Source organism: Oncorhynchus tshawytscha, linkage group LG01 (genome assembly GCF_018296145.1).
Source record: "Oncorhynchus tshawytscha isolate Ot180627B linkage group LG01, Otsh_v2.0, whole genome shotgun sequence".
In the NCBI taxonomy this organism is placed as follows: Eukaryota; Metazoa; Chordata; class Actinopteri; order Salmoniformes; family Salmonidae; genus Oncorhynchus; species Oncorhynchus tshawytscha.
This window is the reverse complement of record NC_056429.1, coordinates 14,223,749-14,295,837: the sequence shown is the minus strand read 5'-3', so window position 1 is coordinate 14,295,837 and position 72,089 is coordinate 14,223,749. Positions and strand designations below refer to the sequence as shown.

The following is a 72,089-nucleotide window of genomic DNA, read 5'->3' as shown; positions in this document are numbered from 1 at the left end:
ACCCCTCAACTAATCGAAGGTGCAGATATAAACCATCGACTAGCAATGGTTCCTTGAGGATCTTCAGGGTTCCTCTCGTCACCACTAATTCTAAGAGTGTAGTAAATATAATAGGACTACTAAGTTTTAGATCTCTCACCCCAAAGTATTGATTTGATTAAAATAAGGAAGTGACAACATCATAGTGTATTTACTCTCAGTCTCGCTCGATCAATACTAAATTGAGGGAATAACAAAATCGATGGGTTTGTTTACTGACCCATATCACATCACACAACCCAGTGGCTTCCATCCAAAAAACAAGTTGAACCTGGATGCTTTCCAGGAGCTTCCAGCTCCTGTGCACTTCAGATAAGGGAACAACAATTATTTAAATGTTTCCTGAAAGTTCTGAGGAGATCGTTCTTCCCCGGACGATCTTCCTCAAAAAAAGTCAGACTTAAAGGAATTAAAGTACTGCTTAGCAGTGCACTTCCCATTAAGTCTGTGAAAAACGTCAGAGATAGTGGATATAATGACGAGGTGTTTGTGTCTCTGCCCTAACAATGGGATTTGTTGTCCACAGAGCGGAATGGAGGACTGTCAAGCTCTGGCTTATTCCTCTCTTTGGATCGGTGGATACATCTAGTTATTTTTATACTTTTTTGAATATTTGATGAGAAATATTGACTTCAGCCGCCTGTATTCAATGGAGAGAGATGCTATGCTACAAGCCTCATGTACAGTATATGCATAGATGGTCTCGGATTTCAACAGGGACACCGCCGATATTAAGTGTTTTTTCTTAAAGTGGCCAGAATATTACATGCATCACACATATCAGTACACTCGTAACAACCTAAGCATTGCAAAACTTATATTAAATCAAATAAGCCTCACGTATCAAAATCAAAACACATTTTTATCTTGCCTAAATTAGACAAATCTGCTTAACGTGATTTCGGGTGGAGTAAAGCCTCTTGCTTCGCCTCTTCCTCTTTGATAATGTCAACCCCTACAATTATTGAAATGAGATTCAAATGTCCTTTGTGCCTTCAAGTGAAATTCTCTGTAAATATTTCTAATCAGTAAAAGTTAATGTCTGAAATGGCTGAGCCTGATGACCTTGTTAACTCTCCTGCAACCCTGATACAAGAAAGAGGCACACTGCTGTAACACTTCACCCTGCTGAAAAACAGCAGACCCTCATGTCCCTACCACAATCAGAGACCGTGAACAAACCTGAGTGACGTGGTACATTATTAATATGACAGTCTTCAGGGGCAGCTGTAGAGCAACAGAGGTGCCCAAAATGATCTTTCCCATGTGCATCTCTTGCTGAGAGAGTGGAAAAATGCATGTTCGCTAATGCAACGTCAAACTTAACATTTGGTGCCTATGAGTTCTTCTGGCAGTTTTATGCAAGAACCACCATAGAACCCCCCCACCACCAATGTTAGAAGTAGGTAAAATGGTCCATTAGACATTTTTTACATGATAAAAATATACATATAAAAAAAAAAATGCAGATTCGTTGAGAGACTTTTATTTGAAGGCCTCTGCTGCTGGAACATGAGTCACTTCCCCCTGTCCCCACTGACTGTTCTCACTCTCGGTTGTAACAAGCAGTGTGGTAGTGTGTGAGTGAGAGAGAGAAAAAGCAGTAGTTCTGGCTGTGTGAAAAACTGATAGGGAATGTTTCTTTGAAGTCACTAAATACTTGCTAGCTACAGAATTACTTGCACAATCACTGTCTAAGTCTTCATCATAGGATCAGTGAGTTAGTTTTGGATGTGTCACCACTTAAGAAGAGAAAAAAAAAGAGGACAAAAGTTTTCTCATTGGAGTGTAAGGACTGTAAGTAATGTTATTGGCAACTGCCTGCACACCACCCCTGGCAAACTAGCTGGCAAATATGAGTGCTTTCAGTTTAGATGTCTTTAACTTCATCACGGTGATTATGGGTCATGATGGTGTGTTCCATGTGTTAAGACTTTGTTTGGTGCTATCATGATCATGGCAGGATAGTGAAAGCCATGAACAGACAGACAGGCAGAGAGAGAGAGAGAGTGGCCACAAACCAACAGGTAAGCCCACAGAGTTCATAGACTGATTATCTGTCATTGTGTGATCAATCTGAATGATCATATATGATCTCTGATGAAATTATAGCATCTTGAGTCTAGAGGGTGTATTACATGTGTCAACTTCCCATTGACTTCAATGTACTGAGGGAAAAAAAGTCAAGCCTGTGACACTCATCTTTTCCCATTGACTACAATGTATTAAGAAAAGCTTTAAACTTTTTGCAAAAACGTGCCAGGATGAAATTTTCCCATGATATTATGTTGGCAGGAGAGAGGCAGCCATGATTATATTTGATTTGTGTGTATAATTGTGTAGAGTGGATATTGATTCATTACAGTTTGACCTTTCATACCTATCTTTAAAAAAATTATTTAAACAGTTTTTAACTGTGTATGTTGCTGGTTATTACAGTATAAAAACGGTATTATAAGTTGAAAATATTAAGTTAAGTTTCAAACCATACAGTATGTAGAGCAGCAGTAGTAACAACCTGGCAGGGTAAGTGAGAAAAATACTAGAAAATGTATCATACAGTAGCAGAGAAAGAATACAAAATGGTTTGTTTATTTGAATATATTCATATTAACAGTTAGACTGGTATTCAGTACGGTATGAATGGCCATGGCCTAATGACTGATTACACTGTACCAGTGTAAGTGCCCCTCTACAAGGCCCCCCATTAGCCTTGTTTTGCCAATTTGTAAATTAAGATTTGACTGTATTTCTAGTGACCAAAAGTCACTGGAAATGTGCATTTAAAACCTGTTTTGCCCCCCAAAAATACTCACCCTAATGTGTCCCCACCCCAATGTGACAATGTCAGTCTCTCCTATGCCCCTGTAGACATGAGAGTCTGTCTGACAGACTTACAGCAGAGCAGCAGAAGTTATTCTGACCCACAGCATGCATGGCGAGAGCTCAGTTGACAGAGACACAAAATAAATCTGATCAGAACGCTGAATTTAGCCAAGCTGTCACCAGGAACATACTGTAGAGTATGTGAATGTAACAAGAGCATGCATATGATTACAATTAAATTAGCACCAATTATGCTATTTTTCTGCCTCACACTTCTGTTCCAAGCCACAGGCAGAGGGGGCCGGGTGTTGGGTGGGCATGGGGTTGGGGCGGCGGGGACAGTGGAAGAGACAAAATTACAGAACAACAGCCACAGTAATATAAATGTCTATCCCCGTACCAGCTACCCTGTATGACAGATATTCCAGTCGACCGACCCCCCAAAATAGCCCTTCTAAAGCATGACAATCAGTCAGGTAAATGATAGAATTTACTGTATGCTGTAGAGGTAATTATCTAGGCAGATTAGGATTATCCTTATTGAATGTGCAGTACCAGGCCGGTTGATGGAGAGGGCACTAGAACCGCTGAGGACTCTTGTAAACGGGATCATCTTTCTCTGATGACCCACTGCCGATGGAATGCTAGTGGCTTGAGCTCTACTGGCTTTGACCAGCAGAGTGAGTGGAGCCATGATTTGTTTTGACTGAGCGTTTCACTGGCCACAAATCTGATGCTCGAATGCTGCCAGAATACCACCACACTCCATTGTTCACATCCTGGTCCTGGGCAATGGAGCAGTCACATATTGTCTGCGGCCAAAATGGCAACCTATTCTCCCTATGGACCCTGGACAACAGTAGTGCACTATATAGTGTATAGTTTGCCATTTCAGATGAATCCATTGTTAAAAAGTGACTGCCCCGAAAAAACAAATAATCTCTTTGAAAACGGCCTATGTGGCTTCGATAAGAGTCAGAGACATTTATTCTTAATAGGATCATTTTGTTCATAACGTCAGTCTCGTCTTAAACGGAGTTTGGAACCTGAGTGCGTCACAACGAGTAAATTAAGGTTAGGTTTGGATGACAATTATGTCTACAATTCATTTCCCCTTTTGCATAGCTCCACATGCAAATCGCCCCTCCACTCACTTTGGTTCTCTTCATTGAACGGGGCTCCATTGTTTTATCGCGTTCAAAGGATCAGACCGTTTGAGACTGAAAAGGCATATACAGATTGACAATGTCACTGGCTCCGGTTCAGCAATGCATACTTCCAGTAGGATGAACAGTCAGCTATGGTTTGCATGTCCTGCTGAATTACCCTACCATGCGGAATAGGTGGTTGGAGTTGGTTCCCAATGGTAGTGAGTATACTGGTAGCTAAACCATATACTGCTGGCTTTGTATCTGATTATGTACAGTATATTTTGATAATCATTATCACTATCATCGCTAGCATAGCTGATGTTAGCTAGCCTCAATACAACTCAGATTTGGCTTGGAAACACGATAACACTGATTCCTGGTCGTGAACGGATGCCGGGACCTACCAGAAGGAGCAAAGGTGGGTATCATAACATGTCCAGCAATGTGATTGCAATGGTTTAGCAACCTCCAAAAATAATTTATTTCACTGTACACTTGCTATTTTACAGCTTGTCAGGCAATACGAGATTCTCCCTCGACTCCTATTAAAAGGACACACCATCATGAGGCCTCATAGTGACCTGAGTTACTGCCCTGATGACACAGACAGCTCCATCAACAAAGTGTTCATTTCATAAACAAAAATAGTGCAGAAAATATTTTTTAAACACCAATTTTTCAGTGGCAGTTGACGAGACAATAACTGACTAAATAGACACACAAAAAACTATAACTAAACGAAAAATATTTTTCATTTCAGTTGAAAAAAACGAGAAGAGACTAAATTATCTCTGTAACCGAAATCTGACTAGTAAGTGGACTGTGCAAGAGTTGTTGGAGAAATTGAGAGCTTTTCAGTGTTATTAATTTGGTCCAATCAAAAGCAGGCATGAAATTAGCAAAATAGTAAGGCTTTCTCACTGCAATGTTTCAATGCTGTTATTGGAAAATAAATACAATGCCCGGGTCATTCACGAGTCATGTGTCTGCCATCAACCGTTCTCCAATCTGTCGGCAACAAATCTTTGATTTAAATAATGCACACGCAATGTTTGGAGACACTTTACTTATCATGTTAATTCAAAAATTCAATTCAGACCCAAATGCAATGTTTCCACAGGAAAAGAGACCGTTTGACCCACAAATTGACTGAGGAAAATACTATCAACCTCAAGAGACATCTGTAACGCACCATCCCAAAATATAAACCAAGTATACTAAACATTAACACTTGATCTTTCCATGTCATACACTGACCAGGTGAATCCAGGTGAAAACTATGATCTCTTATTTATGTCACTTGTTAAATCCACTTCAGTCAGTGTTGATGAAGAGGAAGAGACAGGTTAAAGAAGGATTTTTAAGCCTTGAGATATGGATTGTGTATGTGTGCCATTGAGAGGGTGAATGGGCAAGACAAAAGATTGAAGTGCCTTTGAACAGGGTATGGTAGTAGGTGCCAGGTTTACCGGTTTGTGTCAAGAACTGCAAGACTGCTGGATTTTTCACGCTCAACAGTTTTCCGTGTGAATCAAGAATGGTCCACCACCCAAAGGACATCCAGCCAACTTGACACAACTGTGGGAAGCATTGGAGTCGACACCTTGTGGAGTCCATGCCTCGATGAATTGAGGCTGTTCTGAGGGCAAAAGGGGGAGGGTGCAACTCAATATTAGGAAGGTGGCCCTAATGTTTGATATACTCAGTCTATACTCTCAGGTAATAACAGATTGACAATGTTACTTAGTTTGCTGAATACTATCAGACCGCTACTGATGACAGAACCTTGATTACAATATAGCTACAGTATGTCAAAATCCGTTATGGTCCAAACATCCTCTTTTTTAGCAGCTAAAACCATGAGTTGGTCAAACAGTAAAGTGCATTAGCCTCATGATTCCTGTATTGAAAGGGTCTTCTGACCCACTGGAATTGTGATACAGTGAATTATAAGTGAAATAATCTGTCTGTAAACAGTTGTTGGAAAAAAATACTTGTGTCATGCACAAAGTAGATGTCCTAACCGACTTGCCAAAACTATAGTTTGTTAACAAGAAACGTGTGGAGTGGTTGAAAAACACGTTTTAATGACTCCAACCTAAGTGTATGTAAACTTCCCAACTTCAACTGTATCAGGATATCAAGGTAAGACCCAAGTGTAAACTGTGTGAAGTAACTATGTTTATTGTAACACCAGGGGCAGGCAAACGACAGGTCAAGGCAGGCAGGTTCAGGGTCAGGGACAGGCAGAGTTCAGTAAGCCAGAGGTGGAGCAAAGGTGCAGGACGGTAGGCAGGCTCAGGGTCAGGCAGAGTGGTCAGACGGGCGGGTACAGGGTCAGGACAGGCAAGGGTCAAAAACCAGGAGGATGAGAAAAAGAGAGGCAGGGAAAAGACAGGGGATAATGGAGAAGGGTGGAGACAAGCACAAAGACAGGTGAAACAGATCAGGGCGTGACAGAATATTGTGTTGTAGGACAGCTGAGCTGACTGACATAATTAAGTGGATGGCGGCAAATTGTCTACTTTTAAACTCGGACAAAACAGAGATGCTAGTTCTAGGTCCCAAGAAACAAAGAGATCTTCTGTTGAATCGGACAATGAATCTTGATGGTTGTACAGTCGTCTCAAATAAAACTGTGAAGGACCTCAGCGTTACTCTGGCCTTGATCTCTCTTTTGACGAACATATCAAGACTGTTTCAAGGACAGCTTTTTCCATCTACGTAACATTGCAAAAATCAGAAACTTTCTGTCCAAAAATGATGCAGAAAAATGCATTCATCTTTTTGTCACTTCTAGGTTAGACTACTGCAATGCTCCACTTTCCGGCTACCTGGATAAAGCACTAAATAAACTTCAGTTAGTGCTAAACACGGCTGCTAGAATCGTAACTAGAACCAAAACATTTTATCATATTACTCCAGTGCTAGCCTCTCTACACTGGCTTCCTGTTAAGGCAAGGGCTGATTTTAAAGTTTTACTGCCAACCTACAAAGCATTACATGGGCTTGCTCCTACCTATCTTTCCAATTTGGTCCTGCTGTACATACCTACACGTACACTACGTCCCAAGACGCAGGCCTTCTTACTGTCCCTAGAATTTCTAAGCAAACTGCTGGAGGCAGGGCTTTCTCCTATAGAGCTAAAATTTTATGGAATGGTCTGCCTACCCATGTGAGAGACGCAGACTCGGTCACAACTTTTAAGTCTTTATTGAAGACTCATCTCTTCAGTAGGTCCTAAGATTGAGTGTAGTCTGGCCCAGGAGTGTGAAGGTGAACGGAAATGTACTGGAGCAACGAACCGCCCTTGTTTTCTCTGCCTGGCCGGTTCCCCTCTCTCCACTGGGATTCTCTGCCTCAAACCCTATTACAGGTGCTGAGTCACTGGCTCACTGATGCTCCTCCATGCCGTCCCTAGGACGGGTGCGTCACTTGAGTGAGTTGAGTCACTGAGGTGATCTTCCTGTCTGGGTTGCCCCCCCCCCCCTTTTGGGTTTGTGCCATGGGAGAGATCTTCATAGGCTATACTCGGCCTTGTCTCAGGATGATAAATTGGCGATTGAAGATATCCTTCTAGTGGTGTGGGGGCTGTGCTTTGGCAAAGTGGGTGGGGTTATATCCTGTCTGTTTGGCCCTGTCGGGGGATGTCGTCAGACGGGGCCACAGTGTCTCCCGACACCTGTCTCAGCCTCCAGTATTTATGCTGTAATAGTTTATGTGTCGGGGGGCTAGGGTCAGTCTGTTATAGCTGGAGTATTTTTCCTGTCTTGTCCAGTGTGAATTTAAGTAAGCTCTCTCTAATTCTCTCTCTCTTTCTTTCTTTCTCTCTCCCGGGGGACCTGATCCCAAAGACCATGCCTCAGGACTACCTGGCCTGATAACTCCTTGCTGTCCCCAGTCCACCTGGTCGTGCTAGTGCTCCAGTTTCAACTGTTCTGCCTGTGGCTATGGAACCCTGACCTGTTCACCCTGACGTGCTACCTGTCCCAGACTTGCTGTTTTCAACTCTCTAGAGACCGCAGAAGTGGTAGAGATACTCTGAATGAGCGGCTATTAAAATTCAACTGACATTTACTACTGAGGAGCTGACCTGTTGCACCCTCGACAACCAATGTGATTATTATTATTTGACCTTGCTGGTCATCTATGAACATTTGAACATCTTGGCCATTTTCTGTTATAATCTCCACCCGGCACAGCCAGAAGAGGACTGGCCACCCCTCATAGCCTGGTTCCTCTCTAGGTTTCTTCCTAGGTTCTGGCCTTTCTAGGAAGTTTTTCCTAGCCACCGTGCTTCTACAACTCCATTGCTTGCTGTTTGGGGTTTTAGGCTGGGTTTCTGTACAGCTCTTTGTGACATCAGCTGATGTAAGAAGGGCTTTATGAATACATTTGATTGATTGAAGACCTGCGGGCATTCACCTTGCAATAGTTGATATTGTTTCCAAAGTAACGTGTACACTGTATATCCATGATGTGATGAAACATTGAAACTAAGTTGCAAGCTACTTTTGCAGCAACACATTGTGGAACAAGTGTTATACAAACGTACATTTCAGACACTGGCTCATGCTATCTTGCCATAACTGATTTGTCAGAGAAATACACCACATGACCAAAGGTATGTGGACACCTTGCTTTGTGCACGGGGGCATTGTCATGCTGAAACAGAAAAGGGCCTTCCCAAAACTGTTGCCACAAAGTTGGAAGCACAGAATTGTCTAGCATGTCATTGTATGTTGTAGCGTTAAGATTTCACTTGATTCCACTGGAACTAAGGGGCCTAGCCCGAACCATGAAAAACCGCCCCAGGCCATTATTCCTCCTCCACCAAACTTTATGGTTGGCACTATGCATTGGGGCAGGTAGCGTTCTCCTGGCATCCACCAAAACCAGATTCTTCTGTCATTTCATTAAGCGCCCGGCGAACATTTTGAAAATCAGTAGTGAGTTTTGCAACCGAGGACAGATGATTTTTGTGCTAAGCACTTTGTTGCTCCTAGATGTTTCAACTTCACAATAACAGCACTTACAGTTGACCAGGGCAGCTCTAGCAGGGCATGAGTGCAGTGGCCGATATAAACGTAATGAGTGCAGTGCTAGATAAAAACCTAAACAGTATGAAGTAGAAAATATCTTGAACTGCCACCTTTTCATTTTTACTAGACATGTGGAATACAAATTCCAAAAACACAAACCACTTGAAACAGAAATGTGGCTCAGTATATGGACACTTTCAAAGTATTTTTGGCAGAAGGAAAATGGAAACTGACATGGGCAAAATATAACTCCTAAATCCCATGAAGATCCATATTGGGATCAATATCAAATTTGAGGCTAAGAGCACTGATCCGCAGAGCAAGGTTGACCTCTGTCATTTTTAAAGACCAAAGAGTAAGCTCAGGTGTTACACTGTAGAACTGTGAGGTGGTCAAACAGTATCCATCAAGATCATCTGTTAATAAATGAAAGATTACTATATGACTGAAGTAATAACTGCCTTCAATCTGATTCAGAACCTTTTTTTACCTGGAATATTTATGAATATAGTATATAATTTCATTTAAAATATATATATATTGTTGCTTATCAAAGAATCTATCCAGAATGTCTGTGTGAATATCATAATATGATACAGTGTATGAACTGAATGGAACACACATGTAAATATAGCCTCTGTTACTGTCCTGTATGTTAGGTTATTGCACATTGTGAGATGCACCCCAATGGGCATCACAGAATGCTGATTGGATAATGTTAAAAACATTCAGCATTATTGAGGTCATTAGTAAGGTACACCTACAAGTTTCCACAAGCTACGAGGGCAGAGGGTAGAACCCCTGAGGAGTCTATTAACATAATCATCAAATCATCAGGTCTCACATGTGAACGAGCATCAGGTGCATCCAAAGTGCACCTGATGCTCATTCAGTCATATGGGCCCGTATCCGATGCACCTATGTGTGTTTATACTTTTAAAGACATTCGCCCATCTAGATTAAGCTTGAAATGGAGGATTATTGGATGACAGCAAAGTGAAAATAATAAAACAAGGCGCATGACTGAGCATTCATTGTTAAAGGAGTGTGTTTTGGGTGTGAAACCAAAGAAACAAGGAAGGTTAATAGCACTCACACCATTTATGGCAAATATCATACTATTATTTTCACACCAGTTCTGAGCATGGAGAAAATTGTTTTTGATTTAAGAGAGCAAAACAATGTCATATATTTCCTCTGGGTGAGGGATAATGAAATTGCTACCATTTAAATAGAATTTAATGAGATTAAAACTAGTATTGATGTCATTCCTAATGTCAAAACAACTCTCTTGTGGAAATTGAAACCTATTTGATCAGTAGACTATAGATCATGAATATCATAGTACCCTTGCTATTGATTTTAATCAATAATGTTGCATATTAGGCTATGGTCGAGTCGATATAATTAATCAAGGTTCTTGAAAAAGATAATTTGAGGTCATAAGGTATTCACATTAATGTGATGGTTGCATGATCCCTTTCAGATCTGTGTTTTAGGTTCGGTCAAACGTTGAATTCCTTGACAGTTTTCTGTTCATGCTAATTCACCAGGAGAGCAGGGTGTGATTAGGGTACTGTACTGAATCATGTCAGCAACATCACAGTCAGTTGCTATAATACATCTAATCCCATATTCATATGATTTATTTGATCATTTTTGTCACTTCAATCCCTCATAATTCAGGAGCTTGGCACCTGAATTGTAATAGGTAAGTGGTACCCTACTGTAATGTCTAAGATGCCAGTGCATTGTGTGTCATGCTCTTGGTCAATATGACCAGCAGGCCATTGGGCTCATGGACCAGACGGTCTCTGTGGTTATACTAACTAACCAAGTGAAAGCATGCAGCAGGGACATCATGCACATTGGTCGGCTATTATCCAGACAGATTTCTATTTTTGACATTTTGCAGGATCTCTTGAGATGCACAATCTCGTGTCCAAATGAGACAAACGAAACATACAAACAATACTTAATAACAATCATATTATGGCAACTACTGCCTAATAACAATAATAACAACAATGAAATAATAATATTAACAATACAAATAAAAAACGTACAGCATGAAAAGTTTTGTACAATTAATAAAAACTACTACTACAACTACTAAAACGACTAATAAATCGAAGTACCTATAATATATACATACTTACATATAGCACTTACAAATATCTTCACATGGTGATATTTCTAAAAACACAAGCAGTTTGTTCTTAACATTTGAAAAAGTGCTTTCTTAAATTCACTGCGTGATTTTAATGCCCTGATTTCTATAGGTAAATGATTCCAGTCAGGTCTTTGTATCTTAAAGATCTTACTCCAACCTCATGATGTACCCATTGAATTTATGATTGCTGCTGTTGTTGAAAGGAGTAGTTGCCATATTATTACAGATATTCTTATGTAGGCCTAATTCAACTCCAGCTCCGGCTCCAGTGCTAAATGAGAGCTAAAATGAACAATAGGCAATGCTTTAATAAGCAATTTCTTGGTCATAGTTTATGGATTATGTATAATATCATTGAAGTGTGTCATAGATAGTTTTAATTGCACGAATGCACTGCAACCAGCGCATGACATTTCTCACTCACACAGCAAATTTGCGATCAGAATTTGTTCTGGACCTGGACACTGTGAAGAGACCTCTGGTTGCATGTCTTGTGTTGTACCGATGAGTGTCCGAACTGTGCGCTAACTGCTTGAACAGAGGTACCTTCAACACATCAATGCCTCGCATAAAGACCAATAGTGATGCAGACAATTTCTCCTCAACTTTGAGCCAGGAGAGACTGACATGCATGTTACTGACACTTTCCCCCTGTGCACATATAAGTGCGATACGTGCTGCTTTGTTCTGAACCAACTGCAATTGACCTATGTCCTTCTTTGCCACACATGACCAGACAGCTGGGCAGTAGTCCACATGTGACAAAACTAGGGCCTGTAGAACCTGTCTGGTTGACTGAGATGTCAAGAAGGCAGAGCAACGCCCTATCATAGACAGACCTCTTCCCATTTTAGAAACCATTGAGTCGATATGATATGTACTATGACAGCTTGCTATATAGGGTTACAAGCAGCAGTTTAATCTCCTCAACTTGCTCAATAGCAACATTGTTAATTAATAGATATAATTAGGTTTGCGTTGAGCGAGTGATTTGTCCCAAAAATGATGCTTTTAGTTTTTGAGATATTTCGCACCGGACTGTTGCTATAGTTACCCATTCTAAAACTGACTGGAGATTTATGTTAAGTGCCTCAGTTATTTCGTCAGTGTACATAGACACAGAGGCTTTATTCAAGGTCAGTGGAAAGTCATTTGTAAAAACAGAAAACAAAAATGTCCCTAGCCGTGCTGCCCTGCGGTACACCACACTCAACTGAATTTGAATGAGAGAGGCTTCCATTGTAACGGTTTTCTAGTGGTGATGAAGGAGAGTCGGACCAAACTGCAGCGTGTCGATTGCGATCCATGTTTAATATAACAAAGAAACACGAACTTACAAAAAACAATAAACGAAACCGAAACAGCCTATCTGGTGCAAACTAACAACGAGTACACATAGGACACTAAGGACAATCACCCACGACAAACTCAAAGAATATGGCTGCCTAAATATGGTTCCCAATCAGAGACAACGATAAGCACCTGCCTCTGATTGAGAACCACTCCAGACAGCCATAGACCTTGCTAGACAACCCACTAAGCTACAATCCCAATACCACCACCAAAACCCCAAGACAAACACACCACAATTACAAAAACCCCATGCCACACCCTGGCCTGACCAAATACATAAAGATAAACACAAAATACTTTGACCAGGGCGTGACAGAACCCCCCTAAGGTGCGGACTCCCGAACGCACCTCAAAACAATAGGGAGGGTCCGGGTGGGCGTCTGTCCATGGTGGCGGCTCCGGCGCGGGGACGTGGACCCCACTCCTTTAATGTCTTAGTCCCCTCTCCCTTCGTCCCTGGATAGTCCACCCTCGCCGCCGACCATGGCCTAGTAGTCCTCACCCAGAACCCCACTGGACTGAGGAACAGATCGGGACTGAAGGACAGCTCGGGACCGAGGCAGCTCGGGACTGAGGGAAGCTCGGGAGTGAGAGAAAGCTCAGGAGTGAGAGAAAGCTCAGGAGTGAGAGAAAGCTCAGGAGTGAGAGAAAGCTCAGGAGTGAGAGAAAGCTCAGGAGTGAGAGGAAGCTCAGGAGTGAGAGGAAGCTCAGGAGTGAGAGGAAGCTCAGGAGTGAGAGGAAGCTCAGGAGTGAGAGGAAGCTCAGGAGTGAGAGGAAGCTCAGGAGTGAGAGGAAGCTCAGGCAGGTAGATAGATCTACCAGCTCCTGGCTGGCTGGTGGTTTCAGCAGATCCTGGCTGACTGGCAGATCCTGGCTGACTGGCAGATCTGGAAGAGTCTGGTTGACTGGCAGATCTGGAAGAGTCTGGTTGACTGGCAGATCTGGAAGAGTCTGGTTGACTGGCAGATCTGGAAGAGTCTGGTTGACTGGCAGATCTGGAAGAGTCTGGTTGACTGGCAGATCTGGAAGAGTCTGGTTGACTGGCAGATCTGGAAGAGTCTGGCTGACTGGCAGATCTGGAAGAGTCTGGCAGACTGGCGATGCTGGGCAGACCGGCGGCGCCGGGCAGACTGGCGGCGCCCGGGCAGACTGGCGGCGCCGGGCAGACTGGCGACGCTGGGCAGACTGGCGACGCTGGGCAGACTGGCGGTGCTGGGCAGACTGACGCATGCTGGGCAGACTGACGACGCTGGGCAGACTGGCGGTGCTGGGCAGACTGGCGTGCTGCTGGGCAGACTGGCGCAGATGCTGGGCAGACTGGCGATGCTGGGCAGACTGGCGATGCTGGGCAGACTGATGGCGCTGGGCAGACTGGCGATGCTGGGCAGACTGGGGGCACTGGCGGCGCTGGGCAGACTGGCGGCACTAGCTGCTCCATATAGGCTGACAGCTCTGGCGGCTTCTTACAGACTGACCGCTCTGGCGGCTCCGTGCTGACTGGCAGCTCCTTGCAGACTGGCAGCTCCTTGCAGACTGGCAGCTCCTTACAGACTGACAGCTCCGTGCAGACTGACAGCTCCGTGCAGACTGACAGCTCCGTGCAGACTGGCTGCTCCATGCAGACTGGCTGCTCCATGCAGACTGACAGCTCTGGCTGCTTCATGCAGACTGACAGCTCTGGCTGCTCCATGTAGACTGGCTGCTTCATGCAGACTGGCAGCTCAGCTCTGGCTGCTTCATGTCCAGACTGACAGCTCTGGCTGCTCCATGCGGACTGACAGCTCTGGCTGCTCCATGTAGACTGACTGCTTCATGCAGACTGGCAGCTCGGGCTGCTTCATGTAGACTGACAGCTCTGGCTCCTCCATGCAGACTGACAGCTCTGACTGCTCCATGCAGACTGACAGCTCTGGCTGCTTCATGCAGACTGGCAGCTCTGGCTGCTCTATGTAGACTGGCTGCTTCATGCAGACTGGCAGCTCGGGCTGCTTCATGTAGACTGACAGCTCTGGCTGCTCCATGCGGACTGACAGCTCTGGCTGCTCCATGCAGACTGACAGCTCTGGCTGCTCCATGCGGACTGACAGCTCTGGCTGCTCCATGCGGACTGACAGCTCTGGCTGCTCCATGTAGACTGGCTGCTTCATGCAGACTGGCAGCTCGGGCTGCTTCATGTAGACTGACAGCTCTGGCTGCTCCATGTAGACTGGCTGCTTCATGCAGACTGGCAGCTCGGGGCTTCAGACTGACAGCTCTGGCTGCTCCATGCAGACTGACAGCTCTGGCTGCTCCATGCAGACTGACAGCTCTGACTGCTCCATGCAGACTGACAGCTCTGGCTGCTTCATGCAGACTGGCAGCTCTGGCTGCGCTGAACAGGCGGGAGACTCCTGCAGCGCTGTGTCGGAGGAAGGCTCTGGCTGCGCTAAACAGGCGGAAGACTCCGGCAGCGCTGGAGATGAGGAAAGCTCTAACAGCGCTAGATAGGCGTGAGACTCCGGCAGCGCAGGAGAGGAGAAAGGCTCTGGCTGCGCTAAACAGGCGGGAGGCTCCGGCAGCGCTGTAGAGGAGGAAGGCTCTGGCTGCGCTGAACAGGCGGGAGGCTCCGGCAGCGCTGTAGAGGAGAAAGGCTCTGGCTGCGCTGAACAGGCGGGAGGCTCCGGCAGCGCTGTAGAGGAGGAAGGCTCTGGCTGCGTTAAACAGGCGGGAGACTCCAGCAGCGCAGGAGAGGAGAAAAGCGCTGGCTGCGCTGAACAGGCGAGGCACACTGAAGGCCTGGTGCGTGGTGCTGGAACTGGTGGTACTGGATCGAGGACACGCACAGGAAGCCTGGTGCGGGGAGCTGCTACCGGAGGGCTGGGGTGTGGAGGTGGTACTGGATAGACCGGACCGTGCAGGCGCACTGGAGCTCTTGAGCACCGAGCCTGCCCAACCTTACCTGGCTCGATGCCCACTCTAGCCCGGCCGATACGAGGAGCTGGAATATACCGAACCGGGCTGTGCACCCGCACTGGAGACACCGTGCGCTCCACAGCATAACACGGTGCCTGCCCGGTCTCTCCAGCCCCCGGTAAGCACAGGGAGTTTGCGCAGGTCTCCTACCTGGCATAGCCATACTCCCTGTAAGCCCCCAAGAAATTTTGGGGCTGACTCTCGGGCTTCCATCCGCTCTGCCGTGCTAGCTCCTCATAATGCCGCCTCTCTGCTTTTGCTGCCTCCAGCTCGGCTTTGGGCGACAATAATCTCCAGGCTCATTCCAGGGTCCTTTACCGTCCAATTCCTCCTCCCATGTCCATAACTCCAGGTGGTGCAACCTCTCCCACTGTAGCTGCTGCTGCTCCTGCTGCTGCTGCCTCTGTTGCCTCTTCTCCTGTTGCTCCTTTGGGCGGCTACACTCCCCTGGTTTAGCCCAGGGTCCTCTCCCGTCGAAGATCTCCTCCCATGACCAGAAATCCTTGGTGAGCATCTCCTTTTCGGCTGCTCCTGCCTGTTGACACGCCGCTTGGTCCGTTGGTGGTGGGTGATTCTGTAACGGTTTTCTAGTGGTGATGAAGGAGAGTCGGACCAAACTGCAGCGTGTCGATTGCGATCCATGTTTAATATAACAAAGAAACACGAACTTACAAAAAACAATAAACGAAACCGAAACAGCCTATCTGGTGCAAACTAACAACGAGTACACATAGGACACTAAGGACAATCACCCACGACAAACTCAAAGAATATGGCTGCCTAAATATGGTTCCCAATCAGAGACAACGATAAGCACCTGCCTCTGATTGAGAACCACTCCAGACAGCCATAGACCTTGCTAGACAACCCACTAAGCTACAATCCCAATACCACCACCAAAACCCCAAGACAAACACACCACAATTACAAAAACCCCATGCCACACCCTGGCCTGACCAAATACATAAAGATAAACACAAAATACTTTGACCAGGGCGTGACATCCATTAACGAAAAGCCTCTGTGTTCTATTACACTGAACAAAAACGCAACATTGTAAAGCTCTGGTTCCATGTTTCATGAGCTGAAATAAAAGATCCCAGAAATGTTCCATATGCACAAATATCTTATTTCCCTCAGATTCTGTGACACGGTTAGCTTTTAACAGCGAGGATGGCTATTTCTTGTCCCGGAATCTTAACTGACAGGTTAAAGTCTGCTTGAAAGAAAATTAACGGTTCCAGCTCTGTAGGAGCTGTATCTACTACGCTTTGTTTCGGGACAAACTGGATCACTCGGAGTTCCAATGCGGCAATTGTTTGCTTGGCGAGGATTATAGGCTTGAGGTGGCTTCGTTGATCACACAGGTCGCCAGTCTACGTAAGAAACTGGGGAAAACGCAGAGTGGAATGTTAATCTTTTCTACACTGGTGGCTGGACGGCGTTCATATTATGACTATCTCAAACTCACTTGGACAATACCTTTGATGATACAGTGATAGCAATACAAGGTTATAACATTTACAGAAAAGACCGAAATGCCAGTGGTGGAGGTTTTGCTGTTTATATTCAAAACCACATTCCTGTAAAGATTAGAGAGGATCTCAAGTTAAATACTGTTGAAGAAATATGGCTACAGTTTAATCTGTCTCACCTAAAGTCCATTATTCTGGGAAGCTGCTATAGACCACCAAGTGCTAACAGTCAGTATCTGGATAACGTGTGAAATACTTGATAATGTATGTGATATCAACAGAGAGGTATATTTTCTGGTTGATTTAAATATTGACTGTCTTTCATCAAGCCTATTGTTCAGCTTAGGTGTTTGGCGTTGCCGACCTTCTAGCTGCTGCCAAACCCGCTGCTGGAAAACGCCCTTCGCTCATCAACCCCGGACTTGTCTCGTCATCATTACACACACCTGGTTCCAATCCCCACTTTTTCACGGTATATCTACTCCCTCTGTCATTTGTCTTTGTCGGTCATTGTAAATGTTGCTTGGTTTCCTGAGCGGAATCTCTCCTACTCTTTCCTGAGTACTTTATTATTTTGCACTTTGGGTTTCGTCTCGCTTTTATTATGGTGCTTTAATAAATTCAGTATTTCTGAACCGGCGACTGCCTCCTGCCTACTCCTCTCTACGCTTGTGACACCAGGGCTGAACCTGTTTTTAATTCCATTTTCTTTATGGGAGCGTGTTTGTTAACAATATCACTGAAAATATTAACAAAGAAGGTCCAAGCGTGTTCAACAGAGGCGATCAAGCTGATTCTATACCATTTTACAGAGGACAGTTCATGAAGGAAGGCTTGCTCATTAACGTTTTTTAGCAAGCGTCTATGACAAATCAGGACAGGTTGTTTCACTGAGCCATTACGAACACAGGCTGTAAAACAGTGATCACTAAAGTCATTACAGAAAACACCAGACTGATACCTATCAGGATTATTTGTGAGGATAACATCAAGGGGAGTAGCATTTTGTGGGTGTTTGGAGTCATACCTTGTGGGATTAGAAATAATCTGACAAAGATTTAGGGAGTCCCATTGCTTTAGGACTTGGTCAGGTGGTTTAAGCATGTCCCAGTTTAGGTCACCAAGCAGGACAAATTCAGACTTAGTGTAATGGGCCAGGAGAGAGCTTAGGGCAGGTAGGGTACAGGCCTGTGCTGATGGTGGACGATAACACCCAGCAACAGTCAACAAAGAGCTTTTTGAAAGTTTAATACTTAAAACCTGCAAATCAAATTGTTTGGAGACAGACTTGGTGGAGACAACCGAGCACTGAAGGTGATCCTTGGTAAAGATTGTCACTCCCCCACCTTTAGAAGATCTGTCTGGCCAAAAAAAGGTTAGACCCAGAAAGGTTAACAGCAGTGTTCAAAACACTCTTCCTTAACCACATCTCAGTAATGACCAACACATCTGGATTGGAGCTGTGAACCCACACTTTCAATTGATCCATTTTAGGTAGTAAGCTTCTAGTGTTAACGTGCAGAAAACCTAGGCTTTTACGAGAGCAGAAATCAGTGAAGCAGATCAGAGCACAAGTCAGAATTGGGGCTAACAACAGTAGATGGGCCAGAGTGTTGTTGTGGAGTTAACTCTGTAAACACACTGGATGATTCAGAATCCATTGAAGAGCTTGAACGATTCATTGACGAGAGATACTTACGAACTCAAAGAAACATGTCGCTGGTTTCGGAGGATTCAAGCATTGTCAAGGACAACCAACCAAATCTACAAAACAAAACAAAACCAGGTTGGTCAATAGGTATCAACGATGGAACCAAACCATCCCCTAGTAAGAGGGCGCATGTGGCGAGTGAGGAGAGGTTTACTGATATGGATGTTGACTTGTTAAAATCCATGAATGAAAGGCTTGCCCTAACTTAATATCTTGGATATATTACGAGAGGACATCAATGCATTATGTGCCAGTCTCGAATTCAGCCAACGTCAGATGGATGATCTAAGGAAAGAGAACACAGAGCTGAAAGGTACTGTAGACTCTATTCATAGCAAGGTGGAGGTGGTGCAAAGGGAGAACAAACAACTTAAAGAAACCTTGCTTGATGTACAGTGTCCATCAATGTGGGACAATGTCATCTTTTCAGGGATACCGGAGAATGATAACAGCAGAGGCTGTGAGGACACAGTCCGGGACTTTATGTCAACTCAACTAAAACTGCCCACCGATGTTGTGTGCAATGCCACTTTCTCCAGAGTCCATAGAATAGGTAAGGCCTCTGGAAATAGGCCACTGGCTTTTATTGCATGTTTTGATCAATTTAAGCAAAAGGAAATGACGAAGAACATGGGCAGAGAACTCAGAAACACTGATTTTGGAATGAATGATCACTTCCCCACCGAGATCAATGAAAGGAGAAAAAAAAAATCCCATCATGAAGGAGAAGCTTTGCCTGAATCAACGAGTCTCCATGGTGATGGATAAACTTTATATCAACGGGCAACTGTATCAGGACTCTAGAGTAACTCCCTGGTTATTTTAATTTAATGTTTAAAACTGAGTTTGTGTGTTGTAGTGTATCATGACAACTTCAACTATAAGAAATACATGCTATATTGATCTCTACTTGATAAGGAAAGGGCTGCATATAGCTCAGGTTAATGTATGTAGCCTTCCTAACAAAATAGATGAGGTTTTTAACTTGGTCAACATAAATAATATTCATATTTTGGCTTTGACCGAAACGTATTTAGATGCATCTGTAAATGATGGGCAAATGAACATTCAAGGATATAGTCTACTGAGAAGGGACAGGAATAGGAATGGTGGGGGTGTTGCACTGTATATTCAGAAACATATACCTTTTAAGAGGAGGGATGACCTTAATATAGGTCAAATAGAGGCACTATGGGCTCAAGTACATCTACCTCACCAGGCACCCATATTGGTAGGATGTGTGTATAGACCTCCTAGGTCTAAGGTGTCCTATCTGGATGACTTCTGTACTGGGTTTGACCAGGCCACAGATACCAACAGAGATGTATTTATCTTGGGGGATTTTAATATAAATTGGAAGGATCACAATAATTCGAATAGAATGAAATTGATGAGATATGCTAAGAACTGTGGTTTGAAACAAATGGTTAATGATACTACTAGATCTTCAATTAAGTTGGGTCATCGTTCAGACACGTGCATTGATCTGATTTTCTGTAATATACCATTGCAATGCTTAAAAGCCAGATCAATGCCAGTGGGCTGGACAGACCATAATATTGTGACCATAACCATGAACACCAAGGTTCCAAAGAAACCCCCTAGGATTGTGGTCAAAAGAAATGTTTAAACATTTAATCATGAGTTATTTCTAAATGATTTAGCTGCTGTACCCTGGGAGCTGATTTATCTAGACGATGATTTAAATCACGCTACAGAATGTTTTATTGATTTGCTCACTGAGGTAATGGACCATCATGCCCATATAAGAAAGAGTACAGTTGGTGCCCGTCCATCTCCATGGATTGATGATGAACTGGGTGAAGCTTTTTCTCAAAGAAATATGGCAAAAGTCTTAGCAGCCAAGTCAAAATTAGAAATTGATGAACAGAATCATAGAACATTACGTAATTATGCAGTTAAATTGAATCGAAGGAAAATAAAGTTATTTTACAACAATGCTTTTACTGATTGTAAAAATGATCCTAAAGAGGTATGGAACACAGTTAAGGGCTTACTTGGTACATCTATCTCATCATGCCCATCTAGTGTGGAGGTTGACGGGAGAATAATAACAAAACCAGTTGATATTGCCAATCATTTTGCAGATTTTTTTACACAGAAAATTAAATTACTGTGCAACAATGTAAACATACATTCTTCCAAACAAGCTGTTGCCCAATGGAATGATGATCATATTATGAGCAACAAGATCTGCTCTTTTAGTCTGCAAACGGTGTCAGTGGAGGAGGTGTTAAACCTATTGAAGTCATTACCTGATAGTAAATCTACAGGTTAGGGTGTTATGGACAATTTTTTGCTTCGCTGTGCTGCTCCCCAGATTGCAGTTCCACTGAGATACATATTTAATTGGTCACTGGAAAAGGGGTTGTTTGCAAATGTATGGAAGCATGCTAAACTGTCCTATTCCGAAAGACAGTAAAGAACCCATTACTCCTGCCAATAGTCGACCAATTAGTCTACTCCCTACACTCAGTAAGATATTGGAGGGTATTGTGAGTAGACAAATGTGGGAGTATATGGAAAAGAATGATCTGATTACAGCCAATCAGCATGCTTATTGCAAAAACCATTCCACTACCACTGCATTGGTTGACATGACTGACCAGTGGCTCAATGCTATGGATAATGGCAGGTTTGTAGGTGTACTATTTTTAGATTTCAGTGCAGCATTTGACTTAGTGGATCATGAAATTATTTTGACAATATTAACGCATTATGGTTTTAAGGAGGTAGCATTGAATTGGGTACAGTCATATCTAACGGACAGGAAACAGTCCACCTATATCAATGGTTCATTTTCTTCCCCTAATGTGTTAAACTGTGGAATACCGCAGGGCTGCTGCCTTGGGCCACTTCTCTACTTAATATACACCAACGACTTTCCCTATGCCTTGGTTGAAACTCAAGCTACTATATTTGCAGATTATATTACAATTTATGCAGCAAGACAATCGGTTCAACAGGTACAGCAAGCTTTACAGTGAGATTTGGAGAATATCAGGAAATGCGTTTGCCAAAACAAACTTACTTTAAACACCAAGAAAACCAAAGTTATGTTGGTCTGTTCAACTAGGAAAAGGCCAAAACAGCATGGGATACAATTAAGTATGGGAGGAGTACAAATTGAAGAAGTGGCAGAAACCAAACTATTGGGAGTGCAGCTAGACAACTGCTTATCATGGTCGTCTCAAATAACTAATCTATGTAAAAAAAAAAAAATTCAACAGCATGCATAATCAGAAGGATAGCTAAATATTTACCAGGGAAAATTCTTCAGCAAATAACACAGGCATTGGTTGAGAGTCAGGTGAACTATTGTTTGGTGGTCTGGGGAAATGCATCATCTAGTGAAGTTAGGAGGCTGCAGAATGCACAGAATAAAGCAGCAAGGATTGTTTTAAGGTGGAGATATGGTTCTTCTGTTGCAGTCATGCGCAGTGTTCTTGGTTGGTCATCAATCGACAAGATAATTGAAAAAAACATGCTTATTTTATTTTATAATATACATCATTTAAAACGGCCAAGTTCTATTCACAATGGTATTCAGTTGGTAAGAGACAGACATTCCGTAAATACTAGGAATAGATTGTCCACCATCTATGCGTTATCCAGACAGAAAAAAGAAATGGGCAAAAGAACATTTCGATTTAGAGCAATAAAGAAATTGAATAAATTAACTGAGCAAACTAGAAACCTTTCAATATATAAGTTAAACATTATTTTAAGACAATATAAATATAGTATATAGAAATGTTGTGGGACTATAGTAGATGAAGAATAAATATTTTTTTAGATTGAGTATTTATTGGGTCATTATGCTAGTGTATTATGTATGTTTGTAATAGTGTGTTATATGTGAAAGTGTGTTTGTATTACAAATTGTATTTTAATGTTAAGGACTCTTGGAAGATTAGTCCAAATGGGGACTAAAAGAGATCCTAATAAAATAAAATAAAATCAAAGGACTTTTAGATTTCTTCAAAACAATTGAACTTTATAAATGACTGCAGTAATGGAGTTGTTAGTAACCACCCTGGAGGTGGTAGTAACCACCCTGGAGTTGGTAGTAACCACCCTGGAGGTGGTCACTGAGAACTCAGAAGAGCAGAACTGAGTTACAGCTTTATAGCAAAGACACATCCTTCTGAATACATGACAAACAGCAGATGTGTGGAATGTGTCAAAAGGTTAGGATCTGCTGTGAGGATTGTCCTCATTATATAGAAGCCAGGTTCTGGCCCCCAAAACAAGGTTCCCCTCCCTGGTACCTCATAATACACAAACACCAACTCATGCTATGGAATGCAGTCTTTAGGTTTTATCACCAAGGCTTCGTAAATCCACTGTCAGCATTAAGCCCCAGAGGCCCACTCTCAGTTCACACAGACACCGATACGCGAGTACTAATAGAACCCTATTCTATTGCATAAAACAACCATTTGATGCAATAACAGTATTATAAGAACCCCTTTCATTCTCCAGGGTACACTAAAAATGTGCAAATTAAAACTGAGGGTCGACCTCTGCCTGAGATCAGTTTCATGAAGAAGGATGAAAAGGTGAGGGGTTCAATACCAATTGGTATCAAAAGTATAGCTGGTTAACAGGGAGAATTTCATCAAGCTGCCTGTATTGCTGGCCTTCCCTGCTTTTTAGAAAGCCTGAGCCTTGGGTGAAAGAGAGGTACAGTGACCTGAAGAACATTGATCGTTCAGCTAAACGGCAAAACAAAAGCAGTGAGCATATAAATGCCCACATCAGACTCAAGCTTCTGGGAAGAAGCTGCATCAATCATGACAAAGGTCTGTGTATTCAAACTGCGCAACACAATTAGAAAATAAGAAGAAACAGAGATGTTCTCAAGCGGCTTATCAACACCGCTGCGTTTTTGAGCATGCGAGAATTGGCTTTTAGAGGACACGACGAGAGGGAACGTTCCCGCTAACAAGTGAAACTACAAGGAGCTTGCAGAGGTCATTTTTTGTTGCAATGCTTTACTTGCTGAACATATGGAACGTTTTACTGTCTTTTCTGGGATGTCAATCAATTCAGAATGATTTGTTAGCTTCCATCGCATCACCCAGGTTGAGAGGTTGACACAGCAAAAAGAATGTGTGCGCGTGCCTTCAAGTAGGCTTTCCACTTTTCTATGGTATTTATATAGCAAAAATGATTTTTGTTCAGATAGGTAACTCAATCCATAATAAGGCAGAGGATGCAAATCCATAACACCTACGTTTTTTTCAGCAATTTTCCTTTTCTGATATATGTGTTTTCAAAATAGCACATATTTGAAACAGTATGTTAAACTTTCATTGAGTTTCCAATATGGGATATATATCTTATGGAATATGAGATGAAACTAGCCCAGTAATTACCTGTATTGGCAATCTATTTGAATTAACTCATCAATTAAAATCATGACCATTCAAACACATTATCATAATTGACAATAGGTTATGATCATTAAAAAAATCAAATCATGGCTTTATTAATCAGTATATGATTTGAATCAGAGCTGTGCCTCTATGAAGTGCTGAGATCTTTCTTTGCTGCAAGACTGTATTTCTGACCTTTTCCAAACGCAATCATAGTTTCATGGACTCATAGTTGTATGGACCTGTGTGTCAACATTTTGATTGTATGACTTAAATTGCCCTTTTTTTCTTTAAAAAGGTGACTGCCGAAGTGAATGTGTTTTAATTCAAAGTAAACTCATCATGACCACATATAGAGAAGGGGTAGCTGCATCACAATATGGCGACGGGAGTACGGGCAAGTCCTTGTGTTGAAAGTAGAGCAGTGGGCGTTTGGAAAGGAATGGGTGTGTCGAAAGCCCTCTGCTATAGGTTTCTTACCACGCAACTGCCATACATTGAGCTACCATACTGCAACTAACATACATTGAGCTACCATACTGCAACTAACATACATTGAGCTACCATACTGCAACTAACATACATTGAGCTAGTAATGGCTGGAATGGAGCGAATGGAATGGATTTGATACCATTCCATTTATTCTGCTCCAGCCATTACCAATTAAGGTACCACAACCCCATGTGGCCCAAACGTAGATGTTCAGATGAGCATGATGCCTCTGCAAAAAAACACTCACTGCGACTGACAAGTAGTCTAACAAATGCATGCACATAGCTCTTAAATTGTGTATTGGACTTGGGTTCAAGGACAGAGCATGAAAACAGCCAGAACAGGTATAAGCGGCTTTAAGCACCTGGATTTGGAATGACGGACTTGATAAGCCTCATCAGGTTAAGAAAATAACTAGGCTGCGGAGAAACACAGCAGAGTGCATAGCCTTTCGATGGTGCGGTGTCAAAGTGACTCGATTTTAAATAATACACAACGGGATTAAATCTAACGCTTCTGGGTGGACTAGCAGTTTGATTAATTTCTTTTGATATCTACCTGTTATTATCAACTGGAACCCCGCATAAAGAGAGCGCGCGAAAGCTTCTTGTTGGAAAGCATAGGCTAATGCCGCTCTGTGGTTCTGTCCAGCGCGCACAGGACTGAAAAGACAGACGCGCATGATTCAGGACATCAAGGCGTCTCAACAGTTTTCGGGAATGAAAACTTCAACATGGCAAAATAAACCCATCCTGCATACCTGTTTGAAACGATGCCTACATGAAAATCCCTTTCACGACTGCCGCTTTCGCTCGGACCGGCCGTCACAGAGCGGCTTCTTCTTCTTTTTCTATTGGAAGAGAGGGAGAGAGGATCCTTTTCCGTGCGAGAGCGGCTGTCCGCAGAAATGCCAGGCAACCTCACTGTCTCAAACAACACCGTGCTAGTTCTGGGTGCTGAGATTAACACCGCACAAACCCGGGACACTGACTATAACTTCCCTGCTCTGATACTCGGAATATTGCTAATTGTGGTCATCATTTGTGGAAATTTGCTTGTATGCCTTAGCGTGTACAGGGAAAAAGCTTTGAAAACTACAACCAACTACTTCATAGTCAGTCTGGCTGTGGCTGATTTGATGTTGGCAGTTTTGGTTTTGCCACTGTTTATATATGTGGAGGTGAGTAAAATATATTTAACTATATTTGACTCTTTATGATACCTTGATGATGATGATTATTATTAATAGTGATAGTATTAATCATTACAATAATTACACATGATAATATGATAATAAAAAAAATCTAAATATGATATTCATAAGGGTCAATTAATTATGCTTAGAAGCCATTTCAAATAAGAGCACATAATGTAACATTGTAATATTGTAATATGCCATTTGTCACTCCAAACCATAGACTATGACAGAACAGACCACATGTTTAATCAATAATATAAATTGTCATTTCAAATTGATATTATGCATAGTTAATAGTATGAAATATTTACACAATTGATTATTGTCTAACAACCTATTGTCTTGAGGGGAAAGGTTTATTACATGTGTTGTAGCTGATGCAAGGATGCACACTGCACAGAATAGATGACGTGCATACTGTATTAACACAGTTAACTCATTAATACAATGGTTTGCAAAGGCATGTGAACCTAGATTGCTGTTGTCCAACCTTCTCTATATGGTTCGTCGACTACATTAAGTATTTGAGCCAGCTAAATTATCATTACACAACATGGCTTCACCAGATCTATTCCTGCTGCATGGTTTTTAATACTGAATGTTCAACTTGACCAATAATGATAAAAGAATACTGTAACTACACTGAAAAAATATATAAACGCAACATGTAAAGTGTTGGTTCCATGTTTCATGAACTGAAATATGTGAAATATACCAGAAATGTTCCGAATGCACACAGTTTATTTCTCTGAAATGTTGTCACACATTTTTTTACATCACTGTTAGTGAGCATTTCTCATTTGCCAAGATAATTCATCCAAATGACAGGCGTGGCATAGCAAGAAGCTGATTAAACAGCATGATCATTACACAGGTGCACTTTGTGTTGGGGACAATAAAAGGCCACTAAAATGTGAATTTTGGTCAAAACAACACAATGCCACAGATGTTTCATGTTTTGAGTGTGCAACAGGAATGTCCACCAGAGCTTTTGCCAGAGAATTGAATGATCATTTCTCTACCATAAGCTGCCTCTACTTCAACCGGCCTCACAACCGCAGACTACGTGGAACCACACCAGCCCAGGACCTCCACATCTGGCTTCTTCACCTGCGGGATCGCCTGAGACCAGCCACCCGGACAGCTGCTGAAAAAGTGGGTTTGCACAACCAAAGAATTTCTGGACAAACTGTCAGAAACCATCTCAGGGAAGTTCATCTGTGTGCTCGTCGTCCTCACCAGGTTCTTGACCTGACTGCAGTTCGGCGTCGTTACCAACTTCAGTGGGCAAATGCTCACATTCGATGGCCACTGGCACGCTGGAGAAGTGTGCTCTTCACAGATGAATCCCTGTTTCAACTGTACCGGGCAGATGGCAAACAGCATAACGTATATGGCTTTGTGTGGGCGAGCAGTTTGCTGATGTCAACGTCGTAAACAGTGTGCCCCATGTTGGTGGTAGGGTTATGGTATGGGGAGGCATAAGCTACGGACAACAAACACACTTGCATTTTATCAATGGCATTTTGAATGCACAGAGATACCGTGACGAGGTCCTGAGGCCCATTGTCTTGCCATTCATCCGCTACCATCATCTCATGTTTCAGCATGATAATGCACAGCCCCATGTCGCAAGGATCTGTACACAATTCCTGGCATGCATACTCACCAGACATGTCACCTATTGAGCATTTTTGGGATACTCTGAATCAACATGCACGACAGCGTGTACCAGTTCCCGCCAATATCCTGCAACTTCGCACAGCCATTGAAGAGGAGCGGGACAACATTCCACAGGCCACAATTAACAGCCTGATCAACTCTATGCGAAGGAGATGTGTCGCGCTGCATGAAGCAAATGGTGGTCACACCAGATAGTGACTGGTTTTCTGATCCATGCCCCTACTTAAAAAAATATATATCTGTGACCAACCGATGCACATCTGTATTCCCAATCATGTGAAATCCATAGATTAGGGCCTAATGAATTTATTTCAATTGACTGATTTCCTTATATGAACTGCAACTGTTACGTCTATATTTTTGTTCGGTGTAAGTATTTCAGAAATAATCAGATAACACTGACATCCACTGTCTCTAAAAAAAATCATACACTGTATGAGGATTGGAATCTAACTTCAACCATGTAGATATAGCTACGCTGTAGGCATAAACTCTATTTGACCCCTCGGGCAGACGCTTGGGTTGCCTCGCCACTAATAGTACCAGAACCCCCTGAAACGAGTCACTGCACAGATGCGTCCCCATTCCTTTTGCCACTGCACATGCCTCACCCGCAGCATTACACACACATTTTCCCAGCGGCAGTCATCACTGGGCCGGGAAACTGAAGCTGACTAGCACCTCCCCTATGCCCCTCTCCTCCTCCCCTAAGCCAGACAGCCACTAGTAGCCCAGAGACCCAGCAGAGGAACAATGGTTTGTCACTGACAGAACATTCCATTCCCAGGGCCACTGTCCCAAGTGCCACACTGGACACCGTTATGGCGCCTTCAGAGGGGACAAGACAGCTTGAAATAGCATCCGACTGGCCAGTCTGATGAAATTATTTAGCAGCCCATCTCCCTCCCATCCTTGGGGTGATCGCTGATCTGACATGACTCAGTGGAAGTGGTGGAATCCAGCCAAGTTGGAACAGTGATTAGGCTACTTCAAGGCTGAGGAGAAGGAAGGAATTAGGAAAGTGTTTAGCCTATAGTGTTGAAACCGAGGCTCATGTATCACATCAAATGGCAGACTGGCAGTGAACACATGCCGCCAACCTGGCAGCCATATATGGGTCATTTTGATCAGAGAGAGAAACAAGACATTAAGAAAAAGCCAATTAAAAGGTTTGTCCATTTATTCCTCAGGTGATAGAAGGCCATTCAAATCCTTTCAATTTTGATGAGAACAAAACGTGCCATAACCCAGCACTGCGCACCACACCTGCATTTCCCAATCAGCCAGAGGGGCCGGGCTGGAGAGTGGTGTGTTTTACTCTGCTCAGCTGTATGACAGAGCTGCAGCAATGCTAATGAGGAAATTAAGATTTCTCACACAGCCAATCTGGTGGGTGCAGAACACTAGCCTGGCGGAATACCTTGTGGAAGTGATTAGAGGCCAGGGAGGGGCAAGGAGTTGTCAGAAGACCTTGGCTCTCTAAATTAATTTAATTATCAGCTGTATTGTAGGAGACGGTACAAGATGCCTCCCCTCTGACCTTCTTCAATGCGTTTTGAGAAGGAGGCAAGGACAGAGGATGTGGGGAATCGGGGAAAGATGAATGGAGAAAGAGACTGATGTCTTTGATGCTGCTCTCTGACCATGTGGGTTTTGTTGCTCTGATCTGTTTCAGTTCCAGGATGGTCTATGGTCACTGAACATGCACATCTGCGATGGCCTGATGACCATGGACGTGATGTTGTGTACAGCCTCCATATTCAACCTCTGTGCCATCAGCATCGACAGGTGATCAGCCTTTAACTCTCTGTTAACATTCTGTCCGATTTCTCAGGTGGTGGTCGAAGCTCTGAGGTCAAGTATCACTTTATGACAGAAACAGCATTACATTACAAGCATGAGTCAATTAATCTTATTAGGAAAAATGACCATGCCTCCAGCAATGACCTGTCATCTCTTGTCCCACTTCTCCCTAAAAGCACTCACTCTTAACAGAAAGCACAAATTAGGCAGACAGAAAAAAAAGAACAAAAAACAGAAACCTCAGGATAAAATATGTATCCATGTTGATCAACTGCCAGAATTGGCATGGAATCATTAGCTAGTTGACCTGATATGATTATCCTTATCTTTGCTCACTGTTGCAAAGTCTCTCACTGAAATGAAGATGTATAGGGCCTGTTGAAGTATTTGTTGCCTCCATGTTGCCTATAGCCAAGCAAACATTTTTCGCTTTCCAACAAATGGAAATCTGAAATAAATGAGAATCCAACACGTACACCAACATACATTTCCTGCATTTCTGTCAAATGTGATGTACTAGAATGACAGATCTAAGTAAATCATTAATTTACTTCATTCGTAAATATTTATCTTCTACACAGAGTATAGATACAACTCCTCTCAATCTCTTCTCTGGTTGATGTGATTCATTCAGGTTCATCGCTGTCTCCATCCCACTTAACTACAACCGTAAGCACGTGGACCAGAGACAGATCTTCCTGCTCTCCGCCACGTGGATCCTGGCCTTGGCGGTGGCCTCGCCCGTCATGTTCGGCATCCAAAACGTCCCCCAGCGGGACCCAACAGAGTGTAAGCTAGAAGATGACAACTACGTGGTGTATTCCTCTGTCTGCTCCTTCTTCATCCCTTGCCCCATCATGCTCCTCCTCTACTGCGGGATGTTCCGGGGCTTGAGGAGGTGGGAGGAGGCGCGCAAGGCCAAGCTGAGGAACAGCATCCAGGCCTGTAGGAAGTTCCAGGAGGCCGCTGCCTCCTTGCCCCCGCTGGCCTCCCTGCCTCCTCCGCCCCCCGTTATCAAGCGGGATGAGCTGACAGACATGAAGCAGGAACTAAAGGATATTAACCTGGAGGAGCTGGACCCTTACCCCCTAGAGTCTCCAGACGGCCCCTATAACAACTCTTCACCAGACACTCCAGACTTCCCCTATAACTCCTCAACCACTCCAGAATACAAGGACGGTCCTGTGCCCACTGTGGTGGCCTACTGTAACATTAAGCATAACCTCCACCCCACACCCGACTCTCACAAGAAGAAGAGGGCCAAGATTAATTGCCGAGAGAGGAAGGCCATGAAAGTGCTTCCTGTCGTTGTGGGTGAGTGGAATTCTTTTTGTTCTCTTATCTGTTTGGTTGCACTTTGCGGAGCCTCTATTGTGGTAACAGTATTGGCCAGGGCACTGATGCAACTGTTCATGTAACTGTGTAACTGTTGCAGTGTCAATGCTACAGAAAGAAGGTGCCTGTCTTTGTTAAAAAGCCAGCACTCACAGAAAACACTCCCTCGACCCAAGCCCAAGTTCAGAGTCAGGCAGTTCTCTTGAATTTCCATTAACGCTGCATATTAAAAAAGCTAAATAGACATTTCTGATTTAAATGCAAAATGTAGGGCTCTATTTTAATAAACCTAATGCAATGTAAAATCTTGGCACTGACGGTAGCGTTATAGGTTCGGGCGTGTGTCAGAAATATTTTTTGCTATTTTCACAACTGTAATTATTGTCGCAGTAGCTGGTGGTGGTGTGAAAGGGCTGGGTTTGGATGAATAAACAAGTGGATGTGTCGTGACTTGGCCCCTCACTGGCCAATCAGAACGTACTCCATGGCTAGATGTGGTTGCTTCAAGTTGTGTATTTGAGGTCTTTTATGAATTGCATTGTCATCAACTCCAATTTGAATGTTAGTCCATTATAGCCCAATTCGTTAAATACCCTGTCCCATATTTGCTAAATATGTTGAACATGTTTTCAGTCCACATTGTTCAAATTGCATTGCTTCAATATGGAACTACATTGTTAAACATAGGCTATAGCAGTCTGGACATGAAAATGCCAAACATAGTCAATAAGGAAGATTCAACTCACTAGGCTATTGATAAGGCCTTCAAAAAACAGTGTATAATTATAATCAAATTCTACTAAAAACGAAAAAACAACTTGTTTTAAATAGTCTATGTCTAAATACAGTTCCAGCCACAATAATTGCTCACCATGGGCGTATAATACAGACAAGGCAATTTAAGACTATGGAGAGTTTTCCACACATATACTGTACACATTTTTCATAGGAGCTGGATAAAGATCCAATATAAAGAGAAAAGGAGAATTTCCACTCACCATTATACTCGCAAATGTAATGTTTTATAAACATCATGGTACCATCTTACAAATCAAATATGCACTTCTCCAGAAATAGCGGACGGAATTCCATTGCATTTGAGAAAAGTATGTTCTCACCATAAACCCATAGCCGGGAAATCTTTCTACATAATAATTTTGGCTGTTAATCAACTTAAATGAAAAACAAATCACTGTTTTACGGGATTCACCGGAGCAAAAGGCACATCTCTCCTTCCATGAGCACTGTGCATCATGGATGGATAGGCTGCGCTTCCACTCTCAAAATCCATGCCATCATCAACTGCGTTGCTCAAATGCAGGTAAAGCCTGACAATATTCCAGAAATGCATGGCTATGACATCTAGTCTACAGGGTAGACAAAGTGGTTCCAAATTCGGATTATTAAATTACTCTTTATGTAGTGATCAATGGAGATATTTTTAGGGCCACCAAGCCAAAACATTGGCAGTTATATAATTATAAACTGGGTGGTTCGAGATGCAGAGTGCCTGGACACAGTTTTGAGGGAGTGTGCAATTGGCAAGCTGACTGCAGGAATGTCCACCAGAGCTGTTGGCAGAGAATTGAATGTTCATTTCTCTACCATAAGCCGCCTCCAACGTTGTTTTCGAGAATTTGGTAGTACGTCCAACCAGCCTTACAACCACGTGTTACCACGCCAGCCCAGGACCTCCATATCCGGATTCTTCACCTGCGAGATCTTCTGAGACCAGCCACTTGGACAGCTGATGAAACTGAGGAAGATTTCTGTCTGTAATAAAGCCCTTTTGTGAGGAAAACTCATTCTGATTGGCTGGGCTTGGACCCCCAGTGGGTGCACCCATGGCTGCACTCCTTCCCAGTCATGGGAAATCCATAGATTAGGGCTTCATTTATTTATTTCAATTGACTTGATTTCCTTATATGAACTGTAACTCAGTTAAAAGCATTGAAATTGTTGCATGTTGCGTTTACATTTTTGCTCAGTATAGTTAAATCAGCCATGACAGAGGGAATGGAAGCTTGTTGTGTGCAACAGGGAGGGCCGATTGAATGCAAGTTTCACAAAAATGGTTTACTGTTAAAACATTTGTAGCGTGTCTATCTATGGGTAACAGGGTTGACATGTTATGCTCGACCCACTCAGTTTTTCACCACAAAACACAAGAAAATGCCCAAAAAGAGTAGAACCAGCTCACCAGCTTTTACATTATGATTTGACTATTATATGTCCAATGTTTCTTTTGAAAGAAAAGGGTCTATTACCCCGAATATCACACATGGACAACTTCTATGGCCAGATATGGACTATATCCTGAGATATGTGACATCCTATTTTCTCTCTTCATGTTGACAAATACTGACTGTACACATCGCATATCTGTGTTTTCTCAGCACATTCAAGATATTAAGCTATATTGTTTCCAGATATGCTCCTCTTGGCTGAGGTCCATATCCTGATCTTGATATGCTTTTTTGATATGCTGAAAATAAAGACGATTTGATGCATTTCTGAATTTTGGATTTCCTCTGGATATTGAGTCATTAGATATCCTGAGATAGAAAATAAAATGTCCATATAGTCCTGATGACAAATACTGACAGTAGGCCTACACAGTGTTCTCAGCACATACGGTACAAGCCACATGCTCTTGACTGAGGTCCATATCAGGATCTTGATATGCTAAATAAGGACAATTTCGGATGCTTATTTGAGTTGAGGACATGCTCAATAATTTGACAAATATTAAATCCATATCATTCTTTCAGACACTATACTTTTTCTATTCCCTCTAGATAAAGGCAAAAGCAAACCGCAAGCTAAAGCACTGTAACTGGTAGCCTAGCAACAAGAATCATGTATTTTCTGCTGTGCAGTTCCAAGTATCATTTTTTTTATTTGGGCGGCACAAATGAGTGTGTCAATGGTGTGTGGTCGAACTGACAACTGGAGAAACAAAGAAGTGAGAAGGTGTTCAGAAAATACCTCCAAGAAGTTAACGCTAAAGTGAGTATCTAATTTGAGATGTTTTATTTATCTTAGCAACTGTAGTTCTGTCCTTGAGCTGTTCTTGTCTATTAATGTTCTGTATTATGTCATGTTTCATGTTTTGTGTGGATACCAGGAAGAGTAGTTGCTGCTTTTGCAACAGCTAATTAGGATCCTAATAAAATACCTTGAGGCTTGATGTGGGGGTACAAGCTACCTGGTAGACTAGTTAGCTCACAAATAACAAAAACCTTTTCACCCCCTATCAAGCCTCAAGGTGATAGCTAATGTTTTAAAACATTTAGGCATATTTTGCATTACCGATTAATATAAGATAACTAGCTTGTTCCAGTTAGTTTTGTCATCATGAATGAAGGAGGTAGAGTACCTACCTTGTGGTATGGTTATGTGAAAAAAAATGTTTTTGCAATATTGACTCAATTTTGATTCATGATTTATGCATTTACAGTTTGGAGTGGATCATAGACCAGCACTACCACCATGTTGGGTCTGGACTGCAAGGGACTGCCACTGATGACCCAATTTGCACCCATCACATCCATCGTCCATAAGAAACAGGGCAAGCAGGAGTATTGAGGGTGTGCAACTTTTATTTTCTATTAAATAAAATAAATGTTTAGCAAAGATTGGCTTACGTTTGCATTTTCACAGAAAACCTGTTGTGATTGCTGTTGTGATTGGAGCTCTAGCTATGCTGCATAAAAATAAAATGAAAATAAATAGCAGAGATATTCTTTGGAAATAGCAACTTAAATATGATAATGTTTCCTTTCCGTGCCTTGTATAGCTTACTACTGAATATGGTGCAAATGTATGCTCAGATATGTCACCTTCAAGAGAAGAAGCATGATGATTTTCAGTGCCTGAACAGGTCAAATAATTTGAGTCGGATTTAGCCCATTTTCGATCAGTCATAAGAGGATGAATATTACATATCATGTAACGATATCTACTGAAATGTTTTTTAATTTTTTAAATACGGATACATTAATTATCAGGTAATGACAACGGATATGATATATTTTTTTAAATATGTGGATTCATTCATGCCTAACTATAAAGGCTTAGATACAGTGCAGCGCATTCGATACAGTGCATTCGGAAACTATTCAGACTCGTTGACTTTTTCCACATTGTTACGTTACAGCCTTATTAAATTGTTTTTTTCCTCATCAATCTAAACACATTACCCCATTATAACAAAGCAAAAACTGTTTTTTAGAATTTTTTCCAAATTTATAAAAAAACAAAAAACTGAAATATCACATTTACATAAGTATTCAGACCCTTTACTCAGTACTTAGTTGAAGCAACTTTGTCAGCGATTACAGCCTCGAGTCTTCTTGGGTATGATGCTACAAGCTTGGCACACCTGTATTTGGGGAGTTTCTCCCATTCTTCTCTGAAGATCCTTCTCTGTCAGGTTTTCAGGTCTCTCCAGTGATGTTCGATCGGGTTCAAGTCCGGCTTCTGGCTGGGTCACTCAAGGACATTCAGAGACTTGTCTCGAAGCCACTCCTGCATTGTCTTGGCTGTGTGCTTAATGTTGTTGTCGTGTCTGGAGCAGGTTTTTTGGCAAGGATCTCACTGTACTTTGCTCCGTTCATCATTCCCTCGATCCTGACTAGTCTCCCAGACCATGCCGCTGAAAAACCTCCCCACAGCATGATGCTGCCACCACCATGCTTCACCGCAGGGATGGCCTCAGGTTTCTTCCAGACGTGACACTTGGCATTCAGGCCAAAGAGTTCAATCTTGTTTTCATCAGACTAGAGAATCTTGTTTCTAATGGTCTGAAAGTCCTCTAGGTGCCTTTTGGCAAACTCCAAGTGGGCGGTCTTGAGCCTTTTACTGACGAGTGGCTTCCATCTGGCAACTTTACTATAAAATCCTGATTGGTGGAGTGCTGCAGAGATGGTCGTTCAGGAAGGTTCTCCCATCTCCACAGAGGAACTCTGGAGCTCTGTCAGAGTAACCATCGGGTTCTTGGTCACCTCCTACCCCAATTGCTCAGTTTGGCCGGGCAGCCAGCTCTAGGAAGAGAGTTGGGGGTTCCAAACTTCTTCCATTTAAGAATGATGGAGACCACTGTTTTCTTGGGGACCTTCAATGTTGCAAAATTTCTTTGGTACCCTTCCCCAGATCTGTGCCTCGACACAATCCCGTCTCAGAGCTCTAAAGACAATTACTTCGAAGTCATGCTTTGGTTTTTGCTCTGACATGCATTGTTAACGGTGGGACCTTATATAGACAGGTGTGTGCCTTTCCAAATCATGTCCAATCAATTGAATTTACCACAGAGTCGAAATCAAGTTGTAGAAACATCTCAAGGAAGATCAATGGAAACAAGATGCACCTGAGCTATGTTTTGAGTCTCATAGCAAAGGGTCTGAATACTTATGTAAATAAGTTATGTCTAATTTAAAAATGTTATACATTTCCAAAAATGTCAATCTCTTATTTTCGAATTGTCATAATGGGGTATTATGTGAAAAATGTATGAGGAATCATTTTTATTTCATCCATTTTAGAATAAGGCTGTAACGTAACAAAATGTGGAAAAAGTCAAGGGGTCAGAATACTTTCCAAACGTACTGTATGTCAGCAAGTTGATACATACCCTTTCAGGAGTTAGAATATTCTACAACAGTGGTTACCAACCAGTTGATCCTGATCGACTGGTCGATCTTCAAGGCATTCCTAGTCAATCACCAAACATTTCTGTAAAAAAACAACGATAAAGCCTTGCGGTCCTTTTTTGTTGTTGTTGTTGGCGGTAGGTGCATTTCATTCAGCAGCCCTAGCGCCGGGAAGGCAAAGTGTTCCCATTTTTAACCCTTTCATATGTCTGAAGGTAGAACTCCGCCTACTCGGCAGGCCCAAAGTGCAAATCAAGTGCACCTATAGGCCTACCGCTGGCCAATCAGATAGCTCAGATCACTGTGTCTGCACAGTTTCCTCGAGCCATTGACTCTAAAAAGAAACCTTGAATACACAGTAAAGTTGATACTGTGAGATTTAAAAACATTTAAAACCATGACTAGAGAGACTCAACAAATATAGCAAAGAGCTGCTGTTTTTATGAGTAAGTTCATGTTTAAGTTGTTACTCAGCCCTGTCAACACTTTGTTCAACACTCACACTACAACCAGCACTGCAGCTGTAATGAATGAGTATAGCAAAGTTGTCCGACAAGCTTGCGTTATTGAATATTTCACTTTCTTTGGTCATAGGAGTAACAACATGAATTGGTGCTTGAGGCATACATAATGCAGTACGTCTTGAGTTTCTGGCCCCTTTTCTCAGTGGCGGTAGAGCGGAGGAATGGTGAGTCAGGTGAGAGGCAGCCTCACAGCTGCTGCCTCCCCTCAGATTGATGCAGGCCATCAGTCCAATAAAAAAAATGAAAAAAACATTATGCTCACTTAGCTGTCCCTCACAAGTAATAACAAATTATATATTACCAGTGTGATAATATACCCACATTCTTTAAATATAATTTCAAAATGATTTCAGAAGAACAACATTGGCAGAGCAATTCAAGCATAGCCAATATGCATGGTAATAACATGGCATTGGTGAATACTATTTTCTGATTGGCTTGAACAGCATTCTAGAGTGTGCATTATTTCAATTTAATGCATGGTATATTTTCACAGTATAATTCAATGGTTAATTATTACATGTTTTATGTTTGAGCTGCTTTTGAAGGCAAAAGTCAAATTGAAAACATTATTGGCATGGTTGAATTCGATATTCATAATAGCAAGCTAGGTTTGGTTTGCTAAACTAGCAAATCAGTTTGTATGGTTACCAAGGCAACTTCTGTCGCAATCTAGTAAACTTGGTAGCAGCTTCAGTGGATGTTGAACACATTTCTAGCGGCAAATGTGTTAAATTATAGCCATGGTATAAAAAAAGATAATCAACTTGTGGCTCTATGCGTTCTCTGGAAAATAATGCAACTCCGTGGAAGGTCAGTTCACTATACATCACGTGTCAAGGCATATTAACTAATTATAGAGCAAACGGAATTATCACAACACATAGGTTGTAATATGGCTTTTTGTTTCCTGTATTGGCTTCCCCGGTGATTTTACCCACGCACCGCTACTGATCTTGACTCAGAAAATGTTTGTGGCCACTGTTCTACAAATATGTAAACGGGGGCACGCTCACACCCCAGATATCTCCCTGGACTCATACGACAGCAGGGAGAGTTCTGAGGTCCGGATTGGATGCATGTAGAAACTGTCCATTTATGGAGAATATCCTAGTTCCGTATATGAAATTCATGACATGCGTTTCTGGAACATGTCTACTACTTATATCTAATCAAATGTCAGATATCCGGAAATATATACAGTAGATAAAGATATCCCTTGATATTGACCCTTTTCGCCTAGTATTCAGCATATTAAAACGAGAGTTCAGTTCACGTAACAGTTGACTAACTAGGGCTTTACAATGACTATGGTTCTGCAGTCAGATTGGATAGTTTGATTAATATAATAATTTGATTAAAACGTTTACATGCTTTGCAATAAGAACGAATCCCATAATAATCCTGTTTACATAGACACATCTGAAATCAGGCTGCCTGATGGCACTCTGATAAATGCAGAAAATCGCCAATGAAAATAAACGTTCTACCACAGTGAACATGTTATTTTTGGGAAGCATATTTGATTCTGAGTTTGGACATATAAAGTTTTATGTGAAAACTACTTTTACGATGCAGACATTTTTGTTCCGAACTCACTTTACTCGCGCTAAAGCAGGAGGCTCGCTCGGTTGGTGCTAGCACATGCAGATCAAATACACCGCTGGAACGCCGATTAAGGTGTTTACATATCGTAATAACTTGAAAGCGGTGTATGTTTACTTCGATTTTGACCAGAGTAAGGTGTTAACATGACTTTTGCATAATCTGCCCACTGCCATAATCCGTTTAATATCGAATTATTAGTGTGCATGTAAATGTACTGAATGACTGATTATGTTGGGGGTTAGTGGGTTAAAACCTTCCAAGAAGTCACAGACTGCACGGAGGGACATGTCAAAATGCAGAATTTAGGCACTTTAGCAAGTCTTTATTCATATAGAAATTTCATATTTATTGAATTCTCAATGTGGTCACTACAATTGTTTTAGTAATTTAGATGCATTTAAATGCATGTTAGTGTTTTTGGTATCCTCTGGTATGTGTCAAGTACAATAAAAATGCATCTTGACAAAATATATTGTAGCGCTGGCAGCCTTTTAACAAGACTTGGAGGCGTTGCTTGTTAGGGGTGTGGCTTTCTTGTAGAGCTTTTTGGCCTCCCATGAACCGGATTGTCATGCCAGTTAATGTGTTATGTTGTGCTCTGTGCTTTAAGGTTAAGCTTCTACATGTGAAAATCTATTTTAAAATACATTTCCCGATGCATTAAACGTACATTGAGTCTACAACACATTAAGATCATATGCCCTTTCTTTTCTGACCCATTATTCATTTCATGTGTAAAGAGACATGGACTGTGTGTATGTGTGCCAATCAGAGGGTGAATAGGCAAGAAAAAGTATTTAAGTGCCATTGAACAGGGTATGGTAGTAAGTGGCAGGTTTGTTTCAAGAACTGTAGCACTGCTGGGGTTTTCATGCTCAACAGAGTGTATCAACAATGGTCCACCACCAAAAGGTCATCCAGCCAACTTGAAAAACTATTGGAAGCATTGGAGTCAACATGGGCCAGCATCTCTGGGGAACGCTTCAGACACCGTGTAGAATCCATGCCCTGATGAATTGAGGCTCAATATTAGGAAGGTGTTCCTAATGTTTGGTAAACTCAATGCATATACATTTAAAGTACATTCCGTAATATGTTTGAATGTATGTAAAAAATAGTTTAAAAAAAATACATTATTTTGCCAATTTTAAATATTTCACATTCATCCTAAAATATGTATCAAAAGATATATTTTAAATGTAATTATTTTCGTATAGGAAACGATGTGTCATACAAAGAATACAAGCACAAGTTGAACGCTGGCTTCAAGCATGAAATAGCAAAACAGGTTTCATCAACAACATAGTGACAGATCTTACAGCATTGAACTGGAGTTCCACATGGTATTTCTCTCAACAACCCAGCCACACAACAACCGCAAGAGATTCGTCGTAAATATTTTTGAGGGTCCATCTTCTGTGCACTGAGTGGTCTGAGTCATCAACACGAGAACTAACATACCACTCTAGCTATACACAGCTTTCTAAAACCTCACCTCTGGCCTAAAGTCTTGTGTGGTCCTTTCAATGTTTTTACTCTCTAAACAGTTACGTCTTTCTTACGTGTAAAGACCTTGTTAAGGAAAAAGGATAAACAGGGTCATTATTGGGCCTAATGAGTCATTATGATACCCTAGCCAACATTGGCGAATTACCTTAACCCTCAATCCAATCATTATGTAAGGTTTGCCTGAGGCCTTAAGACCTAGAGAGGGAGTTATCCCTACAGCATCAGCATATTGTTGTGTAGAGGGCTCAGCCTTCTGACTGGCTGCATGGACCTGGAAACACAGCTGAGTAAACACAGATGAATGATCATCGACAGTGATCATGGAGTATGGAGTCTTGGAAGATTTGCCCCATTGTGGACAACTCTGATTTTTTTTCTCCACTAATTGGTCTTTTGTCCCCTTATCACCTTAGATCTTTTCACATCAGATCTTTTTTAGAGCTGATCTAATTGGTCAAAATACCAATTAGTGGTGAAAAAATATCAGAATGTGGCTTCCTGTGTAAAATCTGTCATCGAGAATCCAAGCTAACTGTAGGCCATGTGTTGGAATATTCATGTATTCTACAACTATCAGTGGATGCTGCTGAGGGGAGGATGGCTCATAATAATGCCTGAAACAGAGCGAATGGATTTTTTTTAACCTTTATTTAACTAGGCAAGTGAGTTATTTTACCAAAAGGCAAAAGGCCTCCTGCGGGGACGGGGATTAAAAATAAAAAATGTATTAACTAAAAATATAGGACAACACACACATCACGACAAGAGAGAAAACACTACATAAGAGACCTAAGACAACAACATTGCATGGCAGTAACACATGACAACACAGCATGGTAGCAACAACATGACAACAACGTGGTAGCAACACAACATGGTAGCAGCACAAAACAGGGTACAAACATTAGACACAGACAACAGCACAAAGGGCAATACAAAACATCACACAAAGCAGCCACAACTGTCAGTAAGAGTGTCCATGATTGAGGCTTTGAATGAAGAGATCGAGATAAAACTGTCCAGTTTAACTGAAAAGACGAGCGACCAAGGGATGTGTGTGCTTTTGGGACCTTTAACAGAATGTGACTGGCAGAACAGGTGTTGTATGTGGAGGATGAGGGCTGCAGTATATACAGTGGGGCAAAAAAGTATTTAGTCAGCCACCAATTGTGCAAGTTCTCCCACTTAAAAAGATGAGAGAGGCCTGTAATTGTCATCATAGGTACACTTCAACTATGACAGACAAAATGAGAAAAAAAAATCCAGAAAATCACATTGTAGATTTTTTAATGAATTTATTTGCAAATTATGGTGGAAAACAAGTATTTGGTCATCTACAAACAAGCAAGATTTCTGGCTCTCACAGACCTGTAACTTCTTCTTTAAGAGGCTCCTCGGTCCTCCACTCTTTACCTGTATTAATGACACCTGTTTGAACTTGTTATCTGTATAAAAGACACCTGTCCACAACCTCAAACAGTCACACTCCAAACTCCACTATGGCCAAGACCAAAGAGCTGTCAAAGGACACCAGAAACAAAATTGTAGACCTGCACCAGGCTGGTAAGACTGAATCTGCAATAGGTAAGCAGCTTGGTTTGAAGAAATCAAATGTGTGAGCAATTATTAGGAAATGGAAGACATACAGGATCACTAATAATCTCCCTCGATCTGGGGCTCCACGCAAGATCTCACCCCGTGGGGTCAAAATGATCACAATAATGTTGAGCAAAAATCCCAGAACCACACAGGGGGACCTAGTGAATGACCTGCAGAGAGCTGGGACCAAAGTAACAAAGCCTACCATCAGTAACAGACTACGCCGCCAGGGACTCAAATCCTGCAGTGACAGACGTGTCCCCCTGCTTAAGCCAGTACATGTCCAGGCCCGTCTGAAGTTTGCTAGAGAGCATTTGGATGATCCAGAAGAAGATTGGGAGAATGTCATATGGTCAGATGAAACCAAAATATAACTTTTTGGTAAAAACTCAACTCGTCGTGTATGGAGGTCAAAGAATGCTGAGTTGCATCCAAAGAACACCATACCTACTGTGAAGCATGGGGGTGGAAACATCATGCTTTGGGGCTGTTTTTCTGCAAAGGGACCAGGACGACTGATCCGTGTAAAGGAAAGAATGAATGGGTCCATGTATCATGAGATTTTGAGTGAAAACCTCCTTCCATCAGCAAGGGCATTGCAGATGAAACGGGGCTGGGTCTTTCAGCATGACAATGATCCCAAACACACCGCCCAGGCAACGAAGGAGTGGCTTCGTAAGAAGCATTTCAAGGTCCTGGAGTGGCCTAGCCAGTCTCCAGATCTCAACCCCATAGAAAATCTTTGGAGGGAGTTGAAAGTCCGTTTTGCCCAGCAACAGCCCCAAAACATCACTGCTCTAGAGAAGATCTGCATGGAGGAATGGGCCAAAATACCAGCAACAGACAAAGTATTGAGATAAACTTTTGTTATTGACCAAATACTTATTTTCCACCATAATTTGCAAATAAATTCATTAAAAATCCTACAATGTGATTTTCTGGATTTTTTCCCCTCATGTCTGTCATAGTTGAAGTGTACCTATGATGAAAATTACAGGCCTCTCATCTTTTTAAGTGGGAGAACTTGCACAATTGGTGGCTGACTAAATACTTTTTTGCCCCACTGTATCTCAGATAGGGGGAGTGAGGCCTAAGAGGGTTTTTATAAATAAGCATCAACCAGTGGGTCTTGCGACAGGTATACAGAGTTTACCCGTTTACAGAAGAGTATAGAGTGCCGTCATGTGTCCTATAAGTAGCATTGGTGGCAAATCTGATGGCTGAATGGTAAAGAACATCTAGCCGCTCGAGAACCCATACCTACCAATCTATAAATTACGTCTCCTTAATCTAGCATGGGTAGGATGGTCATCTGGATCAGGGTTAGTTTGGCAGCTGAGGTGAAAGAGGAGCGATTACAATAGAGGACACAAAGTCTAGATTTAACTTTAGCCTGCAGTTTTCATATCTTCTGAGAGAAGGACAGTGTACCATCTACCCATACTCCCAAGTACGTGTATGAGGTGACTACCTCAAGCTCTAAACCCTCAGCAGTAGTAATTAGGGATGCACAATCTATCGGTGAAGATAACGCTGATGTGCAAAGCTGAAACTTCACTGCTTGGCATGTATGATGAAATCCTGGTTGAGAAGGAAACTACTGAACAAATGAACAACAAAACAGCACAGCAAGTAAGTGAAAGAAATAGGTTTTGATGATGTTTTACTGGTAATGGGGACATACGTAACTGGCAACAAAATGACCTTTTGGTCAGTGTGGTGTTTGTATATGTGTGTAAACTTTATTTAACTAGGCAAGTCAGTTAAGTGCAGAGAGAGCTTGTTGGACGCTAAGAACGCTTTGTTGTAGAGCGTTTAACACAAAATCCGGGGAGGGGGAGGGGCCTACAAGAATGAAATGGTCTACCGTATCAAAACTTTAAAATAGCAGTGCAAGATTGCTTAGAATCATGGGCAATGGTGACATTTCCCTTGAGAGGAACCCAGATTACTTACCAAAGAATACTATAGACATCAAGAATGTTTTTCCAGCACTTTTGATAAATAGGGCAAAATAGAAATAGGCCTATTAGCAGTTAGGATCAGATTGATCTCCCCGTTTAAATAAAGGATTAACCGTGGCTGCCTTCAAAGCAATGGGAACCTCCCCAGAGAGGAGAGACAGGTTCAAAAGGTCACAGATAGGCTTGCCGATTATAGGGGCCGCAACCTTAAAGACGAAAGGATCTAAACCATCTGTTTAAGGTGCTCCTTTAGCACCTCGGACTCAGTGACCGCCAGCAGGGAGAAACTTTGTAGCAGGGCAGGGACAGACTTGGTGGAGACAACCGCACTCTGAAGGTGATCCTTGGTAAAGATTGTCTCTCCCCCACCTTTAGAAGATCTGTCATGCCAAAAAAGGTTAGATCCAGAAAGGTTAACAGCAGTGTTCAAAACACTCTTCCTTAACCACATCTCAGTAATGACCAACACATCTGGATTGGAGCTGTGAACCCACACTTTCAATTGATCCATTTTAGGTAATAAGTTTCTAGTGTTAACGTGGAGAAAACTCAGGCTCTTACGAGAGCAGAAATCAGTGAAACAGATATCAGAGCCGTCAGAATTGGGGATAGCAACAGAAGATGGGCCAGAGTGTACATGCACATTTCTAGATATCATCAACAGTAATACAATCAAGACACGGCAGAGGACAGGGAGCTCTGCAGTGTTGATTTATGACATTTGAATGTGCATTAAATGGCAACAAGTTCATATTATACAGCAATTTCATCAGTTAACATGAATACAAAGCCGGCAAGAGGTGGTTAGAAAAGTCTGTGTACCCAAGAGTCAGAGTCCCGAGTGTGGGAACAAACATGGTCTGTCCCACGGTTGGGTAAACAAGAAGGTTCATAGTCAACAAAGCATGCAGGAGTCATGAGGCACATAGCAAAATGCACAAGAAAAAATATATAACTAGCCATTTGTAAGTTCAGAGTCACTTGCCCCAACAGTGTCTGTGTGCTGAAGGAGAGCGAAAGCTCGGGAGAGAGGGGGGAGTGTGGTGGGGGTACCTATACCAGACGGGGGGAGACAGGCCACAGCAGACAGTGAACAGATCGCCAGGTGGAATCCAAGCAGCAGTGCAGCAGACAACGGGAGTAGGTGCCACACCCACTTGGGAGAAGCTTTTATTTCTGGAGGCAGATTTCTTGTAGAAAATGTCAGTGGATGGTCTGTGAACAGCGGGAGGGGGCTTCAAGGCCTCTGGATTTGGGTGGTGTAGCCTACCAAGGCTTTGACACCCCTCACTTCACACCTCAGTACTAATTGAAGTTGTATCTGGTCTGACTGGTCTGTCTCAGTTCCAGGAGTTTTGATCTGGAGTGAAGGCTATGCTGTAGAATTGCATCAAACATATAGAAACCATGTGTTTGATACTTATCCACTTATTCCTCTCTAGCCATTACCACGAGCCAGTCCCCCCCAATTAAGATGCCACCAACCTCCTGTGAGACCTAGAACAATCATTCACGCTGTAGGGGTTAAAACTGCTAAATATGCTCACTAAAATACACAGTGCCTTCAGAAAGTATTCACACCCATAGTGGTGGCTGCATCATGTTATAGGTATGCTTGTAATCGTTAAGGACTGGGGAGTTTTTCAGGATAAAAAATAAACAGAATGGAGTTAAGCACAGGCAAAATCCTATTGGAAAACCTGGTTCAATATGTTTTCCACCAGACAGAGATTAATTCACCTTTCAGCAGGACCATAACCTAAAACACAAGTCCAAATCTACACTGGAGTTGCTGACCAAGAAGACAGTGAATGTTCCTGAGTGGCCGAGTTACCGTTTTGACTTAAATCTACTTGAAAATCTATGGCACGACCTGAAAATGGTTGTCTAGCAATGAACAACAACCAATTTCACAGTTCTTGAAGAATTTAGAAAACAATAAATGGGCAAATGTTGCACCATCCAGATGAGGAAAGTCCTTAGAGACTGACTCAGAAAGAGTTAGATGTAATCACTGCCGTAGGTGCTTCTACAAAGTATTTACTCAGGGGTGTGAATATTTATGATATTTCTGTATTTCCTTTTCAATAAATTTCAGTTAATGGATGTGTCAACATTTAATGCTAAAGCTCAGAAAACAAATACGATTCTACGCTACAAATAGACAGAGTAATGTATTACCAAATGTAAATTACAATTATCCGGAGCAAGGGCACTTCTAGCATTGCACACATTCTTTAATGCAGTTTTCCCCCTTGAGAAGTTTTGTGCCTGCTTTAAGCCAGAGAGACAATCCTGTAGTCTTTCACAGTAGATGCACACACACATATTCTGGTTGCCTACCTATTGGAGGGTACGGGCAGAGGGCATGGCAGGAAATTGTTCTGGATGATCCTTTCAATACCCAGGCCACAATCATCCACACTGGAAAGTCACACACTAAAGGAGCAGCACACGCACACACACACACACACACCTAAATGAGTCTACTAGGACAGAGAGAGAAAAAGGGGGAGAAAGATCAGGGGAGAGGGGAAGGAGTGGGGAGAAAGAGAGAAACTCTGTCACCGTCAATTAGCCTTATGTCCTTGTGCTATCTGTGAGTCTATCCAGGGATGATGTAGATTAATGGAGTTGGTGAATTCATTGAAAAGGCATGTCAGAACTGAAGCGTGACCTATAGTATGGAATTTGAGGGAGCTATCAGGAAGTATTTCAAACCCTGTGTTCAAGAGTCAATGTGAAGAGGGAACAACAAAACCTATTCCCCCTCAGGAGACTGAAAAGATTTGGCATGGGTCCTCAGATCCTCAAAAGGTTTTACAGCTGGTCGCATCACTGCCTGGTATGGCAACTGCTCGGTCTCCGACCGCAAGGCACTATAGATGGTAGTGGGAACGGCCTAGTAGATCACTGGGGTCAAGCTTCCTGCCATCCAGGACCTCTATACCTGGCGGTGTCAGAGGAAGGCCTTAAAAATTGTCAAAGACTCCAGCCACCCTAGTCATAGACTGTTCTCTCTGCTACCACACGGCAAGCAGGACCGGGCGCCAAGTCTAGGTCCAAGAGGCTTCTAAACAGCTTCTACCCCCAAGACATAAGACTCCTGAACATCTAGTCAAATGGCTACCCAGACTATTTGCAGTGCCCCCCCCACACCCCCCTCTTTTATACCGCTGCTATTCTCTGTTGTTATCTATGCATAGTCACTTTAATAACTCTACCTACATGTACATACTAAATCAAATCAAATTTTATTTGTCTCATACACATGGTTAGCAGATGTTAATGCGAGTGTAGCGAAATGCTTGTGCTTCTAGTTCCGACAATGCAGTAATAACCAACAAGTAATCTAACTAACAATTCCAAAACTACTGTCTTATACACAGTGTAAGGGGATAAAGAATATGTACATAAGGATATATGAATGAGTGATGGTACAGAGCAGCATAGGCAAGATACAGTAGATGGTATCGAGTACAGTATATACATATGAGATGAGTATGTAAACAAAGTGGCATAGTTAAAGTGGCTAGTGATACATGTATTACATAAGGATACAGTCGATGATATAGAGTACAGTATATACGTATGCATATGAGATGAATAATGTAGGGTAAGTAACATTATATAAGGTAGCATTGTTTAAAGTGGCTAGTGATATATTTACATAATTTCCCATCAATTCCCATTATTAAAGTGGCTGGAGTTGAATCAGTGTCAGTGTGTTGGCAGCAGCCACTCAATGTTAGTGGTGGCTGTTTAACAGTCTGATGGCCTTGAGATAGAAGCTGTTTTTCAGTCTCTCGGTCCCAGCTTTGATGCACCTGTACTGACCTTGCCTTCTGGATGATAGCGGGGTGAACAGGCAGTGGCTCGGGTGGTTGATGTCCTTGATGATCTTTATGGCCTTCGTGTAACATCGGGTGGTGTAGGTGTCCTGGAGGGCAGGTAGTTTGCCCCCGGTGATGCGTTGTGCAGACCTCACTACCCTCTGGAGAGCCTTACGGTTGAGGGCGGAGCAGTTGCCGTACCAGGCGGTGATACAGCCCGCCAGGATGCTCTCGATTGTGCATCTGTAGAAGTTTGTGAGTGCTTTTGGTGACAAGCCGAATTTCTTCAGCCTCCTGAGGTTGAAGAGGCGCTGCTGCGCCTTCTTCACGATGCTGTCTGTGTGAGTGGACCAATTCAGTTTGTCTGTGATGTGTATGCCGAGGAACTTAAAACTTGCTACCCTCTCCACTACTGTTCCATCGATGTGGATAGGGGGTGTTCCCTCTGCTGTTTCCTGAAGTCCACAATCATCTCCTTAGTTTTGTTGACGTTGAGTGTGAGGTTATTTTCCTGACACCACACTCCGAGGGCCCTCACCTCCTCCCTGTAGGCCGTCTCGTCGTTATTGGTAATCAAGCCTACCACTGTTGTGTCGTCCGCAAACTTGATGATTGAGTTGGAGGCGTGCGTGGCCACGCAGTCGTGGGTGAACAGGGAGTACAGGAGAGGGCTCAGAATGCACCCTTGTGGGGCCCCAGTGTTGAGGATCAGCGGGGAGGAGATGTTGTTGCCTACCCTCACCACCTGGGGGCGGCCCGTCAGGAAGTCCAGTACCCAGTTGCACAGGGCGGGGTCGAGACCCAGGGTCTCGAGCTTGATGACGAGCTTGGAGGGTACTATGGTGTTGAATGCCGAGCTGTAGTCGATGAACAGCATTCTCACATAGGTATTCCTCTTGTCCAGATGGGTTAGGGCAGTGTGCAGTGTGGTTGAGATTGCATCGTCTGTGGACCTATTTGGGCGGTAAGCAAATTGGAGTGGGTCTAGGGTGTCAGGTAGGGTGGAGGTGATATGGTCCTTGACTAGTCTCTCAAAGCACTTCATGATGACGGAAGTGAGTGCTACGGGGCGGTAGTCGTTTAGCTCAGTTACCTTAGCTTTCTTGGGAACAGGAACAATGGTGGCCCTCTTGAAGCATGTGGGAACAGCAGACTGGTATAGGGATTGATTGAATATGTCCGTAAACACACCGGCCAGCTGGTCTGCGCATGGTCTGAGGGCGCGGCTGGGGATGCCGTCTGGGCCTGCAGCCTTGCGAGGGTTAACACGTTTAAATGTCTTACTCACCTCGGCTGCAGTGAAGGAGAGACCGCATGTTTTCGTTGCAGGCCGTGTCAGTGGCACTGTATTGTCCTCAAAGCGGGCAAAAAAGTAAATTTAGTCTGCCTGGGAGCAAGACATCCTGGTCCGTGACTGGGCTGGATTTCTTCCTGTAGTCCGTGATTGACTGTAGACCCTGCCACATGCCTCTTGTGTCTGAGCCGTTGAATTGAGATTCTACTTTGTCTCTGTACTGACGCTTAGCTTGTTTGATAGCCTTGCGGAGGGAATAGCTGCACTGTTTGTATTCGGTCATGTTACCAGACACCTTGCCCTGATTAAAAGCAGTGGTTCGCGCTTTCAGTTTCACACGAATGCTGCCATCAATCCACGGTTTCTGGTTAGGGAATGTTTTAATCGTTGCTATGGGAACAACATCTTCAACGCACGTTCTAATGAACTCGCACACCGAATCAGCGTATTCGTCAATATTGTTATCTGACGCAATACGAAACATCTCCCAGTCCACGTGATGGAAGCAGTCTTGGAGTGTGGAGTCAGCTTGGTCGGACCAGCGTTGGACAGACCTCAGCGTGGGAGCCACTTGTTTTAGTTTCTGTCTGTAGGCAGGGATCAACAAAATGGAGTCGTGGTCAGCTTTTCCGAAAGGGGGGCGGGGCAGGGCCTTATATGCGTCGCGGAAGTTAGAGTAACAATGATCCAAGGTCTTTCCACCCCTGGTTGCGCAATCGATATGCTGATAAAATTTAGGGAGTCTTGTTTTCAGATTAGCCTTGTTAAAATCCCCAGCTACAATGAATGCAGCCTCCGGATAAATCGTTTCCAGTTTGCAGAGAGTTAAATAAAGTTCGTTCAGAGCCATCGATGTGTCTGCTTGGGGGGATATATACGGCTGTGATTATAATCGAAGAGAATTCTCTTGGTAGATAATGCGGTCTACATTTGATTGTGAGGAATTCTAAATCAGGTGAACAGAAGGATTTGAGTTCCTGTATGTTTCTTTCATCACACCATGTCACGTTAGCCATAAGGCATATGCCCCCGCCCCTCTTCTTACCAGAAAGATGTTTGTTTCTGTCGGCGCGATGCGTGGAGAAACCCGTTGGCTGCACCGCCTCGGATAGCGTCTCTCCAGTGAGCCATGTTTCCGTGAAGCAAAGAAAGTTACAGTCTCTGATGTCCCTCTGGAATGCTACCCTTGCTCGGATTTCATCAACCTTGTTGTCAAGAGACTGGACATTGGCAAGAAGAATGCTAGGGAGTGGTGCACGGTGTGACCGTCTCCGGAGTCTGACCAGAAGACCGCCTCGTTTCCCTCTTTTTCGGAGTCGTTTTTTGGGGTCGCTGCATGGAATCCACTCCGTTGCCCTGTTTGTAAGGCAGAACACAGGATCCGCGTCGCGAAAAACATATTCTTGGTTGTACTGATGGTGAGTTGACGCTGATCTTATATTCAGTAGTTCTTCTCGACTGTATGTAATGAAACCTAAGATGACCTGGGGTACTAATGTAAGAAATAACACGTAAAAAAAACAAAAAACTGATTTGATTTGATTACTACCTCGACTAACCGGTGCCCCCACACATTGACTCTGTATCGGTACCCCCTGTATATAGTCTTGCTATTGTATTTTTACTGCTGCTCTTTAATGACTTGTTACTTTTATCTCTTATACTTATTTATTTTTTTAACTGCATTGTTGGTTAGGGGCTTGTAAGTAAGCATTTCACTGTAAGGTACCTGTTGTATTCAGCGCATGTGACTAATAAAATTTGATTTAAAGTCAATGAAATAGATTTGAAATAACGGTTGATCTTATCTGAATCCTAACAGAAATAGTAACTTACACTGCAGTAGTAGCCTACATTGTAAATAAATAGTTATGTGGGGAAAAGACTAATAGATGCCTCAAAGTCAGGTGGTGTCTGAAAATAGGGGACTCTTGGAGAGAAGACACCATTCCAACCAGCCTCACTCAAGACTGCCATCCTTTTCTTTATTTAATAGTAGGAGGTGAGAATGGATCTACAACAACTCCATATAGCAGGAGTGTTGGAGCTGTCTGGTCAGAACTGACTCAGAAACCCAGAAACACATTATTCCATTAGATAACGCTTTCCTAATCCTGGCCCTGGGGGTTTATAATAAGACGCCCTATGACAGGTTTCCCAACTGGTAGCCCACGGGACGGATTTCACAGGTGGTTTTATTTGGTTATCAAGTTATCTGAGCAAAAAAAATTATGAATTACAATATATATACACACACACACACACACACACACACACACACACACAGTACCAGTCAAAAGTTTGGATACACCTACTCATTCAAAAGGTTACTCTTGATTTTGACTATTTTCTACATTGTAGAATAATAGTGAAGACATCAACATAACACATATGGAATCATGTAGTAACCCAAAAAGTGTTAAACAAATAAAAAAATATTTTATATTTGAGATTCTTCAAAAAGTCACCCTTTGCCGAGATGACAGCTTTGCACATTCTTGGCATTCTCTCAAACAGCTTTACCTAGTAAAACTAAAGAAAAATCCTTGAATGAGTAGGTGTGTCCAAACTTTTAACTGGTACTGTATATACAGTTGAAGTCGGAAGTATACATACACCTTAGCCAAATACATTTAAATTGAGTTTTTCACAATTCCTGACATTTAATCTTCGTAAAAAGTCCCTGTCCGAGGTCAGTTAGGATCACCACTTTATTTTAAGAATGTGAAATGTGAGAATAATAGTTGAGAGAATTATTTATTTAGCTTTTATTTCTTTCATCGTGTTCCAAGTGGGTCAGAAGTTTACATACAATCAATTAGTATTTAGTAGTATTGCCTTTAGAATGTTTAACTTCGGTAGAACATTTCGGGTAGCCTTCCACAAGCTTCCCACAATAAGTTGGATCAATTTTGACCCATTCCTCCTGACTGAGCTGGTGTAACTGAGTCAGGTTTGTAGGCCTCCTTGCTCGCACATGCTTTTTCAGTTCTGCCCACACATTTTCTATAGGATTGAGGTCGGGGCTTTGTTATGGCCACTCCAATACCTTGACTTTGTTGTACTGAAGCCATTTTGCCACAACTTTGGAAGTATGCTTGGGGTTATTGTCCATTTGGAAGACACATTTGCGACCAAGCTTTAACTTCCTGACTGATATCTTGAGATGTTGCTTCAATATATCCACATAATTTTCCTACCTCATGATGCCATCTGTTTTGTGAAGCACACCAGTCCCTCCTGCAGCAAAGCACCCCCACAACATGATGGTACCACTCCCGTGCTTCACAGTTGGGATGGTGTTCTTCGGCTTGCAAGCCTCCCCATTTTTCCTCCAAACATAACGATGGTCATTATGGCCAAACAGTTCTGTTTTTGTTTCATCAGACCAGAGGACATTTCTCCAAAAAGTATGATCTTCGTCCCCGTGTGCAGTTGCAAACTGTAGCTTTTTTTATGGCAGTTTTGGAGCAGTGGCTTTTTCCTTGCTGAGCAGCCTTTCAGCTTATGTCGATATAGGACTTGTTTTACTGTTGATATAAATACTTTTGTACCTGTTTCCTCCAGCATCTTCACAAGGTCCTTTGTTGTTGTTCTGGGATTGATTTTCACCTTTCGCACTAAAGTACATTAATCTCTAGGAGACAGAATGCGTCTCCTTCCTGAGCGGTATGACGGCTGCGTGGTCCCATGGTGTTTATACTTGCGTACCATTGTTTGTACAGATGAACCTGGTACCTTCAGGCATTTGGAAATTGCTCCCAAGGATGAAGCAGATTTGTGGAGGTCTACAATTTTTTTTCTGAGGTCTTGATTTCTTTAGATTTCCCATGATGTAAAGCAAAGAGGCGCTGAGTTTGAAGGTAGGCCTTGAAATACATCCACAGTTACGCCTCCAATTGACTCAAATTAAGTCAATTAGCCTATCAGAAGCTTCTAGCCATGAAATCATTTTCTGGAATTTTCCAAGCTGTTTAAAGTCACAGTCAACTTACTGTATGTAAACTTCTGACCCACTGGAATTGTGATACAGTGAAATAATCTGTCTCTAAACAATTGTTGGAAAAATTACTTGTGTCATGCACAAAGTAGATGTCCTCACCAATTTGCCAAAACTATAGTTTGTTAACAAGAAATTTGTGGAGTAGTTGAAAAATTAGTTTTAATGACTCCAATCTAAGTGTATGTAAACTTTTGCATGTTCATTACATTTGCAAAAATGTCTAAAAACATGTTTTCACTTTGTCATTATGGGGTATTGTGTGTGAAAAAAAACCAAGGGTCTCTCCTTGGCCCAGCCAGAGGGGAATGGCAGGAGTGATGGATATCTCTAATATTATTCAATGGTTCAAACACAAACCAAGGTAGATTTCTGGTGGGAAGGAACTCTACATTACATTGGATAAGACTATCTTATTCATGCTCCTGAGGGACCTACATTAGATGACTAGGAGACTTTATTCACAGCTTGAGCTTCTCTGAGGAATGCTGAACCGATGGGAAAAAATCAAATGCTATTTCTGCCTCACATTCAGTTGTTCAACCAAAGCCCTCCCTCCACAGTAAGTGAATGAGTCGGAGAAAGGAAAGCCCAGCTTCCAGAGAGAGTTGGTGCTCAGAGCAGGGATATGTCCCAAATGACACCCTATTCCCTATAAAGTGCACTACATTTAAACAGGGCCCATATGGCTATGATCAGTAGTGCATTATATAGGGAATAGGGTGCCATTTGGGATGGAACCCAGACCTCCCCATGCAGGATGGAACAGTTTGTTTCTGATCCATCACTCATCCTAACCCCCATTCTAGATTATTAATAGAAATCTCATCAGCATTTCTGAATTATTCAGCCGAGCGGGGGCTAGGCAGGGAAGCTGGCTGACTGGTGTAGTTCGAACGGTGGTGGAGGAGCATTTGTAGCACAGTTTATCTTATATATACCCTACACCTGTATACACCCTTCTCATTTTTCTGCAGGCATACTTCTTTACGTACAAACATCATTTGATCTGGCAAGGTTCTGCTTATATCTGAAGTATTCACCCAATATACTTTGCTCCTGTATGATCAATTGGTTTATGTATGGGCCAGTGTTTGATTGAAAATGTAATTTTCCTACTTACAATACAGATCGGTTCCGTTTTATTACCATAGTTGCGTCACGCTGATAGGAAATGACACTTTAACATTTTTTTTTGCACTTAAAAAAAAAATTACATCTATATCACACCATGGGGATATGATCACACTTCATGATGTATATGTAATTGAGCTCTCAGTGATGTGTAGAATCTATTCAGCAGTGCCTCTTTAGGCTACTTCAATCTGAAATACATTCATCTGGATGGGGCTTTAAGTTCTGGGCTCAGTCTTTGATTTTGATTGTGTTTGACTTGATCATTATTGCTAGCTATATCTTTTCCCATTGGCCGCTCATTCATGTCCTCAAAGTAAGACTCATCATATATTGAGCAATTCCAGTTTTATTAAATGTGGGATGCGTTCCAAATGGCACCCTGTTCCCTATAAAGTGCACTACTTTTGAGCAAAGCTCTTTGGGCCCTGATCAAAAAGTAAAGCACTATAAAAGGGGAAAGGGTGCCATTGGGAACACAAACGTAGCAAATAAGGTTTCAAGCCTGTGTTAGCCTGACATACAATCCTTTAATAAATGAGAAGTCTTAGAGGTGTAATTTTACTGCGATCCCTGTGGTTTACGAAATCTAAATCTCCCTCTTTGTGTGCGTGTCTGTGCCCATTCGTGCCGTTCTGCCTGTGCGTACCTGTGTGCATGTTTTCCTATGCTTGTTCCCATGTACCTTCCTGCGTTTGTGTGTGTCTATTCCATCCCAGGTGTCTTCCTGTTCTGCTGGACCCCGTTCTTCGTTGTCCACACCATGCGGGCCCTGTGTGCCACCTGCTTCATCCCCCCCGCCCTGATGAGTATTGTCACCTGGCTAGGCTACGTCAACAGCGCCGTCAACCCCATCATCTACACGGTCTTCAACACAGAGTTCAGGAACTACTTCAAGAAATTCATCCACAGCTGCTGTACATACCGGTAGACAAGACGACACAGCTAGCCTGGTTCCAGATCTGTTTGTGCCGTCTCGCAAACTCTTATGGTCAACTCCTATGGCAATGTGAGTTGGCAACACAGCACAAACATATCTGGTGCCAGGGTAAGCCACCACCGCCAATAAATGGACAAGAAAGCACAAACGATACCATTGTATAGATGTGACAATATCAAATCTGAGCTTTGTTGTACAGTATATCTTGCCATTACATATTTTTCTCCCAATTGGGATTTTATTTTTGTACATAATGTTGTTTTCTGTTGATTTAAGCTTGTGATTTATCTTACTGTGACAGAAATGTTTGTTCGTCAGCTGGCCATATGCCGTTTCAATGTTTATTGTGGAAATCTTTGTGGTGAGGAATAGCATTGAATCCCTTCAACTAAAAAAGATATTCAGAAATAGAAGACATTTCTGAGGTTATTAGAGGTAACTGAATGTGTACAAAATGAATCTTTAAGATTAAATGTTTTTTCACTTAAAATGAGGACTTCTGTCTTCTGAACATTGAGGACCAGGGTTAAAAACATACTCCACGCCACCACTGCATCACACCTACCTCTCATCAACAAAAATATATAATTCTCCACACAACCACGACAATACTGCAAATCCTGAGATGACTCCTGACTTAGTCTGATAAAGATTGTCACAACAAAAGGAAACCTCTTTAAAAAATATCCCTCACGCCTGTACGGAAATTGAGGCTTTGACAAACTGAGAAGCGGTCAACTGAAAGGGCAAAAGAACAAAGAAAGTTTCCTCTGTGTTGCCTAGCAGCTCAAATCATGTATCCAAGACATGAAAATAACAAAAAATAGAGTCATGGTTCAAACCCAAGGAGAAAGCTTTGGGAGGGAGGATTAAATATGATGGAGCAATTTCAGACACCATCTGCTTGCAGTGTGACAGGTATTGAGAGAGTAATTTAAATCCACACACTTCTTCCCCCCCAGGATGATTGGTCCATTAGCCACAGGTGGATGACAGAGGTTAGCCTAGCAACATCATCAGGTGAAGACAGAGGCCAAAAACATTAGTTCCATTTCAAAATCAGGGTAGGGTAAAATAGTGTTGATATGCTAACATAAAAGTCAACTCCAATTGAGGGCATTCAGAAGAGTGACCAGAAGAGTGACCTGTATATCTATGAACACATAACAGCTGTGTGAGTTGAAAGGTTTAATGTCAGTCCTTCCATAAACTTTGTTTTTCACACACCTCTTCATGAAAAGGTCTCGCTTACACTATGACATTCTTCTTCACTCTCCTCCAAGACAGCTGATGCGTATTTTATTCAAAGATATTCAAGTCTATCTCAACTAGGAGAATGGAGAGAAAGCAGAGAAGAACAATCTTTGGATAGGACTGCTGTAAAATGTGATTATGGAGGGAAAATTGTGGAGGTGGGTGGACAGAGAAGGAAGTGGGTGTCTCACTCCCAAGCTTTTAAGTAGACCTGAGTGTGTCATCTCTCATTACAATCACAAAGCTACAAAGCATCGGACTGTCTGCCAACAGATGGCCAAGGACAACTCTTCTAACTCCCTCCCGACCTCCCCATGATCCAAAGTAACTACTGGAGTGGGGTGAGTGTTTATGTCAGCAATAACGAGAAATGTGGAGGCGAAGCTACTCTTAAAATAAAGGATAACATCAAATGACAGCTGGGATACTCCACCCTGCTTAGCAAGCACAGACAAGTTGATGTCCAAGTCCAAAGCTCATCTTCACAACCCTGGGCTCTCAGAGACCAAACTTCAGAGGGAAGTTTGTCTCTCTGTTCATTTTCCAATGTCATTGTGTGGCTTGTATGACAGACTGAGGTGTCTCAGATGTTCTTTTCTTCATATTGGCCTTTCCAGCTGGGTTTATCCAGACTACAGGCACTAATAACTGGGATAAATGCTCAGTCACTCTATATGGTGACAAATTCTTTAAAAAAAATCCAGAGGCACTTTTCCTGAAAGGGTTACAGATTCACACAGGGTCCAAACCTAAACAAGTCTAAACAAAGGAGTTAGAAGTGAGCCATCTAACCATAATGAGATAAATTAATAGTGCATCCTCCTGCACACAGACTCCCTCCAATGAAACCTCTTTTCATGGAACTAGGTCACAGAATGAGAAAGGAAACTGTAGCACCAGCAGCAGCACCGTTTGGAAAGCCTCACCCTGGTAGAAGTGTCCCTGTTCTCCTGGGGTTAAATCTTTCCTCAGGTGCCCCTGGCCTGGGTCACAAATAGACCACAAATCTCACAACAGGTGCTAGCCTACAGGGTGCACACTGATTTGAAAGCAGTCAGTACCACAGGGATTCATAGCATACACACATAGTAATATGAAATGTCATGTCTCAACAGGTTCTATCAGTCAAAAGCAATGCTTTTGGGGAATAGGGTACCATTTGGGACGCAGACCTTGTCATCCACTGAGATAGCAAGGTGCCTACTCCCCACGGACACTTCCCCAGCTCCCCTACTGGCAACCCAAATAGAAAAGCTCAAATTGCAGCAGTAAAGATGAACACATTGGGAGAATACGTGAGTGACTCACTGCAATGTTGTTGCTTATAACCTGGGGTACAGGATAGGTGTTCATCATATGGGGCTTGTTGTTGCTTATAACCTGGGGTACAGGATAGGTGTTCATCATATGGGGCTTGTTGTTGCTTATAACCTGGGGTACAGGATAGGTGTTCATCATATGTGGCTTGGCTCCAATTTCATTCATATGATTAAAATACTATATGCCAATCCCTCAGCCATAGTATTAAAAGGCACTACTTGCTACTACTACTCTGTTCCGTAACTACAAGTAGCAGGCTAGGTGATCCCATATTTTTCCCTCCTATTTTTATTGTCTATGGAGCTCCTGGTCCAGGCAATTTGAAAATCGACCAATCTCTCTCAATTCTACGGATTACATCATCTTACTATACACTGACGATATCTTACATTGTTTAGATAAAGTATCTCAATCCCTCCCAAAAGCTTTGAAGATCATAGACAAATTCAGCGCCATCTCAAGTTATGAAATAGATCTAACCAAATATGCCCTACTGCCTCAAGCCCCCGATGGAGTACTCTCTTCTTATGGAATCACAATCGTTTCCCCTTTTCAATATTTGGGAATAGATATATTTCCTTCTTCAGATAAAACCATTGCCAAAAACTTTAACAGAACGCTCAACTCAATTCCATCCGCCCTCAGCAGAGCCGGAAGTATATCTATTGTCAAAATGAATATATTGCCACGGCTGAATTTCTGCAGTTCAACGCTTCCCTTGTCTCCCCCTTCTGGCTATTGGGATAAAATCCATAGCGGTTTCAAAATGTACACCAAGTGTACAAAACATTAGGAACACCTTCGTAATATTGAGTTGCACCCTCTTTTGCCCTCAGAACAATCTCAATTCATCGGGGCATGGACTCCACAAGGTGTCAAGCGTTCTACAGGGATGCTGGCCCATGTTGACTCCAATGCTTTCCACAGTTGTGTCAAGTTGGCTGGATGTCCTTTGGGTGGTGGACCATTCTTGATACACACAGAAACTGTTCAGCGTGAAAAACACAGCAACGTGGCAGTTTTTGACACATTCAAACCGGTACGCCTGGCACCTACTACCAAGGGCACTTAAATATTTTGTCTCCTCCCCTTCATCTACACTGATTGAAGGTGATTTAACAAGATACATCAATAAGGGATCATGACTTTCACCTGGTCAGTCTTATGTAAAGAGCAGGTGTTGCTACTGTTTTGTACACAGTGTATATGGCAAGGTAATTGAGCCCGGATAAAACAAACAAACGTGCAAAAAGGAAAAGATGTAGGAGCACCACACTTTATACTGTATTTCTGGGAATCAAAATGGCATGCCCATACTCCAGTATTTCACAATAATGCCTTGCAATACATATCTAGAGTGGACTTTTGTATCCCCCCATGGCTCAAATGTGGAATCGATACACTTGCCGATATCATGGACAGTCATTGTTTGAGAACATTCCAAGATCTGAAAGACACATAACCAGGTAACTCTTTTTAAAAATATTTACTTAGGTCAGCTATACTGGCTTAGGGAGTCCCCTGGGAAACCCAACTACTGAACCATCCAATGATGGGATTTAGAACTCAATTATCTGGGCTCCCAACAGGACTGATCTCTATAATGAGCGAGCCATTAAAAAAGTATGGTCCACAGATCTGAACAACCCTTTAACTGGAACAGAACATGGAAAAATATGACCTTGGCTTCCCGTAATAAACCCCTTTGTGTTTGCAAACATTGCCGCACAAGGGTGATGCGCACAAGTTGGTGGCAGAACAAGGGTGAGTTCTTATAGAGCACCGGCCTATATTTACATATTGCTTATGAGTGCATTTCACACTACTTTTGGATTATAATTGGATTAAGGCTCATATGAATGTCCTGTTTAATATAAATGTTTGTGTCATCATCACAAATCAACTGCATTATACAAAAAAAACACTTCAACTAGTAAAATGTCTCTTTGGCTAGCTTTTGCTACAGCCGTAATCAATGAATGTTTAGCATTCTAGCTAACAAATGCTGCACCCAAATTGTTATTTTGCAAAGATCACAACTAAATATAAATCTTAGCAAAGGTTGAAGCAAGAATCAGAATATCATTGTAAGCGTATGTTGAACCCCAAAAAGTGATTTTGTATACAAGTAATAAAAATGTAAATCTAGGCTGTTGAATGCACGCAGATGGCGATGACTATCTTACTGCCGCCAAGAGTCGCGCGCATCTGTAAAAATCGTGGACGTTGCAACATTAGCACAAGAACTGTTTGTTGGGAGCTTCATGAAATGGGTTTCCATGGCCGAGCAGCCACATACAAGCCTAAGATCACCATGTGCAATGACAAGCATCGACAGGAGTGGTGTAAAGCTTGCTGCCATTGGCCTCTGGAGCAGTGGAAACTTGTTCTCTGGAGTGATTAATCACGCTTCACCATCAGCCAGTCCAATAGACAAATCTGGGTTTGGCAGATGCCAGGAAAACGCTACCTGCCCCAATGCATAGCGCAAACTATAAAGTTAGGTGGAGGAGGAATAATAGTCTTGGGCTTTTTTCCATGGTTCGGGCTATGCCCCTTAACTCCAATGAAGGGAAATATTATCACTACATTCTAGACCATTCCGTGCTTCTAACTTTGTGGCAACAGTTTATTTAGGGAAGGCCCTTTCCTGTTTCAGCATGACAATGCTCCCGTGCACAAAGCGAGGTCCATACAGAAATGGTCTGTCAAGATCGGTGTGGAAGAACTCGACAGGCCTGTACAGAGCCCTGACCTCAACTCCATCAAACACCTTTGGGATGAATTGGAACGCTGACTGCGCTCCAACCCTAAACGTCCAACATCAGTGCTCGACCTCACTAATGCTCTTGTGGCTGAATGGAAGCAAGTCCCCGCAGCAATGTTCCAACATCTAGTGGAAAGCCTTCCCAGAAGAGTGGAGGCTGTAATAGCAGCAAAGGGGGACCAACTCCATATTAAATGCCCATGATTTTGGAATGAGATGTTCGACGAGCAGTTTTCCACATAGTTTATACACTACATCACCCAAAGTAAGTGTGTAAATTGACATCATTTTTTTTGTTTTTTTGGTAAATATATATATATATATCCATACACATATATACATACACATACCTCTATATAGTTTTTTAAAGAATATACCTTTATTATTATTCCCCGCAAACCCTACCACCGATCCCCCAATTGGAGTAAACTAATAAACAATTTTACGTTCAATGAATACATCTTATACACTTTTTACAGACACAGTCTACTTTACAATAGTTCTCTCTTGTTTGTTCTTAGTCCTTCCTCTATTTCTGATGTCCATCCAGTTTGATTTCTATTTGTAACTATACTATTTCACAAAAGTTCCGAACCTATATACATTTTACAGATCCCGTATGTTTTACATTGTTTATCTTGTTATTAGTCCCACCCTTCAGCTCCACTCAACCCCTCCCATCTATCTCTCAACATCATCCATTTCGGATTTCTATTTGCCATATTTTTCAACTGTGCTGTGATGCTTCACAAAATAATTGAACCTTTCTATTCTCATAGCTTCTACAGATCGTAAATAAAATAAAAACATTTTTGCTAAAATAATTATTATATTGTTGATTGATTATGGCTTTTCAAATCACCCAGTATTGCTGTCTGCAGCGTTAGTTCTAGGCAAATGTTGCAATTCTTCAGACATTCCTGGACCTGTGACCAAAAACAAGCTACATATGGAGAATACCAAAATAAAAGATCTAATGACTGCCTCCTCACAGAAGAATCTGCAACGCTGGGAAGATTGTACCCCCCATATATATAACATTCTATTAGTTGCAAGAATTTTGTATAACAATTTAAATTGAAAAATGTGAAGTTTTGAATCCGGAGTTGTTTTGCGTATCAATTCATAAACCATGTGCCATGGAATGCGTACGTCGAAAATCTCTTCCCAACTATTTAGCAATTTATATGGCACAGCTGTCAGTTTTTAGTCCTTAAATGAAATTGGCATATGTTTTTATTTATCACACTTTTCTTTAACCATTTATGTTCTGTAATACAGGGCCGACATACAAGTTCCTTACTTTTTTCCCCTTCTACTTGCCTCTTCCATTTTTGTGGTAATGCTGCAATTAATTGGTTGTAATTTTAGGTAGAGCAGACATTTCCATATGTCTGTGTTAGCTGCATGTGACATAACTCCACCAGTCCTATTTATGATATCATTCACAAAAATTATACCTTTTTTAAAAATATCTCCTTGAAAAATACAGTTTATACAGTATATTTGAATTTAACCACAATATTTGTTGTATTATTTGTTCTGTCTTTTCAGGTGGATTAAACTGAAATTGCAACCAACTTTCTAATGCTTGTTTAAAAAATAAAAGATATTTTGGAGATTATTTCCTTTTCAAACAACCGAAAGTGAGCAGGTGTAATCTGAATAAAGGGAAAAAGGCCCTTCTTGAACATGGTATGAATGTCTCATCCTAATTTACTAGAGAACCCGTTTGGATTGAAGTATAACTTTTGTATGACTGATGCCTTTAGTGAGACGTCTAATGCTTTAATATTTAATCATTTCTGCCCTCCGAATTCATATTTGTTATATAAATAGGCCCTTTTAATTTTATCTGGCTTGCCGTTCCAAATAAAATTGAATATTTTCTGTTCATATAATTTAAAAAGCAGGTAACTAGGTGTAGGCAAAACCATAAGCAAATAGGTAAACTGTGATGTGACTAAAGAGTTAAATCAGGGTGATTTTTCCACAAATAAACAGGTATTTTCCTTTCCATGGTAGCAAGATCTTATCTATTTTTTGGGACTTGTATACCAAGTATGTCCACATTTCCGTCAGACCATTTAATTGGTAAACTACATGAAAATGTAAAATTGGCATTTTTTTTGTGATCCAATACGTAAAATAGTACACATAATAATTTGGTTTTAATCCAGAGAAGATAGCAAAAGTATCTAGATCCTCTATAAGGCCGTGGAGAGACTAATTGTGGTTTTAAAAGAAAACATGAATCATCAGTGTGACAACTTAGTTTTTAAGCCAAGGATTTATAATCCTGCCAAAGCCCCCACCATTTCTCCTTTACCCAAATCCAGATAGCTGATGTTCTGAAAGAGCTGGAAAATCTGGACCCCTACAAATCAGCCGGGCTAGACAATCTGGACCCTCTCTTTCTAAAATTATCTGCTGAAATTGTTGCAACTCCTATTACTAGCCTGTTCAACCTCTCTTTCGTATCGTCTGAGATTCCCAAAGATTGGAAAGCTGCCGCATTCCCCTCTTCAAAGGTGACACTCTAGACCCAAACTGCTACAGACCTATATCTATGCTACCCTGCCTTTCTAAGGTCTTCGAAAGCCAAGTTAACAAACAGATCACCGACCATTTCGAATCCCACCGTACCTTCTCCGCTATGCAGTCTGGTTCAGAGCTGGTCATGGGTGCACCTCAGCCACACTCAAGGTCCTAAACGACATCATAACCACCATCGATAAGAGACATTAGTGTGCAGCCGTATTCATCAACCTGGCCAAGGCTTTCGACTCTGTCAATCACCACATTCTTATTGGCAGACTCGACAGCCTTGGTTTCTCAAATGATTGCCTCGCCTGGTTTACCAACTACTTCTCTGATAGAGTTCAGTGTGTCAAATCGGAGGGCCTGTTGTCCGGACCTCTGGCAGTCTCTATGGGGGTGCCACAGGGTTCAATCCTCAGGCTGACTCTCTTCTCTGTATACATCAATGATGTTGCTCTTGCTGCTGGTGATTCTCTGGTACACCTCTACGCAGACGACACCATTCTGTATACTTCTGGCCCCTCTTTGGACACTGTGTTAACTAACCTCCAGACGAGCTTCAATGCCATACAACTCTCCTTCCGTGGCCTCCAACTGCTCTTAAACGCAGGGGAAACTAAATGCATGCTATTCAGCCGACCTCTGCCCGCACCTGCTCGCCTGTCCAGCATCACTACTCTGGACGGCTGACTTAGAATACGTGGACAACTACAAATACCTAGGTGTCTGGTTAGACTGGTTAGACTCCTTCCAAATCTAGAATTGGCTTCCTATATCGCAACACAGCATCCTTCACTCATGCTGCCAAACATACCCTCGTAAAACTGACCATCCTACCGATCCTCAACTTCGGTGATGTCATCTATAAAATAGCCTCCAACAGTCTACTCAACAAAATGGATGCAGTCTATCACAGTGCCATCCGTTTTATCACCAAAGCCCCATACACTGTCCACCATTGCGACCTGTATGCTCTCGTTGATTGGCCCTCGCTTCAAACACGTCGCCAAACCCACTGGCTACAAGGTTATCGACAAGTCTCTGCTAGGTAAAGCCCCGCCTTATCTCAGCTCACTGGTCACCATAGCAGCACCCACTTGTAGCACACGCTCCAGCAGGTATATCTCACTGGTCACCCCCAAAGCCAATTCCTCATTTGGTCGTCTTTCCTTCCAGTTCAATGCTGCCAATGACTGGAACAAACTGCAAAAATATTTGAAGCTGGAGACTCATCTCCCTCACTAGCTTTAATCCCCAGCTGTCAGAGCAGCTCACAGATCACTGTACCTAGCCCATCTATCTACCTACCTCATCCCCATACAGTATTTATTTATTTATCTTGCTCCTTTGCACCCCAGTATCTCTACTTGCACATTCATCTTCTGCACATCTACCATTCCAGTATTTAATTGCTATTTTGTAATTACTTCGCCACCATGGCCTATTTATTCACTCACTGTAGATAAACTTTTTTTTTTCTTTTGTTCTACTGTATTATTGACTATGTTTTGTTTCATCCATGTGTAACTCTGTGTTGTTGTAGGTGTCGAATTGCTATGCTTTATCTTGGCCAGGTCGCAGTTGCAAATGAGAACTTGTTCTCAACTAGCCTACCTGGTTAAATAAAGGTGAAATAAAAAAATAATATTATTGTTTGATCTAATTTTAACAGCTAACATTTTGATGGGAATAAGAAATAGATATGCCGATAGTGGACAACCTTGTTTTACTCCTCTAGATAGTTTAAAACTTTGAGATGTAGCCATTATTTAATATTTTACACCTAGGGTTACTATACATAACTTTAACCCATTTTACAAGAGATTCCCCAAAATTGAAATATTCTAGGCATTTATATACACTGCTCAAAAAAATAAAGGGAACACTTAAACAACACAATGTAACTCCAAGTCAATCACACTTCTGTGAAATCAAACTGTCCACTTAGGAAGCAACACTGATTGACAATAAATTTCACATGCTGTTGAGCAAATGGAATAGACAACAGGTGGAAATTATAGGCAATTAGCAAGACACCCCCAATAAAGGAGTGGTTCTGCAGGTGGTGACCACAGACCACTTCTCAGTTCCTATGCTTCCTGGCTGATGTTTTGGTTACTTTTGAATGCTGGCGGTGCTTTCACTCTAGTGGTAGCATGAGACGGATTCTACAACCCACACAAGCTACAAATGTGCATGTGTCTGCTCAAACGGTCAGAAACAGACTCCATGAGGGTGGTAAGAGGGCCTGACGTCGACAGGTGGGGGTTGTGCTTACAGCCCAACACCGTGCAGGACGTTTGGCATTTGCCAGAGAACACCAAGATTGGCAAATTCGCCACTGGCGCCCTGTGCTCTTCACAGATGAAAGCAGGTTCACACTGAGCACATGACAGACATGACAGAGTCTGGAGACGCCGTGGAGAACGTTCTGCTGCCTGCAACATCCTCCAGCATGACCGGTTTGGCGGTGGGTCAGTCATGGTGTGGGGTGGCATTTCTTTGGGGGGGCCGCACACCCCTCCATGTGCTCGCCAGAGGTAGCCTGACTGCCATTAGGTACCGAGATGAGATCCTCAGACCCCTTGTGAGACCATATGCTGGTGCGGTTGGCCCTGGGTTCCTCCTAATGCAAGACAATGCTAGACCTCATGTGGCTGGAGTGTGTCAGCAGTTCCTACAAGAGGAAGGCATTGATGCTATGGACTGACCCGCCCGTTCCCCAGACCTGAATCCAATTGAGCACATCTGGGACATCATGTCTCGCTCCATCCACCAACGCCACATTGCACCACAGACTGTCCAGGAGTTAGCAGATGCTTTAGTCCAGGTCTGTGAGGAGATCCCTCAGGAGACCATCCTTTACTTCCTCTTTCAAAATATCATTTGGTAAATCATGCGTGACTCCATCTGTAACAAGTTTTAATACATTTTATTTGGTAGCATTACGATATTGAAGATTGAAAAAGAATTTGGTACATTTTTCCCCATATTCCATCCAGTTCGCTTTATTTTTACAATATATTACAGAGGAACTTATTCAAGAAAGATCCTATTTCTTTTTCCTCTAATTTATTCTGTGCCTCTATGGTACCATTTTTATTGCTATCTAACTGTACTGTTAGTCCTTCAATTTCCTTTGTTAATATGGACTCTTGATCTAAATTGCTTTTGTTATATAGAGGAGTACTGAATTGCATGGCCTCTAAAGGCACACTTAAAAGTGTCCCATACAATATGGGGATCTGTTGTACCTATGTTATGTCTGGAAAAAGTCAGTTATAAATTATTCTGTTTAGTTCTAAACAATTTATCATCTAGTAGGCTTTGATTAAATTTCCAATATCCTCGCCCACGTGGAAATTCTGTAAGAGTAATATATATGCCAATTATGTGATGATCCGACGGCATTCTGTCCCCTATCAACACTTTTTAAACGTTTGAAAGAAAGTATTGACCATATTCCCAAGCATCTCCATGCAGTCAGACTTCGATTTTGTGCCACCAAGGTCACAATAATATACCCCCTCTCTGAATGTCTGAGTGTGACCCCCTCCCCATGGGTTACTGCAGCTAGTGTTGCCAGCACTGCCACATTCATATTTTACCTGTAACCCCCACCCACCCAACCCCAAGAAATTGACAAATGCAAATAAACAATGATTTTTTTTTCTTATTTTAAAGATTGATCAACACCTGAGGCATACAAGAGAATCATTACATGACAGAGGGAATTCATAGGAACTCCCAGATCTAGAAAAATTGACAAATAACCCCCAACCAGAACCTCATCTTGAAAGACTAATACAAGGCTCCAAATAACAATGCCAAATGACCCAATAGTAGTAGTGTCTTTCAGGGTTATTTCCTCTGGTCAGGTTTCTCATGAGCCGTTTTGATTTAAGCTACTAGCTTGGGTGCTTTTGAGGTGTGCAACATTCCACAAAAAAAATTAAAAATCTACCTTGAGAAAAGCATTAGGGGTTAGAGGGGAGAAGGGAAAACATCGTAGAGGGCTTACACATCCTCCATGGAGGTGGTAGAGGGGTAGAGGGTATTTGTCTCACCACATCCATATGGGCCCATCTGCAAATTTCCTCCCCCTTTCTCCTCTACCTTCACCCTCTCCCCTTCCTTGCAGCTGAAGTACTTATCAAAATATACCAAATGGGACAAACTCAACAGAGTGGCTCTCAGTCCAGGGCATCAGATTAGAACCACTGTTAATTTCCTTCCACTCTCCCTCCCTGTGCTGTGGACACTGGCTCAGCCCAGTGGTGGTTGGGCAGCCACAGTGCGGTACAGCAGCAGTCATTTCATGCCTGATACGGAGAGTGACGCGTGAGTTTGACAGATGCAGGGGATTACAACGCCAGACAAGACAAGGCTGTGTGCTCAGCGTTGGAGAGCTGAGGCCGGGGTCATTGTGCAGTGCTCCATTGCATAAGGAACATTTTTCTTCCATGAGTCATTCTATTTGGTTAGTTCTCTAATCTAACTAAACAAGGAACAGAAGGGGAGAGTGAGAGAACTCATTGGTGACAACAGCATGTGTCGAGGTGACCTCCAAAGAGAACATGACTGACCTCTGTATCTGAAACATTGAAACAGACATACCTGTCAAATTAATATACTGGATAAGGTTAACCTTTCATTCCCAAAATCTGGTTGTTGGGCTTACTGTGATTACTGCCTCCAGAGGCCACAGGAAGTCAGGAGGACCAGAAAGTTGGGTAGGTCATTGTGGGTCTCAAAACTCCTCCAATCCCTGAACAGCAGTCTTAATTTATCAATGTAATGGACCCTCTTTTGGACGGGTAGCTGTTGCTCAAATTGACCCTCATTTTTCATACTAGTTCTCCGGTGAGTAGTGATGTTGTTGGTCTTCACAGAAAGATAGCAGGTCGTACTGTATGCAGCACATACATCCTCCCCTCCTCCAGTCACCTGACAGCTTTAATCCATTGGATTAATCCACATCAGTGCAGCTGTGTGGCAGTTGACAGCTATCACTGAGAAAAACTCAGATAATCTCAATCATGTCCACCATCCATTAAATAATAACCATGGCAGTAACACACTTAACGATGATGTCCAGAGACAATGGGTGGGTGGATGGCAGTTGCCTATGTGTCAGACAACTCTTGCCCTGCATGAACTCCTGACTCAGGGCAAAGTTCATTCACCATCTCATGTCAATATCCTTGTGGAAATGTACAAATGAAAAATGTGTTGAAAATGCATTGACTGTATTGCGGTGTTGCAATGTGATCAAAACATATTTTCACCCAGTCAAACTCAAAGCAAGCTGGTTTGAAAAGCAGTTTGCAGGTTTGTTGCAAGTTACATAGAAAATATGTTAAAATGACAAGCCGTGTGAAATTCTCAGTAGTCATTACCTATCAATGTGACTTTGCAGAATTATTTAGGTCATTACATCCCATAACCTCTCACAGCAGGCAGTCATTGGGAACAAGCAAGAGGACAATCAACAAGGTCATTTATTTGTCATTGTGTTTTATATACACTCCTCAAAAAAAATAAAGGGAACACTAAAATAACATCCTCGATCTGAATGAATTAAATATTCTTGTTAAATACTTTTTTCTTTACATAGTTGAATGTGCTGACAGCAAAACCACACAAATTATCAATGGAAATCAAATTTATCAACCCATGGAGGTCTGGATTTGGAGTCACACTCAAAGTGAAAGTGGAAAACCACACTACAGGCTGATCCAACTTTGATGTAATGTCCTTAAAACAAGTCAAAATGAGGCTCAGTAGTGTGTGGCCTCCACGTGTCTGTATGACCTCCCTACAACGCCTGGGCATGCTCCTGATGAGGTGGCGGATGGTCTCCTGAGGGATCTCCTCCCAGACCTGGACTAAAGCATTCGCTAATTCCTGGACAGTCTGTGGTGCAACGTGGCGTTGGTGGATGGAGCGAGACATGATGTCCCAGATGTGCTCAATTGGATTCAGGTCTGGGGAACGGGCGGACGAGTCCATAGCATCAATGCCTTCCTCTTGCAGGAACTGCTGACACACTCCAGCCACATGAGGTCTAGCATGGTCTTGCATTAGGAGGAACCCAGGGCCAACCGCACCAGCATATGGTCTCACAAGGGGTCTGAGGATCTCATCTCGGTACCTAATGGCAGTCAGGCTATCTCTGGCGAGCACATGGAGGGCTGTGCGGTTCCCCAAAGAAATGCCACCCCACACCATGACTGACCCACCGCCAAACCGGTCATGCTGGAGGATGTTGCAGGCAGCAGAACGTTCTCCACGGCGTCTCCAGACTGTCACATGTGCTCAGTGTGAACCTGCTTTCATCTGTGAAGGGCACAGGGCACCAGTGGCCAATGCCAATCTTGGTGTTCTCTGGCAAATGCCAAACATCCTGCCAGGTGTTGGGCTGTAAGCACAACCCCCACCTGTGGACGTCAGGCCCTCATACCACCCTCATGGAGTCTGTTTCTGACCATTTGAGCAGACACATGCACATTTGTAGCCTGCTGGAGGTCATTTTGCAGGGCTCTGGCAGTGCTCCTCCTGCTCCTCCTTGCACAAAGGCGGAGGTAGCGGTCCTGTTGCTGGGTTGTTGCCCTCCTACGGCCTCCTCCACGTCTCCTGATGTACTGGCCTGTCTCCTGGTAGCACCTTCATGCTCTGGAAACTACGCTGACAGACACAGCAAACCTTCTTTCCACTGCTCGCATTGATGTGCCACCCTGGATGAGCTGCACTACCTGAGCCACTTGTGTGGGTTGTAGAATCCGTCTCATGCTACCACTAGAGTGAAAGCACCGCCAGCATTCAAAAGTGACCAAAACATCAGCCAGGAAGCATAGGAACTGAGAAGTGGTCTGTGGTCTCCACCTGCAACACCACTCCTTTATTGGGGGTGTCTTGCGAATTGCCTATAATTTCCACCTGTTGTCTATTCTATTTGCACAACAGCATGTGAAATTTATTGTCAATCAGTGTTGCTTCATAAGTGGACAGTTTGATTTCACAGAAGTGTGATTGACTTGGAGTTACATTGTGTTGTTGAAGTGTTCCCTTTATTTTTTTGAGCAGTGTATAACCTACAGTTGTTTACCAGCCTGTCCTGCTCCATTCAACGTAGGACAGAGCCAATGTAATACATAAAACATGTTAAATAAAATAAATGTATTGATAGAGCAAGTCTTTTTTCGGCAACAGGCATTCTGTGTTTTTAAACCCTGTGGACTACATTTGAAACGTACAGTCATTCAGTAATTGATACATTTACAAATCTAACTAGACACCAGTGTGGGTTGAGGGAAGCAATCACTACTCTTCAAATACTTGATCATCTGAAGCACACAGGCCTCGGAGCTGCATTTGTTAGAGGAAACACATTGACAGAGGTCCCGGGGCGTAATGTTGTGTTTTCAAGAGTCAAAATCTTCACATTTATTTCTTCAGACAGGAGACAATGTAATAGCATACTGCAAAACCTCTGTTTGGTGTAAAATAAATCCCAGCTATCATCAAATGCATGCTCTAGGGACATGACAAAGTCTAGCAACTATCTTTGATGTATTCAAAAGAGCAGCAGCAGCACTTAAATTCCAGCTGGCTGAGTTCTGAATGAGAGGCCATGCTCAAGTCTCCAAGGTATTGAAAGGAGGACTTTGCTGTTTTTACAGAATCTGTTTTCAGTGTCTATACCTGCTAGACCTTGACTTTGTCCATGTCTATGGTTGACATGGGCACCTCCTCCTGGACAGCCACAGCCCCACTGGTCTGGCAGCAGTTGTGCTGGTGCTCCTTCCAGTCCTGCAATAAGAATAAGGCAGACGAAAGGAGTGAGAGAAGTGGTCAGTGGTGGGTGAGTTGAGGGGGCGATTCAATCTCGACACAATTTCAGGAAGTAATGTTTTTCCCTCATTTTGCCCGTTTTTGGTTCCTAAGAGTAGGCTGTTTGATTGAATCACACCCCCACCACTGACGAGGGATCAGTAGTGGGGAGGGTGGTGGGCTGTGATCCAATCAACAGACTTGATGACATGTTCATGCGTCCTAAGAGACCTTTTATGCCCTGCAGAACGAAATGAAGCCGAGCCGACACAACCCCTGACAACTTAGTTCAGTGACACGGTCTGTAGAGGGTTAAATCTTACCTTTCTCTGACAGAAGGTGGAACAGTAGTTGACCTTGTGGCATCCCGTGCATTGGCTCATGGCCTCCCGTCCACAGTTCACGCACATTTGCTGTGGGAGAGAAAGTCACAGAATGGAATCGAATTACAATCTAAAAAAGGGATAGAATTGATTTGAAAATGAACTGGAAATCAGATAACGCAGGTCATACTTAGCATGATAGAAGAGGTTTGCTTCTCCAGGGGAACCAAGAGGCACAAAATGTCACCGCTGGCTTTTTTGTTGATATGATACCAGGGTTACATTTCCCTTTCCCCCATTCTATCTAACAAATGCTCTCAGGTGGGATAAGTCATGTAGCTTCAAGGTTGTTTGTTTCTCTCGTATCTATATTGTTTATGTGTGTGAAGTAGCAGGCATGATATTTCAACCAGCTCTGACAGTTTTATCCTCCAAGGGGAGACCTGGATAAAATAGTATTTCTCTCTTTAATGGACTGAATGGAACACAGCCAAGAGAAAAAGAAAGACAGAAAGAGAGAGAGAAAGGGAAAATGAGAGAAAGAGAGTAAGAGGTCTCTCCATGTACCTTGATTATGATCTCTGTAATTTCTGAGCCTCTCTTCCCCTCTGGGTCGTCTGGGTGCTGGAATGATATCTGACTCTGGAAGGGCTGGGTGAGTGTACACTGCAGGAGGGAAGACCGCAAATAGAAGTTTTTTAACACCTCAAGACACCCAGCATTTCCCCATGGTCATGTTCAATAGGCACAAAACAGAAGAAAATGCTACAGTGCGAAAACTTTTCACTACATTGTGCCATAATGACCATGACCCTGGACTAACCACCAGGGTCTCCTCCAGTCCCCTCACCTCCTTCCTGCTGCCGTGAATCTTGTCCTGGCTGAAGGCATCATGGCCTGCCTGGCAGTGGCAGGCCTGCTTGGCCTGGTCGATCAGTGCCTTGAGCTGCTGCACCGTGCTCAGCAGGCTGTTGGCCGTCTCCTCCAGGTAAAGCCATGTCCTCTGGCTCTCCCTGACCCCAGACACCTCCAGCCCCCCATTCACCAGCCCCGGGGATGAGGATGGAGACTCCACCTTGGCCTGGGGGGCCATGGCCAGTGCCGGTAGCGCTGTCAACACTGTAGGGAGGGAGGGAGGGGTTAGATTAAACCTTTCCATTCCAAATGTACAATGAGAGTATTCAATAATAATTTCTTAAATTTTTTGAGGCAAGGATTGTAGAATATGGATTTTGAACCAATATACTCTCAATAAGGGCATTGGTATGCATACAAACAATCAATATATTGTTTGACAGAAAACAAATTTTTGCATTTAAATGTGTATTTATTAATAGCGATTGATAAGAATGTTAGGCCC

The 72,089-nt window shown here is 42.6% G+C and overlaps 2 protein-coding genes across 3 annotated transcripts in view; one reads left to right on the top strand and one right to left on the bottom strand.

The window, feature by feature from the left end:
* Positions 1–24,878: 24,878 nt before the first annotated feature.
* drd4a (dopamine receptor D4a) lies at positions 24,879–55,181 on the top strand. Its single transcript, XM_024384605.2, has 4 exons — positions 24,879–25,796; positions 29,173–29,285; positions 29,935–30,614; positions 54,471–55,181. The coding sequence occupies exons 1-4, from the start codon at positions 25,524–25,526 to the stop codon at positions 54,680–54,682; spliced, it is 1,278 nt and encodes a 425-aa protein (XP_024240373.2). The 5' UTR covers positions 24,879–25,523; the 3' UTR covers positions 54,683–55,181.
* Positions 55,182–69,737: 14,556 nt separating this feature from the next.
* deaf1 (DEAF1 transcription factor) overlaps positions 69,738–72,089 on the bottom strand; it is an 82,583-nt gene continuing 80,231 nt past the window's right edge. For both annotated transcript variants that reach the window (XM_024384268.2, XM_024384351.2), the window contains exons 10-13: positions 71,580–71,848; positions 71,297–71,395; positions 70,730–70,819; positions 69,738–70,385 (exon numbers count right to left, since the gene is read on the bottom strand). In XM_024384268.2, the coding sequence (XP_024240036.1) occupies positions 70,281–70,385; positions 70,730–70,819; positions 71,297–71,395; positions 71,580–71,848 (563 nt within the window). In that variant the 3' untranslated portion in view covers positions 69,738–70,280. The remainder of the gene's footprint in view (positions 70,386–70,729; positions 70,820–71,296; positions 71,396–71,579; positions 71,849–72,089) is intronic.

What these genes read in the sequence shown, in the direction of transcription:
- drd4a (XM_024384605.2), top strand. Translation starts at nt 25,524, where the DNA reads ATGCCAGGCAACCTCACTGTCTCAAACAACACCGTGCTAGTTCTGGGT. An exon ending in TGTGCCATCAGCATCGACAG is followed by an intron (nt 29,286 to 29,934) that starts GTGATCAGCCTT and finishes TGATTCATTCAG; the next exon opens with GTTCATCGCTGTCTCCATCC. An exon ending in AGTGCTTCCTGTCGTTGTGG is followed by an intron (nt 30,615 to 54,470) that starts GTGAGTGGAATT and finishes ATTCCATCCCAG; the next exon opens with GTGTCTTCCTGTTCTGCTGG.